This window comes from Melanerpes formicivorus, unplaced genomic scaffold, assembly GCF_026170545.1.
Source record: "Melanerpes formicivorus ecotype bairdi unplaced genomic scaffold, bMelFor1.0.p_v2 SCAF_68, whole genome shotgun sequence".
Classification (NCBI taxonomy): domain Eukaryota; kingdom Metazoa; phylum Chordata; class Aves; order Piciformes; family Picidae; genus Melanerpes; species Melanerpes formicivorus.
In genome coordinates this window covers 2,623,323-2,694,277 of record NW_027142420.1, presented here as the reverse complement: position 1 = coordinate 2,694,277, position 70,955 = coordinate 2,623,323, and the positions used below count along the sequence as shown (strand labels likewise).

The following is a 70,955-nucleotide window of genomic DNA, read 5'->3' as shown; positions in this document are numbered from 1 at the left end:
AAGAGCCTGGTACCTTCATCTTGACACCCACCCCTCAGATACTGACAGACATTGATCAGGTCCCCTCTCAGCCTTCTCTTCTCCAGACTAAACAGCCCCAGGGCTCTCAGTCTTTCTTCATATGAGAGATCAAGTCCCTTCCATCATCCTTGTAGCTCTCCATTGGACTCTCTCCAGCAGATCCCTGTGTCTCTTGAACTGGGGAGCCCAAACCTGGACACAGTATTCCAGGTGTGGTCTCGCAAGGGCACAGTGGAGGGGGAAAAGAACCTTCCTGGGCCTCCTGGACACATTTTCCTTAATACACCCCAGGTCATGCACATCTTGGCCCCACATGAACTTAAGCAAAGGAAAATAGAGAGGCCCTTAAGAGACAGCAGAGGCTGAAGTTGTTGGTCAGCCAGAGAAAACATTAGGAAGTGGGTGTAGGCCACATCATCCTTCCACATGAGCCACTTTTTGGGTTGTACTTTATCCAGCAGTAAACAGGCTTGAATACAGCAGCTTGTGGAGCTGGATTTGTCAGAATGTTAACTTTTCCACTTCCAAAGGTCATCTTTCAGCTGGAGAAAATAAAAAAAGGCACTTTTTGCCAGGGTTGCATCAGCTACCTGAGGAGTCATTTACCTTATCCCTACACTGAGGCTGCTTCTAGGTTTGGGGAGCAGTAGCCCTAAACCAAAATGATGCAACACTACACAGCAGTTTTGGGCAGAAGACTGCCACATCTAATTGAAACTGCAGAGGGAAGCCACAGGAGTTTCTTCTTCCTTTGATGCCTGTTCCACCACATGAAATAGAGTTTTCCTCTGGTTTTGGGAAGAAACCACCCTAAGGAAGGCAGGCTGGCACTACCCATGGTTCCAAGTGCTTGTACTGTCATAGAATTGTTAGGGTTGGAAGGGACCTCAAGGACCATCTAGTTCAAACTCCCCTGACATGGGCAGGAACACCTCACACTAGCTCAGGTTGCTCACAGCCACATCCAGCCTGGCTGCAAAAACCTCCAGGGATGAGGCTTCCACCACCTCCCTGGGCAAGCTGTGCCAGCCTCTCACCACCCTCGTGGGGAAGAACGTCATAGAATCATAGAATCAACCTCAAATATATATTTGAATACCTCAAAGACCATCCAGTCCAACCTATCACCTAATACCTCACACCTCCTGACAACTAAACCATAGCTCCAAGTGCCACATCCAAGCCTTTCTTGAACACTTCCAAGGATGGTGACTTCACCACCTCCCTGGGCAGCACATTCCAAGGGCAAATCTCTCTTTCTGGGAAGAACTTTCTCCTCACCTCAGCCTAAACCTCCCCTGGCACAGCTTGAGACTGTGTCCTCTTGTTCTGGTGCTGGATGCCTGGGAGAAGAGATCATCCCCCACCTGTCTACAATCTCGTTCTTAACTGTCTGCTAAGTGAACCTTTAGGTGCCACCTCCCCATCAGATTTACAGAATGCAGAATTAACCAGGTTGGGAAAGACCTTTTGAGATCATCCAGTCCAGCCTATCCCCCAACAGCATCTAATCAACTAAACCATGGCACTGAGTGCCTCATGCAGGCTCTTTTGAAACACTTCCTTGGATGGTGACTCCACCACCTCCCTGGGCAGCATATTCCCATGGCCAATCTCTCTTGCTGGGAAGAATTTCTTCCTAATTTCCATGGTAATTAAGCATTAACAAATCTTGGCTGCCATGTTGGTTGAGCCCTGAGCGCTTGCTCTGCATCTAAACCCTTCCCTGACACTGTATTGAACTTTCCCTCTTGTGCAGACGCTATCTAACAGCTCATCCTGCACTGTTGTGTTTGGCAAGCCCCGCCGCAGCATATCATAAATCAAGGCAAAGAAAAAAGCTTTTTGGCCCTAATGTTGTGCAGACTGCTGTAATGTTAGACTACAGAAAGCAGTTCTGTTTTTAGACATCCTTTTACTAACCCAACATTCATAATTTATGATTTCACTGTAAAAATTCCTGCAAGGCTACACCGAAAGTAGTGCTGCCCTTTAATTAAGTGCTCTCAGTAGGACAAACGTGGAACTGATGTGCAAAACATCTCGCAGCCCACGGTGATTGATAGTGATTACTTCTTTATGAACCCAGCCTGAAGGTCTGAACTTCCTGATGGGGAAAATAGTCCGTGGGGCTACTTCCTGAGATTGCCTAGTGGGGATCAGGCAGAGGTAGCAATAGCTGAGGAATTCCTGAGGCACGTTTCGGAGACCTTTGCGGCAGAAAGTTTCTGTTTGGTACTGAATTGTGCTTTATGTTAATAACTACCTGGATAATAGCCCAGTGTGGAGAGTGTAGTTGAAGCATTTCTCATTGTCTTGGTGGTGGTTATAGCTTGCAAGAACTGGGGCTTGGGTAAGCCCTTGCATTTTCAATGCCTGCACATCCATCCAAAACAAAACCACCCCAGAGTGAATTCTCTGTGTATCAGCTACTAAATGCTAGTCAATATTTAGAGCATAAGTTGTTGTTGCTGTTGTTATTATTATTATTATTATTAATAATAATAATAATAATAATTTATTGATAGGTGCAGGGTATTCAAAGGCAAAAACAAAATGGATGGGAATTGTTTGGCGCTCTAAATAGCAGTTTTTATTGATGGAATCAGGTGTTAGTCACCTATCTCAGGTCAATGTTGATTCACATTTGAAAAGTGTATGTGTATATATATATAAAATATGTGTGTGTGCATAAATATATGTATAAATCTAGAAATATAGAAATATATGCATATAGAAATAAATCCATGTAATATGTCTATATCAATATATGTATAAATCCATGTAATATGTGTCTGTGTAAATGTATATACTATATATACACATTTCATCTATATCTATATACTCTATATACATAAATATATGTATATAGAAATAAATCCATGTTACATGTGTCTCTATAAATATATGCATATAGAAATAAATCCATGTAACCTTATTGCTCTCTACAACTTCCTGAAGGGTGGTTGTAGACAGGCAGAGGTTGGTCTCTTGCCCAGGCAGCCAGCACCAGAACAAGAGGACACAGTCTCAGGCTGTGCCAGGGGAAGTTTAGGCTGGATGTTAGGAAGAAGTTCTGTACAGAGAGAGTGATTGCCTATTGGAATGGGCTGCCCAAGGAGGTGGTGGAGTCACCGTCATTAGAGGTGTTCAGGAGGAGGCTTGATGGGGTGCTTGGTGCCATAGGTTAGATGATTAGGTGGTGTTGGATTGGTTGATGGGTTGGATGCGATGATCTTGAAGGTCTCTTCCAACCTCGTCTATTCTATTCTATTCTATTCTATTCTATTCTATTCTATTCTATTCTATTCTATTCTATTCTATTCTATTCTATTCTTTCTATATATAAATGTAAGTGCATATATAAAATATATATCTAAAATATTATCTCCAAAGAGATTGGAGACTATATATAAATATATATAAAAATGTACATAAATGCATGTGTATATATAAAATATATATAAAAATATTGTCTCCAAAGAGATTGGAGACTACAGATAAATAAATGTATATAAAGCTATAGATAAAAAATACCTATATAAATATATGTGTATGTAAAATATATATTAAGAAATATTGTCTTCAATGAAATTGGAGACTATGTATGTAAAATATGTGTAAGTGTATGTATATATATAAAATATATATAAAAATATTGTCTCCAAAGAGATTTGAGACTATGTGTATATATATATATATATAAATAATGTATAAAGATAGAGAGATATAAAACATATATAAATGTATGTGTATATGTAAAATATACATTAAAAAATATTGTCTCCAGTGATTGGTGACTATATATATGTGTACATAAAGGTATGTATATAAAATAGATATAAATATAGAATAGAATAGGGGAGTGGTGGAGTCTCCATCCCTGGAGGTGTTCAGGAGGAGATTGGATGTGGCACTTGGTGCCATGGTCTAGTCATGAGGTCTCTGGTGACAGGTTGGACTCGATGATCCTCAAGGTCTCTTCCAACCTATGACCAATAACCCTGGAACCTATAACCCTGGAACCTATAACCCTGGAACCTATAACCCTGGAATGTGTTGTCCAGGGAGGTGGTTGAGGCCCTGTCCCTGGGGGTGTTTAAGAGCAGGCTGGATGAGGCTCTGGCCAGCCTGATCTAGTGTGGGGTGTCCCTGCCTGTGGCAGGGGGGTTGGAACTAGATGATCCTTGTGGTCCCTTCCAACCCTGAATGAAACTATGAAACTATGAAACCTTAGTGGTACTGTGATAGAATAGAATAGAATAGAATAGAATAGAATAGAATAGAATAGAATAGAATAGAATAGAATAGAATAGAATAGACCAGGTTGGAAAGTCTATGTATATATGAAATATATATCTATATATATAAATATTGTCTCCAAAGAGATTGAAGAACTAAGCAGATGTACTTTGCATTGAAGGGAGCAGATTGAACTTGTGTTGGAGTTAGCAGATTTACGTGCCTGGGAATCACAGGGGTGGGAAATTACAGTTCACCCAAAGACACTCAGAAGAAGTACAAATAAATAGCTTTGCTTTTCCCTTGCTTAGGTTTGGCCCCGGTTTGGTCATCTACTGGTATGGCTTCATTGAGGAGCTGGACTGCCATCGTGAGCGAGGTATCCTGCTCAAAGACTGCTTCCCAGCTGACATCGTGACTCTGCGCCACAGCATGGCTCACTGCTGAGCTGGGGAGGAAGAGGTAAATCCGGAAGCAATTTTACTTTCCTGCAGTGTAAACTGATGGCAGCATCTGCCCTGAACTTCAGCTGAACTCCTGCCGCCCCCCTCATGCTACTGCCTCTTTACACAAACATCGCCAGAGTTTCTGTTTTGCTTCAGACCTCTGTGTTGTGTGATCAGCCAAAACAAGACAGACGCAACCCGCTCATTATCAGCGTCTCTGTCTCTGTCAAACGGCTACTTTCTAGATACTTATAATCTTTCTTCCTTCCGGATGGCTTCTGCTAGCTTTGTAAACAAAGACACACAAAAAATGCAGAGGCTGAAAGGTGTAACTCTCAGTTCTTAGCCCTGTTACAGAGTCACCTTTAAAAGAAAAGTAAGTGGCTTTTTATGGTACCACTCACAAGTTTATTCAGTGCTAGTGGCCTGCCTGAAGCACCTACGCTGGTGTGGGAAATTGGTCAAGACTTTGTTATTCTGGGATTTAAAACAGCATAATGCATCAAGCCCAGGTGATAAGGCAGGGTCATGGAACTAACCCCAAACTTGAGGCTGTTAAGATTAAGTAGCCAGATTTGGGGAAAATAATTGAAGTAACGTGTTCCATCACTGCCTGAATTGCTAAAATCAGGGGTGGAAGCCCAAGTTAACAGTTCAAAAGTGATCTCAGGGGAGTTTTAGGAGGGGTGAGAGTGAAGAGCAAGGATTTATTTTATATATGTATGTATATATATGTGTGTGTGTGTGTGTGTGTGTGTGTATGAGCCTGGGAAGTTTGGTGTTAGTTTCTATGGGGCTTTTTAATCAATAGATTGATGACTCAAAACCAAATGGTGCTTTGTGTTTTCTTCTCCATCCCCCAGGCCATCTACACCTAGGAATTTTCCCTCTTAAACTGACTTTTAAGGAAGGAATCTACCTTGACCTCTCTAGGTGCTGTAAGATGCCATTGTCTGGTGTGCTGAAGTCTGAAAGAGCAACGTGCAAGAGCTCTGTGAGTTACTTCTGAAGAAGATTAGCATCCCGGTGCTCAAGACAGGCACTGGAACCGTGATAAAACAATGCTTCATACTGGCTCCATTCCCCAAGAGAAATAAAGCACACAAATGGACATAAGTTTTCTGTGTACTTATCTATTTATTTGAGAGCTTTGTTTTCCCCTTGCTGGAACCACCAAGATCAGAGGTACCCTGAGGTGGGTGTTAGCCCTTCTTGGAGTTCTGAGTTGGGTCTCATTCTGTTTCCACCCTCATCTCCACTCAGAGGAGGAGCAGTGAGGCTCAGGTTTGTGCTCTGTTAGAGATTTCTTAGTGCTAGCAGCTTGTGGGGCTGGAGACTTTTTCCTACTCTTTTCTTTGCTAAACTAGCCTTCAGGAAAGGACAAAGTACTTTTAAAAGTCGTTTATGTGTGCTCATTGTGGTCAGGTTGGAGCAGGGAAGTCATTGTGCTCCTGTACTCAGCACTGGTTAGGCCACACCTTGTGTCCAGTGTCCAGTTCTGGGCCCCTCAGTTTAAGAAGGACATTGAGACACTTGAACGTGTCCAGAGAAGGGCAACAAAGCTGGGGAGAGACCTTGAGCAGAGCCCTGTGAGGAGAGGCTGAGGGAGCTGGGGTTGCTGAGCCTGCAGAAGAGGAGGCTCAGGGGAGACCTTATTGCTCTCTACAACTACCTGAAGGGAGGTTGTAGCCAGGAGGGGGTTGGTCTCTTCTCCCAGGCAACCACCAACAGAACAAGAGGACACAGTCTCAAGATGCACCAGGGGAAGTTTAGGCTGGAGGTGAGGAGAAAGTTCTTCACAGAGTGAGTTGTTAGCCATTGGAATGTGCTGCCCAGGGAGGTGGTGGAGTCATCATCCCTGGAGGTGTTCAAGAGGGGATTGAACATGACACTTGGTGCCATGGTTTAGTCATGAGGTCTGTGGGGACAGGTTGGACTTGATGATCTTTGAGGTCTCTTCCAACCTTGGTGATTCTGTGAAGGAGATTCTCTGGTAGCACAAAAGGGCTGACAGCAGTCTCCTGAAAGCACAAGTTGATGACCTCTTCCCTAAGGAAAGAGTCTTTAGAACATTGCAGTACACATTGATATGTTTTTTTTCAGTTGAGGTGATGCTTTTATGTGCCTGGATGATTTCAAAAATCACATCAAGACTTTCTTACAGCCTTGCTTTCAGTTAAAATAGTTAAAAAATTAAGACAGTTAAGATTCCATCTTATTTAGTTGTTGGGTTGGGTTTTTCCCCCCCCCAGCTATTGTACAGAATTTTAATTTGACTTTTTAGTTCTCAACAGTTTCAAGTTTCATAACTTGAACAGTTTCAAGTTTTATCAATTTCAGGCAGAAGTTTATCATTTGGGATTTTCAGGGGGGTAAAAAAAAAAATGTCTTTTGTTTTCCTAGTATTCAGTCCCTTGCCTGCAGATATGAGCTACCACAGCTCCACTACTACAGTGAGTTACTGTGGCATGGAAATGATATTGAGTGTGTTACAGTGGAAAGATTTAGTGAGGAACCCAGAATATTCAAGCACCTGTAGCTCATTTCTGTTCAGCTACTTAAGGTACTGTGCTTAACTTATTTTACCTGACCAGCTTGAAAGATCTGCCCATAAAGATACCCGAAGCAATGTGTGAAGTGAACCTGCCTGGTGCTAAACAGAGGCTGCATGTAGGGTGTCACTGCCCCATGGACTTCTAGCTGTGGTTTGGGTTGGTGGAAGGACTAGGGGGAATGGAATGAAGCTGGAGGTGGGGAGATGTAGGCTAGATGTGAGGAGGAAGTTCTTCACCATGAGAGTGGTGAAACCCTGGAATGGGTTGTCCAGGGAGGTGGTTGGGTCCCCGTCCCTGGAGGTGTTTAAGCCCAGGCTGGATGAGGCTCTGTCCAGCCTGATCTAGTGTGGGGTGTCCCTGCCCATGGCAGGGGGGTTGGAACTAGATGATCCTTGTGGTCCCTTCCAACCCTGAATGATACTATGATAAAATCAAGAGGAGAATATAAAAGGAAGAAAATAAGAAGAAGAAATAGCTGCACATTATCATAACAGAACATCCAGAAGCAATGGTAGTCTGAGGGAAATGGGTTTTAAGGGCAAACTGAATTTGTTTGAGCTGGTACATATGCTTTCTGTTGCATGAAATCATTTAAATCAGCTTTTACATGATGCACTAATGCTGCTTTTTTTTTTTCCCCTCCTCTTTTTTCTTCTTTTTCTTTTTTTTTTTTTGTTTGAATAAATTAAATTTATCTGCCCAGATGTTGAAAATCCCACTCCAGCTTCCACCAAAGCTTTGCTGTATTTGTTCTTACATTAAACAAATTTATCTGGGGACACGCAGATAAATCAGGTTAGGCTTCTATTTGTTTATTTATTCCTCTTACCTAATGCTGGGACATAACAAGTTGGAGAGCAGTGCAGCTGTCTTTAATCACAGCCTTGACCTTATCTGGAAGGATCTTTGTGTTAGACTGAGGATGAAATAAGGCACAGAAAGTGTACATATTGTACTAATTTCGTTACATGCTAGCAAACAAGCTCTGCCACCACACACACACAAATCATAGAAGCAGAGAACCAACAAAGTTGGACAAGACCTCAGAGATCATTAAATCCAACCTATTGCCTAATACCTAACACCTCCTGACAACTAAACCATGGCTTCAAGTGCCACGTCCAAGCCTTTTCTGAACACCTCCAGGGATGGGGACTCCACCACCTCCCTGGGCAGCACATTCCAATGGCCAATTACTCTTTCCATGAAGAACTTCTTCCTCACCTCCAGCCTAAACTTCCCCTGGCACAGCTTGAGACTGTGTCCTCTTGTTCTGGTTGCCTCGGAGAAGAGACCAACCCCCACCTGGCTGCAACTTCCCTTCAGGTAGTTGTAGAGAGTGATAAGGTCTCCCCTGAGCCTCCTCTTCTCCAGGCTAAACACCCCCAGCCTCCCATCTCCCTCAGCCTCTCCCCTGTGCTCCAGACCTATCCCCAGCCTCATTGCCCTTCTCAGAAATACTCAATTACACAGAACCATTCAGGTTGGAAAAGACCCTCAGGGTCACTAAGTCCAACCCAGAACCCTACTCTACTAAGTTCACCCCTAAACCATATTCCCAGGCACCACATCCAAACCACCCTTAAACACATCCACGGTTGGGGACTCCACCACCTCCCTGGGCAGCACTTTCCAATCCCTGACCACTCTTACTAGGAGTTTTTTTTTTCCCTAATGTAGCCCATCTTAAAACCCCAGAGCACCTGGGCTCTGTTGGAGTCTCCTCCCACTCCAGGTGTGACCACTTTGCCTTCCCCACCCACTGCCCTATTTAATCCCCCCCAGGAAAGGCAGTAGCCTTAAGCTGAGCCCTTCTGGGCTGAGGATCCTCCTCTCATCACTGGTGAGTGCCCCTGGGTGCACACTGGGTGTTGGTGACAACAAAGGCCGGGGGGCCTGGTGGCCCCCCGGCTGTTAGGGATATTGTTGATGCTTTCTCCAATAGTAAATCCTATGTTTAAACACTGGGAATGGTTTTGCAGGTCTTAAACTTAAGAATATGTTGAATGATTTTCCTTATAGTTTCCAGGTTGTGAGAGCTCCCTAAGAACTCTCTTTCCCCCTGCATTTACTGTTTAAATTCTAACCTAGCAATATCTGAACAAAAAGAAAAAAATTACTGTACTTAAATGTCAACCTCTTGAGTTTAACTGAAGGGAAAAATTTTGGTAACCTTCCTACTTCTCCTAAGCCACATTTTGGAATAGAATAAATTTAACCAGGTTGGAAAGTACCTTAGAGATCATTGAGTCCAACCTATCCCCCAACAGCATCTAATCAACTAAACCATGGCACCAAGGGCCTCATCCAGGCTCCTCTTAAACACTTCCAGGGATGGTGACTCCGCCACTTCCCTGGGCAGCACATCCCAATGGCCAATCTCTCTGTCTGTGAAGAACTTCCTAACATCCAGCCTAAACTTCCCCTGGTGCAGCTTGAGACTGTGTCCTCTTGTTCTGGTGCTGCTTGCTAGAGAGAAGAGACCAACCCCCACCTGGCTACAACCTCCCTTCAGGGAGTTGTAGACAGCAAGAAGGTCTCCCCTGAGCCTCCTCTTCTGCAGGCTGAGCAACCCCAGCTCCCTCAGCCTCTCCTCACAGGGCTGTGCTCCAAACCTCTCCCCATCTTTGTTGCCCTTCTCTGGACACCTTCTAGCAACTCAACATCTTTCTTGAATTGAGGAGCACAGAACTGGACTCAGGACTCAAGGTGTGTCCTGCCCAGGGGCAGACTGACTTCCCTGCTCCTGCTTTGTCACTATTTTAAATGCTGAAAGCAGACCACTAGAAAAAAATACAATAACTGCTTACTTTCTTCTTCTATCTTGTCTACTGCAAAAAAATAAACCCCAACAAACCACCCAAAGCCTCATGTGTCCTTTTCCTCAGTCTATCAGATGTAAACATCCACTTCAATATTAAGGAGGAGTGGGGCTGTTTGTTGGGTTTGTTGTCTTTAACAGCCCTGGAGTCATTAGAAGCTCCACATGAAAGCCAAATCCAGTTTTATGGAGTCCTCTGTAGAGTGTGCTAATGAATTATGCCAAGGCAGAAAACAGAAGTGTGCATAAAACTGAATGATGTTCTCACTGGCATATATAGACTTTGCAAGCATCTGCTCTTACAAGTACTGTAATAAGGCCTGTTCTCAGCCTCAGAGAATTGATGTCACTGTGTTGAACAGGGAATTAAACCTCCTTTGTACAGGGGGAGCAGCACAGTGCTGGGTCACATTCCTGTATTCTGGGGACACAATATTAGTATGACTTCAACCATCTATCCCTAAAGCTGGCTCAGAGCACAACAAAACTTTTGATCTGAAGCTGAAGGAAAAGGTCCAAATGCCTTCCTGTGCTTCCCTCGTTACTATTTTATCACCTTAATTGTACTGGTGAGGTTCAACAAGACCAAGTGCAAGGTCCTGCAGCTGGGTCAGGGCAATCCCAAGCACTGATAAAGACTGGGCAGGGACTGGCTTGAGAGCAGCCCTGAAGAAAAGGACCTGGGGGTGCTGGTGGATGAGAAGCTCAACAGGAGCCAGCAGTGAGCCCTTGCAGCCCAGACAGCCAACCAGAGTCTGGGCTGCATCAAGAGAAGCACAGCCAGCAGGTCGAGGGAGGTGATTCTTCTACTCTGCTTGAGATCCCACTTGGAGCACTGCATCCAGTTCTGGAGCCTCTACTACAGGAAGGATCTGGAGGTGCTGGAAGGTGTCCAGAGAAGGGCCATGAGGATGAGCAGAAGGCTGGAGCTGCTCTGCTGTGAGGACAGACTGAGGGAGTTGGGGCTGTTCACTCTGGGGAAGAAAAGGCTCTGAGGAGATTTTATTGTGGCCTTCCAGTATCTGAAGGGGGCTCCAAGAAAGCTGGGGAGGGACTTTTTCAGGTGTCAGGGACTGGGGAGAATGGAACAAAACTAGAAATGGGCAGATTCAGATTGGATGTGAGGAAGAAGTTCCTCCCCATGAGGGTGGTGAGAGACTGGAAGAGGTTGCCCAGGGAGGTGGTGGAAGCTCATTCAAAAAGTTTTTCCTGGTACTGGCTTTTGGATTTTTCCACTGTCCAAACCACTGTAGAAGGCAATCTTCATGAGTCTTTCCCTTTGCTTTTAAATCCTCCTCAGGCTGGGTGAGGCCTTGAACAGCTGAGTCTACTTAAGAGGTGCCACTGCCCACGTTGGGAAGTTGGAGTAGGTGATCTCTAAGGTCTCTTCCAGCCAGAGCCATTCTATGATTCTGTGAAGAGTAAAATTGTACAAAGGACTACCTTAAGAGTGCCTCTGTGCTACTACCAAACAGGGCAATACTGGGAATTCAGCTGTTAGAATTTTCTGCAAGTTGAAGGCTAGCATGAGCAGCACTTCTGCAAGAGGCTCTATTGAAGTCAAGGGCATAGCTTTACCCCCCTGTGCCTGCATCAGCTTGGCTCAGAAGGGCAAAGGTGGCTAACTCTCTGTTTTCAAATCACAGGTTTCCTGGCAAAAGCTTGTGCATCCTACAGCTTGTTCTCATTTACCCAACTTGATTACAGCTCTTCAAAGGTCAACAATAAGTGTACAGAACTGAACTCAATTCTTCCTTTTGCTTCAGCCAAAGTAGTTTCACTACCACACCTGCAATGCTGCATCCAGTTTTGGGCTCCCCAAATCAAGAGAGACAGGGATGAGCTGCTGGAGAGAGTCCAAGGGAGAGCTATGAGGATGATGGAAGGGACTTGATCTCTCATGTGAAGACAGACTGAGAGCCCTGGGGCTGCTTAGACTGGAGAAGACTGAGAGGGGATCTGATGAAGGCCTATAAATATCTGAGGGGTGGGGGTGAGGTGAAGGTGCCAGGTTCTTTGTGGTGGTGCCCAGTGATAGGACAAGGAACAGCAGGTACAAGCTGGAACACAGGAGGTTCCACCTCAACAGAAGGAGACAATTCTGTATGGTGAGGGTGACAGAACACTGGAACAGGCTGTCCAGAGAGGTGGTAGAGTCTCCTTCTCTGGAGACTCTCAAAACTCACGTGGCTGTATTCCTGTGTAGCCTGCCCTGGGTGATCCTGCTTGGCAGGACCATTGGACTTGATGATCTTTGGAAGTCCCTTCCAACCCCTAACCTGTTGTGCTTTCTGTGGTCTCCTGCAGTTAGGTAGTGTGACCTTTTTAGGCTATGCCTTTAAGAAAGGGGCAGTTACTGAGCTAGAACAACAGTTGTCAGAAACATGCATTGGTTATTTTGGGGCTCAGGTTATATAAACACACTAAGTCACATGCTGCTCAAGGATTAATTCAATATTATGGAATAAAATAGGAGGCTGCCTACAAAAAACAGCGAAATAATTCCCTCCTATGGTTATCCTGAGTCACAAAGGGCACTTGGTGTGGACTTGCAGGTTATTCAGGAGTAACTGTTTTATTCCATTGACAAAAGAAGAGCCCTCAAGGGCTTGCTCTTTACAGTGGTGTGATAGGAACCTCAAGTGTGCCTGGTGGAAAATGCCCTGGCTAACAATGGGCTCTTGGCAGCAGCCTCACCATTTATAGAGGAACTGTGTCTATCTAGTGGGATCTGTATAAAATAGAACCTCACTCAGGTTAGGGAAAGGTCACAAGTTACACAAAGTTTGGATAGTCTAAATGCCTTACTCAAAACTAACTCTCCTGTGTATAGTAAATATTATTTGAGCCTGCATTATTGAGAGCACGACAGGATTCCCAAGATTAAATAAGGAAGATGTAATTATGAGCTAAATAATAAACAGAGCAGTTTTAGTTCCCCTTGTGTTTTTCACTTTCCTGCTATTGTTTCATCTGTGGCTGTTATACAAAGAGCGGCTTAGGTCAGCTACTATAAATTATGGGCTCGGTACAATGGTAATCTACCCAAATTATTTCAAAGCTGGATCAAAAGAGCCTCAAAAGGCTTTGCAAAAAAAAAAAAAAAGGAAAACCCAAACAAACCAAAACTTTTCCACATTCTACAGAGACTTTATTTTCATGCCCTGTCTTTATCAGGAGCTCTTGATTTAGTGTCACCTCTGGCAGCAGTCAGCGACTTGCTTTGGTTCTGTGGTACTGGGACGTGAGACTCACAGCCTAACATTAAGTAAGCAATAGCAATACAAAAACAAAACCAAAACAAAACACCAAAAGATGACTGTTTTAAATATATTGCCTGCTGTTTGGGTATTGTTTTTTTTCAGGGCTTGGTTTTTAAGCTGATCTAAATTTTTAGTGTGTCAGGTAATGATAGGACAAGGGCAATGGAGCAGAACTATGGCAGCACAGACTGGGTCAAAGGAGTACAATTGGTTCCCTTCCCATACTTTTGTTTACATCCCTGCATGTGCATTGGCAGCAAAATAGATACAATATGCACAGAATAGATTTTCTTTTCCATTAATAAATAGAAGAGATAATTCCTTTTTGCTATTAAAAAATGTAGCCAAAAAAAATATAGCTTTTAATCATTACCAGAGGTAATTGGTTTTGCTATTAGGGCCATGAGGATGAGCAGAGGGCTGGAGCTGCTCTGCTATGAAGACAGATTGAGGGAGTTGGGGCTGTTCAGTCTGGAGAAGAGAAGGCTCCCAGGAGACCTTACTGTGACCTTCCAGTATCTGAAGGGGGCTACAAGAAAGCTGGGGAGGGACTTCTGAGGGTGTCAGGGAGGGATAGGACTGGGGGGGAATGGAGCAAAACTAGAAATGGGGAGATCCAGATTGGCTGTGAGGAAGAAGTTGTTGCCCATGAGGGTGGTGAGAGCCTGGCACAGGTTGCCCAGGGAGGTGGTGGCAGCCTCCTGCCTGGAGGTTTTTGCAGCCAGGCTGGATGTGGCTGTGAGCAACCTGCTGTGGTGTGAGGTGTCCCTGCCCATGGCTGGGGGTTGGAACTGGCTGATCTTTGAGGTCCCTTCCAACCCTGACAATTCTGTGATTCTAAATTAAAATCTTTCTTTGGTTGATGTTTTTTTTCCTTTAAGAAAACCAAGTGGTATTTTATCTGCCTTTCCCCCAGCCCAACCTTTAGAAACATACAAATCATATTCACAATGCTAACAAAAATCCTTCTTAGTAGCTTTTAGTGTGTCCCTGTGTTAACTTGTTGGCCTGCCTTTGCCCCTGGACAGGATTTCAACTCCTCTGAACAATTCCATGGCATCTGCACAGATCCATGCATGTAGCACTGAGATGTCACAGAATTGTTAGGCTTGGAAGGGACCTCAAGGATCATCCAGTTCCAACCCTTCTGCCATGGGCAGGGACACCTCACACTACAGCAGGTTGCTCAGAGCCACATCCAGCCTGGCCGCACAAACCTCCAGGGATGAAGCTTCTACAAAATGAAACATCAATGCAAGTGTGTGCAGCCAAAACAGCAACATTGAAACCATGTCAGTGCACATCTGCAGAGACCATGTTACTCTGTCAGTGTGATTTTAGGAAGATCACTTTGAAATGTTAAAATGAAATGAAACTAAATCCATTAGGTAGTAACAGCCAAGGTCCAGGGATTAATTGAGGGCCTAAGGTGAAGGCAGTGACCATAAACCCCAGCAGGTTATTAATTCTCAAAGAGCTATCCTTGGCTGAGGTTATTCTCATTATTAGAGAGTTTTGGAGGGGTTTTGCCCTATATTGTGTTAAATATATTTTGCTGTTGCCTCTACCAGTGATACCACAGATACAGGCAAAAATGTAGGCTGGATAGTGAATGGCTTGAGAGCAGCCCTGAAGAAAAGGACCTGGGGGTGCTGCTGGATGAGAAGCTCAACACAAGCCACCAGTGAGCACTTGCAGCCCAGAAAGCAAATCACACCCTGGGCTGCATCAAGAGAAGTGTGGCCAGCAGGGCCAGGGAGGTGATTCTCCCCCTCTTCTCCACTCTGGTGAGACCACACCTGGGGCTTTGTGTCCAGTTCTGGAGCCTCTGTTACAGGAAGGCTCTGGAGGTGCTGGAAGGTGTCGAGAGAAGGGCCATGAGGATGAGCAGAGGGCTGGAACTGCTCTGCTAGGAGGATAGACTGAGAGAGCTGGGGTTGTTCAGTCTAGAGAAGAGAAGGCTCTGAGGAGACCTAATTGTGGCCTTCCAGTATCTGAAGGGGCCTCCAAGAAAGCTGGGGAGGGACTTTTGAGGGTGTCAGGGAGTGATAGGACTGGGGGGAAAGGAAACAAAATAGATATGGGTAGATTGGATGTTAGGAAGAAGTTGTTCCCCATAAGGGTGGTGAGAGACTTGCACAGGATGCCCAGGGAGGTGGTGGAAGCCTCATGCCTGGAAGTTTCTGCAGCCAGGCTGGATGTGGCTGTGAGCAACCTGCTGTAGTGTGAGGTGTCCCTGGCCATGGCAGGGGGATTGGAACTGGCTGATCCTTGAGCTCCCTTCCAGCCCTGACAATTCTCTGATTCTATGATATTTTTTTTCCTTCTCTTTTTTTTCTTCTTCTTTTTTTCCCCCCTTTGCTTTTCCATAATGAGCATTCACACCACACTCTATTTTGTATTCTGTCTCAGCATGATAGCTTCATAATGAGTGGAAAAACATAAAAATTAGTTTAATCAGTTTGTTTCCATACAGACTTGAAGCAGCCTCATTTGAATGTGTTTGGCACCACATTGCATACAAATGATGAAATATATTCAGCAAAGGAAAAAAAAGAGGAAAAGAAAAAGTCTGGCTACAAATGATGATTAAAGAAAAGAATAAATGAAGCTAGGCACAGCTGGGGCTCAAGACACAGTTTTCTTCCTTCCTCTGAGGTAAGGCTGTCTGTCCAGATCTGCTGTCTGTCGAATCTATTCTTAGCAAACTCCAATGTTGGAGATGCTTAGAAAGGTTATGAGAGGCCTCCCTGCTGCCTCTCTTTAGTTAGGAAGATTTCTTTTCCTATGTCTTACCTAAATCCTTTTGGGTTGTTTGGGTTTTTGGTGTTTTTTGCCTCATCTCATCCAATTATAAATTAATATAGAGAACAACTCTGGAGGCTGCCTGCTTTTAGCCCTCCAGCCCTAACAATTCTGTGATTCTTTTCCTGACCTTTCCCACGTTTGAATATTGTTTGCTCGTCTGCTCTTCCAACAAATTCATTTTTCCCCTCCATCTGGTTGATGGCAGGCTGAACATGAGCCTGCAGTGTGCCCAGGCAACCAAGAGGGCCAATGGCATCCTGGCCTGCATCAGGAGCAGGGAGGTCATTCTGCCCTGTACACTGCACTGGTTAGGCCACACCTCGAGTCCTGTGTCCAGTTCTGGGCCCCTCAGTTTAGGAAGGAGGTTGACTTGCTGGAATGAGTCCAGAGAAGGGCAACAAAGCTGGGGAGGGGTTTGGAGCACAGCCCTGTGAGGAGAGGCTGAGGGAGCTGGGGCTGCTTAGCCTGGAGAAGAGGAGACTCAAGGGTGACCTTATCACACTCTACAACCACCTGAAGGGAGGTTGTAGCCAGGTGGGGGTTGGTCTCTTCTCCCAGGCACCCAGCACAAGAGGACACAGTCTCAGGCTGTGCCAGGGGAGGTTTAGGCTGGAGATTAGGAGGAATTTTTACACAGAGAGTGATTGAATGGGTTGCCCAAGGAGGTGGTGGAGTCACCATCCCTGGAGGTGTTCAGGAGGAGACTTGGTAGGGTGCTTGGTTGCATGGTTTAGTTGATTAGGTGGTGTTGGATGATAGATTGGGCACAATGATCTTGAAGATTTCAATCCCAATCCTAATTTCGCCCCGCCCCCCCCCGCCTCAATCCCACCATGAAAATGACCAGGCAGCTGCATGTCCTCTGCTATGAGGCCAGGCTGAGGAAGCCAGGGGTGTTCAGCCTGCAGGAGAGAAGGCTCCAGGCAGATCTAACAGCAGCTTGCCAGGACCTGAAGTGGCTACAAGAAGGCTGCAGAGGGATTGTTTGCAAAGGCCTGCAGGGGCAGGACAGGGGGCAATGCTTTGAAATAAGAGCAGAGCACATTTAGATTGGATATTAGGAGCAAGTTCTTTACCATGAAGGTGATGGAACCCTGGAACAGATTGCCCAGGGAGCTGGTGGAGGTTTCATCCCTGGAGTTATCCAAAGTGAAGCTCACCAGGGCTCTGGGCAACCTGATTTAGTGGAGGATGCCCCTGCGGACTGCAGAGGGGCTTGGACTAGATGACCTTCAGAGGTCCCTTCCAACCTCTCTATGATTCACAAAGTTTTGTCCATGTATATTGTGACCAGCCAGTAAGTTACAACATGTTTCAAGCCTACTACATGGAAAAATGTCATGGATAACTGTCACAAGTTACATACAAATGCTAGTGGGATATATCCTTCATAGGCTATGCTCTGAAAACTCCCAACACCAGGCTGGATAATCACAGGCTTGTAGCTTACAGCCCAGTTTCTGAAACAAACACTTAAACCAAACACATAGTAGGAGAGGCTGCTAAATGGAGCATGCAGCAGCAACTTCTTTTGCCCTGAAGGTCCTAAACTCTCAGGTCTCACAGTTGGCTAAATTATCTTAACAGCTCTTTTACCACTAGCCCAATTATTGTGCTGTGCTGATGAGCTCACACTGAACTGTCACAACGTTGGATGTTCAAGTTCTCCCATGCTTTCATTTCACCCCAACCTGTCTGTGAGCTGCTGAAGACAACTGGAGAAGGTTAAGAGCTGTTTGTGCTCCAGCAACCCACAGCCCCTGGAAACTCAGCAACATTTCCTGGTGTGACAAGTAAATGTGGCTTGGGAATGTGAGGTAACGTCATAGGTTTGTCTTTGGCTCCTATTCCCCAGGTTGTGCTTAGTTTGAACCAATCCTGTCCACTAATGCTCTGCAGCACTGGTTTTTGTTTCTTGGCCAGAGATAGGTAACTTACTCAAAGCTAATACTAACTAGAGACAAAGAAGAAAGCTGAGTGTCTGTCAGCTTCCCACTGCTCCGCTCACAATGCTTTGCTCCGCTTCACAATGGTAGAGCACAACTCCCTCTGGCTCTTTAGCCCTTGTGTGGCAAGCCCATAAGTGATGGCTTCCTGGCTTTATAAATACCAGCAACTAAACAGCAAAGTATTTTCTGATTTCATGGCCTCTTGTTTCCTTCAAAGATATCAAAAAGTGTTTTCCTGAGTTCTCTGGTGAGGCAGGAGGAGAGGAAAACAAATGGGAAGGGTCCATTAGAAGAATGAATTCCCAAGTCTGGATCCAAGCCTTGACAGTGCAGTGACAGAAGAACCAAACTAGAACTATTTTGATAGAATTCCAGAATGCTTTCAGTTGGAAGGGACCTTGTGGGTCATCTAGTTCCAGCAGCTTGCCATGGGCAGGGATGCCTCCCATCAGCCCAGCTTGCTCAAGGCCTCATCCAGCCTGGCCTCAAACACCTCCAGGGACGGGCCATCCGCAACCTACCTGGGCAACCTGTGCCAGGGTCTCACCACCCTCACTGTAAATAATTTCTTCTTAATCCCCAGTCTACATCTGCCCTCTTCCAGCTTAAAGCCATTGCCCCTCGTCCTACCACTACAAGCCTTTGTGAAATGTTAGGGCTAGCATCTGGCTCTACAGCATTGAATCAGCAGCAGACCAAGGTGTTCACCACACTGACCTAGGTTCTGAAGGCAGTTTTGGAGCGTGCTCCAATCATCTGCAGTTTTCTCCTGACTCCTCACTGTCTCTCCCCTCCTCACCACAGGGCTATCTCTCAGCTCCACAGGTCCAGATTGAGAGGCAGCTTGTGAGACTCTGTGTATTTAGCCAGATGCATTCCACTTGCCAATGTGCTCCAAACTAAGGTATTTTGAGTGTTGCTTTGTCTAGTTTGTTTCATCTTTCTGCATTGTTCTGGCTTGGGAAATTCCATTCACCCACAGGACTTTCGTCAGAAGCCCTGGATGCAGTTTATCTGCTCAAGTTTTGAAGTCAGGTCTTGTCCTGTGCTGTAAATCAACACTCCTTCAGTGGCTTCAAAAAAAGATACAAATCATTGATGTATCTGCTGATTTACAAGAGTTAAAGCTTGGGTGATGCAAGATGAAAGTTTCTTCTTGGAGAAAGAAAATGGAACAGATGATACCCCAAGGGCCACAGGGTGCTCTGTGTGGGGGTCAGCATCAGCATCGAGAGGATCATCTCCATCCAGGAGCAGAGGCTGGAGGCCTCTGAGGAGAAGATCAGGACCACAGAGACACAGGTGCTGGTGGCCTCTGCCCAGAAGAAGCTCCTTGAGGAGCGGCTGAAGCTCGTCAGTGAGTTGTGGGATGCTGTGCTCTACAAGAAGAGCCCCAAGCTGCTGAACCAGCTGCAGTACTGTGAGGTGAGTGGCATCCCACTGGTGGCCATCGTGGGGGAGCAGGAGCTGAAGGATGGAGTCATCAAGCTGCGGGTGGTGGCCACCAGGGAGAGCCTGGTTGAGGAGATCAGGATGCAAACGAGCCAGCCCTGACTGCCCCCCCCCCCCCCCCCCCCCCCCCGGACACATCTCCTGCTTTGGTGGATCCTGGCTGGCAGCTGCCTGCTGCCAGTGTCTTCTCCAGGCTAGCAGCAGCAGCTGGCTTTGGGCAGCTCTATTTATTCTTGTCTGGTGCCCTCCCTTCCCCGGCGGGAGCAGGGAGGTCACAGCAGCAGCTCCTGTGCCCTGTCCCAGCCTGCAGAGCTGTTTGCCAAGTGGTCTCCTGGCTGTGGTGCCAGACAGAGCCCCTGTGCTGGCAGCTGCCCCCTGGGGGCCTGGCTGCAGCTCCTTGTTGCCATTACCTGGAATCAGCCTCCTGCCCCAGCCCTGCTCTGGCTGGGAGTGGGTGGCTGACCTTGTCCCAGCCACATGGAAAGGCTCCCAGGAACAATAAATGTGTTTATTCTCTAAAAAATAAAGAAATTGGAGACTTGCTGGGGTGCTTGGTGCCATGGGTTAGTTGTTCAGGTGGGTTGGATTGGTTGATGGGTTGGACAACATGATCTTGAAGTTCTCTTCCAACCTGCTTTATTTTATTCTATACATTTGTTGTCTTTGTGTATTTTTTGCCTCTGCCAAAAATCCCAGGATGTGGAGACCACAAGGATGCTGGCAAGGTTTGGATGTCTCTGAGTGGCACCAAAAAAATTACTGTACAGCAGATGAGCATGGTTGTGGCAGACTTAGGCTACACCTTTAAAAGCTGCAGAGTTTGAGTAGAAAAACATAAACAATTCACAATTGGGTGTAAAAAGGAAATCAAAAGATGATTCCAAACAAATTTCATTGGCTAGAAGAGAATTAACCAGGTTGGAAGAGACCTTTTGAGATCATCCGGTCCAACCTATCACCCAACACCACCTAAACAACTAAACCAGGGCACCAAGCAGCCCATCCAACCTCTTCCTAAACACCTCCAGGGATGGTGACTCCACCATCACTGTGGGGTGGGATGGATGCAGATGGACCATAAGTCTCACATGTTTTTACTTTCAGTTTCATTCCTCCTTCTTTTCTGGCTGCTTGGCTCTTCTGCTGGGCTGGGGAGGGTTTAATTGCTGCTAGCTGACCTTGCAGATAAGAACTAACATTCCTTTGAATGGCTCTCTGCTTTTCTTCTAATTCTAGGGGGAAAGGAGGTGTTTGGGTGGGAATGGAGCAGCTTCCCTGGTCACTTTTGACCAGGAGGGGTTTTCATGCTGTTTTCTGATTGTAAATCCCTGTATAACATTGTAATCCTGTATATTTTGTACATGTCCATTGCATTCCCTTGTAGACTGTAGTTTGGCTTTGTAAATACAGCTTCCATTTGCTTTCCAACTGAGCTGGTTGTGCTTACTTAATGTAGTGGGAAATTCCAGCCCACCACAATGGTGAAGGTGTGTCTCAGAATATATCTGCTTGGAAAAGACCTCCAAGCTCTTCCAGTCCAAGCTTCAACCCAGCACTGAAGAGTCAACACCAAACCATGTCCCTAAGTGCCAGGCCCATACACTGCTTGAATACCCCTGGGGATGGTGACTCCATCACTGCCCTGGGCAGAGTATTCCAACATCTGAGAACCCTTTCAGTGAGGAAATATTTTGTAGCATCCAGCCTGAACCTCCCCTGCTGCAGCTTGGAACCATTTCCTCTGCTCCTGTCCCTTGCCACCAAGGAGCAGAGGCTGTCCCCTCCTCACTCCAACATCCCTTCAGGGAGTTGTGGAGAGCAATGAGGTCTCCCTCAGCCTCCTCTTCTCCAGCCTGAGCACCCCCAGCTCCCTCATTCCCTCCTGTAGCCCAGGCCCTTCTCCAGCCTCATTGCCCTTCTCTGGATAGGCTCCAGAACCTCAATCTCCTTCCTGTAGTGAGTGACCCAGAACTGAACACAACATTGAGGCTGTGGCCTTGCCAGTGATGAGCATGGGGGAATGGTGACCCCCCCTGCTCCTGCTGGCCATGCTCTTCCTGATCCAGGCCAGGATGGCATTGGCTGCCTTGGCCACTTGGGCACTGCTGGCTCATGGTCAGTCAACCCAGTACCCTCAGGCACCTCTCCAAGTTGAAGCTTTCCAACCACACATCCCCAGGTCTGTAGCTTCCCATGGGGTGGTTGTGACCCAGATGCAGGACCTGACACTTGGCCTTGTTGGACTTCATACAATTAGCCTTGGCCCATTGGTCTAATCTGGTCCTGCTGTGAAGCTTCCCTACCCTCTAGCAGATGGACACAGCCACCCAGCTTGGTGTCATCTGCAAACTTGAGTGAGGGTTCACACAATGTCCTCATCCAGACCTTTGATAAAGATACTAAAGAGGACAGCCCCCAGTACTGAACCCTGGGGGTCACCAGCCTGGTTTAACTCCGCTCCCCACCACTCTTTGGTCCCAGCCATCCAGCCAGGCTGGATGCTGCACAGAGTCTGCTGATCCAAGCCTCCTGCCAGGAGTTTCTGAAGGAAGTAAGTTTGGGTTGCTTTTCTTTTCCTGAAGTCAGGTATATCTTGGAGCTGACAAACTTAGCTCTGTGTGCCATTGTTCATTTAGTGAAGAGGGAGCATAAAGGGCAATTTGAGTTCTGTCAGGGGGAAGACAAAAAACCAGAGATGCAACAGATTTGTTCCAGCCCCGTTCACTGGCTGCTGTGCAGCATATTGTAACCTTGTTTGGCTCGTGCTTTAAAAGCCGAGTCTTGAGTCACTGAAGCAGCTCCAAACACAAATCTCATCAGATCACAGAGGCACTGAACGATTCTCAGGAAGTGCTAATGCTGTGTGCAAGGCACAGCCCAACCCTTCTTCCAGATTTCTGCACAGATGAAAGCTAACCGAGATGCATCTCCATGGGCTGGAGTGTGACTGACCTGACCCCCAAGGCAGGAAGGGAAATGCAGCTCTCTTGTAATGCACTTTATCAACCCCTCTCCATATTTCACTCCTATGACCACTTGGGGTTTATAAGGTGCCCAGAGAGGTTGTGGAGTCTCTGGAGACTTTCAAGACATTCTTGTGCAGACTAGCCTGGGTGATCCTACTTTGGCTGGGGGGTTGGACTGGATGATCTCTGGAGGTCCCTTCCAACCTCTAACGTGCTGTGAGACTGTGATGCTTGGCTGTTGTTATTTGTTGTGGCTGATGAATGGTAGCAAGCACAGGAAAGAAGGAGAAAAAAAAGTAATGAAAGTACTTCCAGAAGCATAAACCCAACTATTGACAAAACCCCAGAGCACCTCAGAGCTGCATTCCTAACCACCACTGGCCTGAAGAGACATCTGAAGGTCAACACACCTCCTGCAGCAGGAACAAGCTGGGGAGAACTATATGCAAAGTTCTGCATCATGAGGGTGGTGGAACACTGGAACAGGTTGCCCAGGGAGGCAGTTGAGGCCCCCTCCCTGGAGATATTCAAGGTGAGGCTCAACAGGGCTCTGGGCATCTTGATCTAGTTGAGGATGCCCCTGCTGACTGCAGAGGGGTTTGGACTGGATGACCTTTGGAGGTTCTCTTCCAACCCAGACCATTCTATGATCCTGTGAAATTCTTCTGAAGCTGGAGTCTTCACTAAGGACATGGCAGGGTCTTCACCTACTTACAATCCAAAGCCTTAAATGTCAGTGCCTGCAAATGCTTTTGCAATAAGTAGATGTAAAGAACTCTTCTGATTCTTTACACACAGAGCCCTCCCTCAACACACTGGAGCAAAAAGGCAGCTGGTTACAGCCCCTTCTAGGGATCAAAAAGACACAGGTGGAAGTCCAAACCTGGGGGCACAATGCAGAGTCTCCACACTCATCTGTTGCACTCATTGTGATGCAGAAAGAGCTCAAACTTCACAGGCCAGAATGTGGGAACAAGAAAGAGCATCACGGCACTGTGTCAGATATGTCTTCAATCAATCTTAATCTATCCTTCATGTGAAGGAGAAAACCAAATACATATTGATGCAATTGTGTAAGTGGGGGGACAGCAACTCATTCTCCTCCCATATGTGTTCCATAAAGGAAAAAAACCCAAGTTGCTATCACTTCTCTTCAAGCAGAGATTGATTGACTCACCATATGTAGATTTGCTTGTACATTACCATAGTTGAAACCCCACAGAGAAGTTTCCCTGACTTCTTGCTTGATTGTAGCCAGGATGTGAACAAGGTGATGGAGCTACAACCAAGGTGCTCCAGGCCATGGGGAGCAGCAGAACTTCAGGTTTGTGGGGTCAAAAGCTGAGGGATTCTTTTCTGTCTTTTGCCTCAGACACCTGGGAAATGAGCTGCTGGAACCAGGAGCTGTAGGAAGGGTGATCCGAGTGTAGGCATCTAAGATAATTCCTTTTAGCTCTGACAAGATCAGAAGAGACCCAAGATAAAAGCTAACAAAAGGGAAGACAAATAGCCTGACTTTTCATCTCACTAGCAAGACAGAGAAACTTTTCTTCACATGCTGAGCTACCCAAGAGATGTTTCTGTTACCAATGTGTATTTCTTACACTATGAAAATTCAGTGGAGAGACTCAGCAGAGAATTGAAAGGATTCAGTGAGACCTGGATGGGTTGGAGAGTTGGGCAGGGAGAAATGGCATGAAATCCAACAAGGACAAGGGTAGAATCTTGCATCTGGGAAAGAACCACCCCATGGATAAGTATAGGTTGGGGACTGACCTGCTGGAGAGTAGCACAGGGAAAAGGGACCTGGGAGTCCTGGTGGACAGAAAGATGCACATGAGCTGGCAATGTGCCCTTGTGGCCAAGGAGGAAAATGGCATCTTGGGGTGGATTTAGAAGGGCTATGGTCCAGAGAGGTTCTCCTGCCCCTTTAGCCTGCCCTGGTGAGGCTGCATCTAGAATATTGTGTCCAGTTCTGGGTCCCTCAGCTCAGGAAGGACCTCAGAGAGTCCAGCACAGAGCCACAAAGATGCTGCAGGCAGCATGAGGTTTAACAAGTCTGACTGCTGGGTTCTGCACTTTGGCCACACCAACCCCATGCAGTGCTACAGGCTGGGACAGAGTGGCTGGAGAGCAGACAGGCAGAAAAGGACCTGGGGGTAGTGGTTGACAGCAGGCTGAACATGAGCCTGCAGTGTGCCCAGGTGGCCAGGAAGGCCAATGGCATCCTGGCCTGGATCAGGAATAGTGTGGCCAGCAGGAGCAGGGAAGTCATTCTGCCTGGACTCAGCACTGGTTAGGACACACCTGGAGTCCTGTGTCCAGTTCTGGGACCCTCAATTTGAGAAAGATGTTGAGTTGCTCAAACATGTCCAGAGAAGGGCAACAAAGCTGGGGAGGGATTTTGGAGCACAGCCCTGTGAGGTGAGGCTGAGGGAGCTGGGGTTGCTTAGCCTGGAGAAGAGGAGGCTCAGGGGAGACCTTATTGCTGTCTACAGCTACCTGAAGGGAGGTTGTAGACAGGAAGAGGTTGGTCTCTTCTCCCAGGCAACCAGCACCAGAACAAGAGGACACAGTCTCAAGCTGTGCCAGGGGAGGTTTAGGCTGGAGGTGAGGAGAAAGTTCTTCCCAGAAAGAGAGATTGGCCACTGGAATGTGCTTTCTGGGATGGTGGTGGAGTCACCATCATTGGAGGTGTTGAAGAAAGGCTTGGATGTGGCCCTTGGAGCCATGGTTTAGTTGTCAGGAGGTGTTAGGTATTAGGTACTAGGGTAGACTTGATGATCTTTGAGGTCTTTTCCAACCTGGTTGATTCTGAGATTCTGTGATGTATAGAGCAGCCCATTTCCTTCAGTATTGGAAGGATCTTGAGTCTTGGCTCTTACTCTTCTGTGCATTTGTCTGCAGTCTTTCAACCTTCCTGGCTGCCAAACACCCAAGACGCAGTCAGCTGCAAATCCTATATGGTGCTGAACGCCTCCAAATCCCTGCCTCCCTGCCATGCCTCATTACACTGCCGAGGCTCTGCTGGTTTAACAGACAGCCATGAAGATCACAGTGGATCCCCATGTGGCATTTCCTGAGCACACCAGAAGGCTGAACAGAAGAACTCTCCCAGACACAAAACAATTCTCGTAGGAGCTAACAGGATTAGCAGGGTAGACGACAAGCACCGCGCAAGCAAAACACAAACACAACAAGCCCCACAAACCCGGAGCTTCAAAACACTTCCCCTCACTCCTCTGTGGTTTGCAAGGCGAAGTCTAGCACAACAAACCAAAAAATCAGACCTGCTTTTAATCTGTGAACAGCTCCCTTGATGAAATCTGTCGTGCTTCTGGCTTCCTTTGTTCCTTGTTGTGGTAGTTTTAGGCTGTGCCTTTAAAATCTTTCACAGATCTTGAGCAGAAAGAAAGTAGCAAAAATGTAAATAAATCACTATTGGGTGTGAAAAGGAGAATAAAGAGAACTAAACAATTCCATTGGAGAGATAAGAAACTTAAGATGGTTGTACCAAAACAATTCCCTCTCCTCTCCTCTCCTCTCCTCTCCTCTCCTCTCCTCTCCTCTCCTCTCCTCTCCTCTCCTCTCCTCTCCTCTCCTCTCCTCTCCTCTCCTCTCCTCTCCTCTCCTCTCCTCTCCTCTCCTCTCCTCTCCTCTCCTCTCCTCTCCTCAAGTCTCCTCTCCTCTCCTCTCCTCTCCTCTCCTCTCCTCTCCTCTCCTCTCCTCTCCTCTCCTCTCCTCAAGTCTCCTCTCCTCTCCTCTCCTCTCCTCAAGTCTCCTCTCCTCAAGTCTCCTCTCCTCAAGTCTCCTCTCCTCAAGTCTCCTCTCCTCAAGTCTCCTCTCCTCTCCTCAAGTCTCCTCTCCTCTCCTCAAGTCTCCTCTCCTCAAGTCTCCTCTCCTCTCCTCAAGTCTCCTCTCCTCTCCTCTCCTCTCCTCTCCTCAAGTCTCCTCTCCTCTCCTCTCCTCAAGTCTCCTCTCCTCAAGTCTCCTCTCCTCTCCTCAAGTCTCCTCTCCTCTTCTCCTCTCTGGACAGATACTAACTTGCTTCTGCTTGACCTTGGCTGCTTCGTTTTGCTTAAGTCTCACAGCAACTTTCTCTGCTCTTTTCTCCCTTCTTTAGTACAGGGGACTGGAGGGAGGGCAGAAAAAGGAGAAGCTGGTAGCTTCCCCTGGTCCTTGACTGGGTTCTTGTGCTGTTTGTTAATTGTACATCCCTGTAACTACTGTAAATCCTGGATATTTTGTACCTATTCATTGCATTCCACTGTAGATTGTAGTTTTGCCTGTAAATACAGCTTCCATTTGCTTCCAACTGGGCTGGGCTGGCAAAAGTTAATGCTGGGGGGGGAAATTTCAACCCACCACCCCTGTGGAAAGAGACACAAATCAAAACCAAAAAGAGTTATTTTTCATAAAAGGATTTCCAAATATTTGCTCTTTATTAATGTGTCTTTAGGATATGGTTCAGCACTGCAGGCAAATCTCTCTCAGCCCTTAATTCCTCCACTTGTCAGAGCAACAGAAGCAATACCTTATCTCATCAGAAATTTTGGACATCAGACACAACAGTGGAGCTTCTCCCTCACTTCTCTCTCACTTCTCCCAGGCAAGCAGCACCAGAACAAGAGGACACAGTCTCAAGCTGCACCAGGGGAAGTTTAGGCTGGAGGTGAGGAGAAAGTTCTTCCCAGAATGAGATTGGCCACTGGAATGTGCTGCCCAGGGAGGTGGTGGAGTCACCATCACTGGAGGTGTTCAAAAAGGGATTGGATGTGGCACTTGGAGCCATGGTTTAGTTGTCAGGAGGTGTTAGGTATTAGGTAATAGGTTGGGCTTGATGATCTCTGAGGTCTTTTCCAACCTGGTTGATTCTGTTCCTTGATTCTATTCTATTCTATTCTATTCTATTCTATTCTATTCTATTCTATTCTATTCTATTCTATTCTATCCTATCCTATCCTATCCTATCCTATCCTATCCTATCCTATCCTATCCTATCCTATCCTATCCTATTCTATTCTATGTAGAGGTTTGGCTGTTGTAGTGTGTTTGAAAGGCCACTCATGGCTGGTCATACACCAACCATGGAATGGCTCTGATAGAAACTGCTTTTGGCTGATATGGAGGTCATAGAATGGCTTAGGTTGGAAGGGACCTCAGAGCTCAGCTGCTCCAACCTCCCCACCATTGGCAGGGACACCTCTCAGCTACACTCAGCTGCTCAAGGCTTCATCCAGCCTGGCCTTCAACACCTCCAGGGAGGAAGCATCCACACCCTCCCAGGGCAATCTATTCCAGAGTCTACAAGTGGCATAATGAAGCAGTCAGCCTGTGCTGATGGCATGAGTTTAAGTTGCTTTTGTCACTGTTTGTGGTTTTCCAGATGGTAAGAAATGAATCATTTAGTTTAAATATATATATTTTTAATGCTCTCTCTGCAAGTTTCATCTTTGATGCAAGATTTGACAAGTCCTCTGAAGTGATCACAGAATATTAGAGCTTGGAAGGGACCCCCAGAGATTATCCAGTCCAAACCCCACTGCCAGAGCAGCATCACCTCATGCAGGCCACACAGGAACACATCCAGGTTGGCTTTGAAAGCCTCCAGAGAAGGAGACTCCACACCTTCTTTGGGCAGCCCCTGCCAGTGCTCCCTCACCCTCACCATAAAGAAGCTTCTCCTCACATTGAGGTGGAACTTCCTATTCCTTGTCCTATTACTGAGTGCCACTGAAAAGGTCCTGTCCTCTTCCTCTTGACACCCACCCCTCACATATTTAGAGACAGTAACAAAATCCCCTCCCAGCCTCCTCTTCTCCAAGCTGAACAGTCCCAGTTCTCTCAATCTTCCTTCATAGGAGAAATGTTCAAGTCCCTTCATCATCCTCTTAGCTCTATCACTATTCCATGCTTCTAAAAATGCAAAGAAGTAGTAGAAAACTACTGCAATAAAGGGGGGGGTGGGGTGTGTAAGTAAATAAATGAATAGAAAATTGACATAACAGAAGTAATTCATAGTTTAATTTCATACAGCAGTGGCAAGCCAAATGTAGCCTGTCTTTAGATGATCCAGTTCAATGAATGTGGCTGTTTCACACCTCTTTAGAAAGATTTACCTACCAGCTGTCATTCTTCTCCTAAACAGGATGCACAAAGATTCAGTTCTGCCAGAATAGAATAGAATAGAATAGAATAGAATAGAATAGAATAGAATAGAATAGAATAGAATAGAATAGAATAGAAATAACCAGGTTGGAAGAGACCTTTGAGATCATCAAATCCAACCTATCATCCAACACCATCTAATCAACTAAACCATGGCACCAAGTGCCCCATCCAGTCTAAACACCTCCAGTGATGGAGACTCCACCACCTCCCTGGGCAGCACATCCCAATGGCCAATCTCTCTTGCTGGGAAGAATTTCTTCCTAACATCCATCCTGAACCTCCCCTGGCACAGTTTGAGACTGTGTCCCCTGAACCTGATACACACATTTTAGAGCCCTCAATGCTCTTTTCTTTTGAGGTATCTTGAGCAGCACAACACCAAAACAAGAGTTACCAGAACGTTTCACACTGCTTCTTGCTTTTTGTGGGGGCTTTTTTAACTCTCAATGCTGGTATTTTGGAACATGACTGGGGAAAGTGCAGAGGAGACAACTCAAGTTGTTACTGCCTTTGTGGGTGTTATGTGATCATCTGAAGGCTCTACAAGAGCCTTTAAGGAGAGTGGTGGTGAATGGTGCCACATCCAGTTGGAAGCCAGTCACTCGTGGTGTCCTCCCAGGGATCAGAATGGAGTAGAGAGGGAGAATCCTCTCCCTGGCCCTGCTGGCTGTGCTTCTCTTGATGCAGCCCAAGCTCTGGTTGGCTTTCTGGGCTTCAAATGCTCACTGCTGGCTCATGTTGAGCATCTCCTCCACCAGCACCCCCAGGTTCTTTTCTTCAGGGCTGCGCTCAAACCAGTCCCTGCCCAGCCTGTATCAGTGCCTGAGGTTGCCCTGACCCAGCTGCAGGACCTTGCATTTGGTCTTGCTGTACCTCATGAGGTTGTCACAGGCTCACCTCTCCAGCCTGTTGAGGTCCCTCTGCATGGATGCCTTCCCTCCAGCATGTCTGCTGCGCCACACAGCTTGGTGTCATCAGCAAAGCTGCTGAGGGTGCACTCAATGCCATGTCCATGTCACCAACAAGGATGTTAAACAAGACATTTGTAGCTTCAGAAGCACACACCTCTCTGGAGGTCTGAATGCCTGCTCTGTTAGGTTTCCTTGCTACTATGCAATGCACCTACAGCAGGTCCTTGCTTCAGTGATGCTGCCCTCCCTGCTGCTGTACACATGTGGAAGATATCTTTGGTTACCCGGGCGGTGTTTTCAAAGAAGAAGAAAAGCATTAGCCTGCCTTAACCAAAAAAAAAAACCCACCCAAACCCAAAAAGGTACCAAAAAAATGAAGAAAGGGAAAACTAATGTGCACCACATGAGGATTCAGATGAACTTTGTGTGTTTCTCTTCTGTTCCTTTGGAGAGAAAAAAAAATGTGTAAGCCATGCTTGTAAATCATTTGCAAACCTCCCCAGCTTTAATTTATGAGGGTGGGCTGGCTGCACCAGAGCAACTAGTCTAACCTTCAACTGGAATCCTTAATAAAACCCCCACACCATACCAGATAGGTTTAATTTCAGCTTTTTATTGTGCTATTATCCCAATGGATCCCAAGAACATCTAACTGAAGTTACCTTAAAAGTCCTGGGTTTAAATGAGATGTGGAACCAAATAAACGCCGCTGATCGCAGCAACCTTGACCTTGCTGCGGGAAGTCAGATCTAGATCTAGGCTCTGCAGCTGGATTCCATACCCAGCTGACATGGGGCCCAGATTCAAAGAGTGTTGTGGCTGCACAGACACAGGTTTTACAGGAAACATTCAATTCAGCATTTTTGATAGGTGTTCCATCCTTTAATTACTCCTAAAATTCTTCACATTGGTAGCTACATTCAGACTCTTCCTTTCTGACCCAGCCAAACCCTTAGCAGACACCTCACGTCACAGAATAAGCATCACAGCCCTGATTTGGCCCCAAAACTCCCTGAACAACTGTTTCCCATCTGGAGTAATTGCACCAGCAGTAGTGGGGTCACCTCCTTGTTGATATTGGGGGGGGTGGGAGGTGTGTGCTGGGGCAGTTGGAATGGCAGCCCTCGACTTCAGCACACAACATGAGAAGCCTTTGGGCTGTCCTCTCAGCTGGGATAAATAAGCAGAGCTCCACTGGTTTCTGGGTGAATGAGGTTATAATTTGAATCAGAAGTGGGGTGTTTGTTTATCCCATAACAAAGCATCACAGAACTGAGTGTCATAAGCCTTAAAGCACTGCACTCAAGGACACCAAAACCCACGAGTCTGAGCTTAGGTTTCAGTGACTCCATTGAAGTTATGCCTATTTATTTCAGGCTAGCAGTGCTGATGTGCACCAGCTGAGAATCTGGCTCTGTAACTCCTAGATGACAGCACAAACCAGCCACAGGAGGAGGGAGAAGATACAGGGTGGGAATTTGCTCGAGTAGAGAGCTGTACCACAGATAAATGGGTGTCAGCCATCTCCCAGACAGGCCTGATCCTTCCAGCAGCAAAACTGGCCAATGAATATACACATGGAAAAGAATGCAAAGGAGATAGTTCCCTAAGGAATCTCAAATGTGTATCCTATGCTTTTGGCATTGCAGCACAAAGGATTTTGATCTTGAGCAACTCTTCACCAGTGACTCATTTTACATGCTTGCACACACAGTACCTCACACAGTAAAACTTCAGTGCAGTAGCTTGTGTGCAGCTCCTGTGCATGCAGAGCCTGTGATTTTGTTACTGTCACTTGCACACTTGCCTTCTTCAGTGCTCCTGTGCATGCAGAGCCTGTGATTTTATTGCCATCACTTGCACACTGGATGTTAGGAAGAAGTTGTTCCCCGTGAGGCTGGTGAGAGACTGGCACAGGTTGCCCAGGGAGGTGGTGGAAGCCTCATCCCTGGAGGTGTTTGCAGCCAGGCTGGATGTGGCTGTGAGCAACCTGCTGTAGTGTGAGGTGTCCCTGCCCATGGCAGGGGGGTTGGAACTGGCTGAGCCTTGAGGCCTCTTCCAACCCTAATAATTCTATGATTCTTCATGAGCATGCAGCTCCTGTGCATGCAGATCCTGTGCTTTTATTGCCATCACTTCCACACTTGCCTTCTTCCCAGCTGACCCCTTGAAAAGCCACTGCACATAATGGGGCTCAACTAAGCAGCAGAGGCAGTTGGTGACAGGAGGAGACTGAACTCTTTTAACATGGCAAGAATTCCTTTCCTCCCTCAGAGGAGAAACACTCAGCAGGTCAAAGAGGAAAGTTGCTCTGCAGTCTAGCACAGACAAGCCTGAACCACTGGAATCTAGAATTGGACAAAGTCAAGCCCTGAGCCTTCATTAACACATTTTTTTCCCCTTTAAGTAAAAGAATGAGCAAATGAGAGTGGTGAGACCCTGGAATGGGTTGTCCAGGGAGGTGGTCGAGGCCCCGTCCCTGGAGGTGTTTAAGCCCAGGCTGGATGAGGCTCTGGGCAGCCTGATCTAGTGTGGGGTGTCCCTGCCCATGGCAGGGGGGTTGGAACTAGGTGATCCTTGTGGTCCCTTCCAACCCTGAATGATACTATGATGCTATGATACTATGAAATAGGCAGAGTTTTTGGTGTTTGATGTTTTTTTGGGTTGGTTGCTTGGTTTAGTTTTGGTTGGGGGCGGGGGGAGGGTTGTGTCTATATGTATGCCTTAAAAGCCTAAACCATTCAAATTAGACTAGAGCCACTGCAGAAGACAGCTAGGCCCTGCCATGGAAAGATAGCTTAACAGGCCAGCATTCTGAAAATTGTTATTAGTCACTCTGAGAGCTGATAAATGTAGGTGTCCTATTCATTTGACAGACAGATTATCCCCACCCCAAAAAAAAATAATCACCAAAAATAATCATTCCCCTGCCCATGATGAGATTCAGAAAAATACAAGGGACCTCTGAAAGCTGGGAGTTATTTATGGGTCCAACAAAAAAATTACAATTCCTCTTTATTCCTTATCTTGTCCCTGCAAATAATCCCAAACAGTTGTTAGCAAATGGCTTTCCCCTTCGTATCTTCAGTCTGGAGATAAGTGGGGGGTGGGGGGTGGGGGGGGTGGGGGTGTTTCCTCTAAATGACTCACAAAAAGAAACTGGCACAACAGTTTGGCTGGAAGTGTGGTGTGTGACAGAGCAGCTCTCATAAATGCTGCTGTTTCTCTTTGCATCTGCCTGCTCCTTGGGCTGCTCCATCACACGGACCCCATCCCAGCCTGGGTTTCGGGATGTACAAGACCGGAGAGATGATAATGTAAGGTCAGGAAGAACTGGTCCCTTAAACAGCTCCTCTCCTCTGCTCCAGCTGGCCTTCTGCCAATTCAAATGGGTGAGTGAGGGCCAACAGACATATTAGTGCAACCCTGTATTTAAAGCTAAATTATCCCCTGGATGACCCTAGAGTCGATTTATGGGTACAGAGACTAATGTGCAATAGGGTTTAGAAAGACTCTAAAGCCTGGCTTTGGAAATGCCTTGACACATGTGGGGGAGGAAGGGGTAAAATATATATCTGTGTGTGCTCATTTGCTGTGTTTCTGCAGTGTCCTATTTGTGGTGATTTTACTTTTCCCCATTTTTTTTTGTTCCTTTCTGACTAAAACCAAAACTACCTAGAGAAAGGCCTTCTGTGTTCCCACTACACCCACAAACATTAAGTCCACTGATTCTAATCCTGGCTACCATTTAGAACAGTAATTCATCTCTGCAGTCAGGTTGTCCCCTAAGGAGTTCAGCAGTTCAGCCAGAGAACTCTTCCTCATCCCTACAGACACAATAAATACCTGTTTGCTTGGTGCACCATCATCCTCCATGCTAGCACTGACAAACAGTTGTAGCCCTCTTAGTTTGCCTTCACAGGATGCCAGGATGTTAGGGGTTGGAAGGGACCTCCAAAGATCATTGAGTCCAACACCTTTGCCAGAGCTGGACCAGAGAATCCAGCACAGGTCACACAGGAACACATCCAGATGGGGCTGGAAAGTCTCCAAAGAAGGAGATTCCACAATAACCTCTCTGGGCAGCCTCTTCCAGTGCTCTATGACCCTCACAGTGAAGAAGTTCCTCCTCATGCTGAGGTGGAACCTCCTGTGCTGGAGTTTATATCCATTGCTCCTTGTCCTATCCCAGAGTGTGAGTGAACACAGCCTGTCCCCTCCCTCCTGACACTCAGCCCTCAGATACTTATAGACAGATATTAAATCCCCTCTCAGTCTTCTCTTCTCCAGGCTAAAGAACCCCAGGTCCCTCAGCCTCTCCTCCCCAGGCAGTGCTGCAGTCCCCTAACCATCCTTGCAGCCCTCCCTTGGACTCTCTCCAGCAGATCCCTGTCCCTCCTGAACTGGGGAGCCCAAAACTGAAGACAGTACTGAAGATGAAATCTCAGCAGGGCAGAGTAGAGGGGGAGGAGAACCTCCCTGGCTCTGCTGGACACACTCTTCTTAATACACCCCAGGACCCCATTGGCCTTCTTGGCCCCCAGGGCACATTGCTGTCCCATGCAGAACTTGTTCTCCACCAGCACTCCCAGGTGCTTCTCCCCAGGGCTGCTCTCCAGCAGCTCCCCTCCCAGCCTGTCCTGCTGCAGGTTATTATTGCTTCCCAGGGGCAGAACTCTTCTCTCATCCTTGTTGCACCTCATTTGGTTCCTCTGTGCCCAGCTCTCCTGGAGAAGGGTGGTGGGGGTGGAGAAGGGGAGAAAGAAAGAAAGAGAAACAGAGCATCAAAGTGAGCTTAACATATTTTCCTGCAATTTCAATAGGTTTGGTTATGATCATTAAAATTATGGTTATGACAGTCACAGAGCTCTCTGTCCTCTGGTCATTAATCCTGCTTGCTTTCTTGCAGAAGAGTTCACTGTTACCCACAGCTTCCCCTTCCATGGTGCACCGTTTCCCATGCAAACACATTGCTCTAGTGGTTCATTACTTGAAGCTGCTACTGCTCACTGCAATAGGTCTCTGTACCTCCCCTGCAGGAGTGCCAGTTGGCACAAACACAGCACAGGGTTCTGCTGCAGTCACACAAGTGGCCAGGGAGTGATTTTTATGCCAGCAACTGAAAGAGAGTCAGGCAGCAACAAGAGTCTCCACAGCAGTTGATTTACAAGCCCAAATCCCTCAGAGGTCTCCTAGTTAAACACAAGCAAAAGAGGCATGAAAAGCTCTTGCATGTGCTTCCCCATATGCAGCTGGGCAGGGTGGCAAGCAAGCCACCTGCCTTCCTTTGCTCCCAGCAGGAGCAATCATCAAGGACAGCTCCTGACCACTGCAGAAGGAAGCATCTGTCCCATGCACACCACCAGATACAGAAAACTTAGAACGGTCTGGGTTGGAAGGGACCTCCAAAGGTCATCTACTCCGACCCCTCTGCAGTCAGCAGAGACATCCTCCACTAGATCAGGTTATTCACAGCCTTGTCCAGCCTGACCTGCAATAGCTCCAGGGATGGGTGCTCAACTACCTCCCAGGACAACCTATTCCAGTCTTCCACCACCCTGATGGTTCAGAACTTGTTCCTAACATTCAGTCTGAATCTCTTCTCTCATTTCAAATCATTGTCCCTTGTCCTGTCCCTGCAGGCCTTTGCAGACTGTCCCTATGCAGCCTTCTTGTAGCCCACTTCAGGTACTGGCAGGCTGCTATCAGACCTCCCCTGAGCCTCTCCTCTCCAGGCTGGACAACCCCAGCTCCCTCAGCCTGTCTTTGTAGGAGAGGTGTTCCAGTCCCCTGGTCCTTATAACAACCAAAATCCTTGTAACAGCCATACCAAAAGGTTGATTGTGTGCCCAGGTGGCCAAGAATGTCAATGGCATCCTGGCCTGGATCAGGAATAGTGTGGCCAGCAGGAGCAGGGAAGTCATTCTGCCCTGTGCTCAGCACTGGTTAGGACACACCTGGAGTCCAGTTCTGGGACCCTCAATTTGAGAAAGATGTTGAGTTGCTCAAACATGTCCAGAGAAGGACAACAAAGCTGGGGAGGGATTTGGAGCACAGCCCTGTGAGGAGAGGCTGAGGGAGCTGGGGTTGCTTAGCCTGGAGAAGAGGAGGCTCAGGGGAGACCTTCTTGCTGTCTACAGCTACCTGAAGGGAGGTTGCAGCCAGGTGGGGGTTGGTCTCTTCTCCCAGAAAACCACCAACAGAACAGGGGGACACAGTCTGAAGCTGCACCAGGGGAGGTTTAGGCTGGGTGTTAGGAAGAAATTCTTCCCAGCAAGAGAGATTGGCCATTGGGATGTGCTGCCCAGGGAGGTGGTGGAGTCACCATCACTGGAAGTGTTTCAAAAGAGCCCAGATGAGGCACTTGGTGCCATGGTTTAGTTGATTAGATGGTGTTGGGTGATAGGTTGGACTTGATGATCTCTGAGGTCTTCTCCAACCTGGTTAATTCTGTATTCTGTTGTATATTGAGCAGCACACAAGCCTGAAACTTGCTCAGCTACCTTACAGAGGTCATTTTTCACGCTGGTGTTTCCAAACAGAGAGAAGTAGGGCAAGCTTCTCAAACGTGGCTGCCTGAAGCAATCTATCCACCTCTCCAAGAAGCTGAGCTGAGCAGCCTAATTTTCAGATACAAACATTCCCTGTCTGAGACCTTCTAGAATCCTTTGCACTGCACTGTATGTAGCACATCTCTAAGTAGCCCTAAAAATGAAGCACAGGAGCAACTTCAAACCAGTGGCTGGATTTTCACTAGTAGCACAGAAGGATGGACTTCGGGGTCTGAGGAGGGGACAGAAAGTCTGCTCAGCAGGTTTGCTGATGATACCAAACTGGGAGGCTTGGCTGAGACAGCTGAGGGCTGTGAGGCCACTCAGAGACTTGGACAGACTGAGAGCTGGGCAGAGAGGAACCAGATGAGGTTCTACAAGGATGAGAGCAGAGTCCTGCCCCTGGGAAGCAATAATAACCTGCAGCAGGACAGGCTGGGAGGGGAGCTGCTGGAGAGCAGCCCTGGGGAGAAGCACCTGGGAGTGCTGGTGGAGAACAAGTTCTGCATGGGACAGCAATGTGCCCTGGGGGCCAAGAAGGCCAATGGGGTCCTGGGGGGCATTCAGAGGAGTGTGGCCAGCAGAGCCAGGGAGGTTCTCCTCCCCCTCTACTCTGCCCTGCTGAAACCTCACCTGAAATATTGCATCTAGTTCTGGGCTCTCCAGTTCAGGAGGGACAGGGATCTGCTGGAGAGATTCCAAGGGGAGGCTGCAAGGATGATTAGGGGACTGGAGCACTGCCTGGTGAGGAGAGGCTGAGAGACCTGGGGCTGTTTAGTCTGGAAAAGAGAAAACTGAGAGGGGATTTGGTAAATGTTTATAAATATCTGAGGGCTGAGTGTCAGGAGGGAGGGGACAGGCTCTGCTCACTTGCTCCCTGGCATAGGGCAAGGAGCAATGGATATAAACTCCAGCACAGGAGGTTCCACCTCAGCATGAGGAGGAACTTCTTCACTGTGAGGGTCCCAGAGCACTGGAGCAGGCTGCCCAGAGAGGTTGTGGAGTCTTCTTCTCTGGAGATTTTCCAGCCCCATCTGGATGTGTTCCTGTGTGACCTGTGCTGGATTTTCTCATCCTGCTCTGGCAGGGGGGTTGGACTCAATGATCTTTGGAGGTCCCTTCCAACCCCTAACATCCTGGGATCCTATGGTCACATTTTCATAAGTGGTCAGCATGTACTTTGGAAAATATTGAGCTTTATCTGAGTGCTTTAGCAATCAGAAAGACACAGTGAACTAAAACAAGCTCCTGCTACCTTTGGTCACTTCCCTGGGGCTGGCAAGTTTGTTCAGCTGCTTTGTGACAAGCACACAGCAGCAGCCAGAGCTCAGCCATATACTGTGGAAACATCATGGTTACAAACATCCTATTGTTAGGATGAGCAAGAGCAGCCCAAGCCTTGAGTTACCCAAAGCAAACAAACATCCAGCTAGGACCTATTCTTTCATCCTGTAGAAGCCAAAACATATTTTTCACCCAAGGGAACTAATAAACTTCCATGCTCAGGCAACATGGACTAGTGCCTGAGCAGATGACAAGTGGTCTGTAGAAGAAAATCCTGCAGCAAAGGTTACTTTGCATAGTTTGAAGAATAAAAGGGAAAAAGCAGAGCACAGTAAATCATAGAATCATAGAATTGTCAGGGTTGGAAGGGATTTCAAGGCTCAGCCAGTTCCAACCCCCTTACCATGGGCAGGGACACCTCACACCACAGCAGGTTGCTCACAGCCACATCCAGCCTGGATGCAAAATCCTCCAGGCATGAGGCTTCCACCATCTCCTGGGCAACCTGTGCCAGGCTCTCACCACCCTCCTGGGGAGCAACTTCTTCCTAACATCCAATCTCAATCTCTCCATTTCTAGTTTTGCTCCATTCCCCCCAGTCCTATCACTCCCTGACACCCTCAGAAGTCCCTCCCCAGCTTTCTTGTAGCCCCCTTCAGATACTGGAAGGCCACAATTAGGTCTCCTGGGAGCCTTCTCTTCTCCAGACTCAACAGCCCCAACTCCCTCAGTCTGTCCTCAGAGCAGAGCAGCTCCAGCCCTCTGCTCATCCTCATGGCCCTTCTCTGGACACCTTCCAGCACCTTCAGATCCTTTTTGTAACTGGGGGTTCAGAACAGGACACAGTGTGGTAGGATGTTAAAAGAAAAGAGAGTTTTGCTGTCTGTGTTCAAGCTTGTACCTGTTGTTCCTTGTCTTATTCCTGTGCACCACCACAAAGAGCTTGCCCCTCTCCACTTGACACCTACCTCTCAGCTATTGATAGACATTGATCAGATGCCTCTCAGCCTTCTCTCCTCCAGACTAAACAGCCCCAGGGCTCTCAGTCTCTCTCCACAGGGGAGATGCTCAAGTCCCCTAAGCATCCTCCTGGCTCTCCCTTGGACTCTCCCCAGCAGGTCTCTGTCTCTCTTGACCTGGGGAGCTCAAAACTGGACACAGGATTGCAGCTGTGGTCTCAGCAGGGCAGAGCAGAGGGGGAGCAGAACCTCCCCAGCCCTGCTGGCCACGCTTCTCTTGCTGCCCCCCAGGATCCCATTGGCTCACTTAAAGTGTTCCTAAACTAGATAGAAACCTGCAGGAGCAATGAAATGAAATAAACTTACCTCTGTTACTTAGTTACTTCCTCAGTCTCTAAGGGAAAAAATAAACATAAATAAACTTCTTCCAGCCCCCTGACTGAATTTCTATGGAGTTAAGCAAAGCTGTAACACTGTGAAACATCCAGAGACTGCTTGAGAACTCCGAGATGTTTGTTGCCAGAGAAATGTGCAAATGTTTTACCTGGATGCAACTGGAAACTGAAAACTAAATGCTTGCAACAACACAACAAAGCCTCTCAAAGCTCTTTGGGACTGTAAAGCTATCTGTTGAAAAACTTCTGCCCCCAAAAAAAAAGCTTTGCACAGAAATGGGCTGCAGCAGCTGAAGTGAGAGTGCTGAGTAGGAGTCAACTTGAAGAAGGACAAGTCCTTGTGAATGGGAAAGAAAGGCTGAGCTGCAGATGCTGGTAGCCAAAGCCAACAGGCTCCTTTCACTAGGTCTCAAAGAGTAGTTTTTAACTTAAGGACTGGAATTACAGAAGGCAGAAAACAAACAAAACAAAAAGCCCAAACCAAACAAACAACAACAACAAAAAGAGACTCCCAGTGCTGGAAGTGAGAGCACATCTCATCTCCAGCCAGAATACTACGTCCATTCCAAAGCTGAGTTATTGGAACTCCTCCAGCATCTCCAATCATTTGGTTGGGTTTTTTTTTCCCCCATTTTATTTCCCTCCTATTTTCAAAATCACAGAATCACAGAAACATTCAGGTTGGAAAAGACCCTCAGGGTCACCAAGTCCAACCCAGAACCCTGCTCTACAAGGCTCACCCCTAAACACCACATCCAAACCACCTTGAAACACAGCCAGGCTTGGGGACTCCACCACCTCCCTGGGCAGCACATTCCAATCCCTGACCACTCTTTACATGAAAAAATGTTTCCTAATGTCCAGTCTACAGCTGCAGCTTGAGGCCATTCCCTCTTGTTCTATCACTAATTCCCTGTGCGAAGACACCAGCAGCAGCCTCTCCACAACCTCCTTTCAGGTAGCTGTAGAGAGCAGTGAGGTCTGTCCTCAGCCTCCTCTTTTCCACACTAACCATCCCCAGCTCCTTCAGTTGCTCTCCATCAGATTAATTCTTCAGGCCCTTCCCAGCTTCCTTGCCCTCCTCTGTACTGGCTCCAACACCTTCACATCTCCCTTGTATCGCGGTGCCCAAAACTGGACACAATACTCAAGATGTGGCCTCATCCAGTGGCAGCTTGAGGCCATTCCCCTCTTGTTCTGTCACTAATTACCTGTGAGAAGAGATCAGCAGCAGCCTCTCCACAGCCTCCTTTCAGGTAGTTGTAGACAGCAATGAGGTCTCCCCTCAGCCTCCTCTTTTCCAAACTGAACAGGTTGAGCAAGTATCTTCCATGTAGCTCCAAGAAGGAGAAATACTCTATCTACCTATCTGTCTACCTATCTATCTATCTATCTATCTATCAATCTATCTATCTATCTATCTATCTATCTATCTATCTATCTATCTATCATCTATCTAATCTGTCTATCAATCATCTATCCATCCATCCATCTATCTATCTATCCATCTATCTATCCATCTATCTATCTATCTAGCTATCCATCCATCCATCCATCCATCTATCAATCCATCCATCCATCTATATCTCCATCTATCTATCCATCCATCCATCTATCTATCTATCTATCTATCTATCTATCTATCTATCTATCTATCTATCTATCTATCTATCCATCTATCCATCTATCCATCCATCAATCCAACTATCTATCTATCTATCTATCTATCTATCTATCTATCTATCTATCTATCCATCTATCCATCTATCCATCCATCAATCCAACTATCTATCTATCTATCTATCTATCTATCTATCTATCTATCTATCTATCCATCTATCCATCTATCCATCCATCAATCCAACTATCTATCTATCTATCTATCTATCCATCCATCCATCCATCTATCCATCCATCTATCTATCCATCTATCAATCCATCTTTCTATCCATCCATCTATCTATCTATCCATCTATCAATCCATCTATCTATCTATCTATCCATCCATCTATCAACCCATTTATCTATCCATCCATCTCTCTCTATATATATATATATCTATCTCCATCTATATCTCCATCTGTATCTCCATCTACCTATATCAATATATACATCTCTTAATAAATACAGAATCCACTGCTCTCTGCAGATCAATATGTAACCTGCACCACAGTGCTGAAGTAAACGAAGCACAGTTTCAATTAATGGTTGCCTTTTCATTCCACTGCTCCAATATTCCAATACTCTTCTGAGAAAGAAAAAAACCAAAGGGAAAATGCTTTGGGGGAGTTTCTTTAGATGCTATTCTGGTATCCTAATAATCAAATAAGATAACTGTTGCTTTGAAAACATTTCTGTGCTGCAAGAAAGGCCTGGCAGATGCTGGGGATGAACCTGGTCTTCTACTAGCTAAACCAGAAAGACTTAGATGCAGCACCTTAGCAGTAGAGATATGAGCCAAGGCTTTGTGCCTTGTGGTAGACTTGTGCTAGGTTTTTATTTAAGCAAAAGGATTTGCTGATCATTTCAGGAATGCAAATGGTTCTTCAAACATCAGAGGGCTATCATCAGTACCTTAAAACGTCCATTAGTGACCATAAGCTGGAAGTGATCACCAAATAGCTATGGCCACAGAATCACAGAATGTTAGGGGCTGGAAGGGACCTCGAAAAGCTCATCCAGACCAACCCCCTGCCAGAGCAGGATCACCCAGGGCAGATCACACAGGAACACATCCAGGCAGCTTTTGAATATCTCCATAGAGGGAGACTCCACAACCCCCCTGAGCAGCCTGTTCCAGGGCTCTGGCACCCTCATGCGCCTCCTATGCCCCAACTTCCACCATTGCCCCTGGTGCTGTCCTTGGGCATCACCCAGCAGAGCCTGGCTCTATCCCCTGGGCACTCATCCTGCACATCTTTATCAACATGAATGAGGTCACCTCTCAGGCTCCTCCTCTCCAAGCTACAGAGCCCTCAGCTCCCTCAGTCTCCCCTGGCAAGGAAGATCTTCCATTCCCTTCACCGTTTTGTGACTCTGTGCTGGACTCTCTCAAGCATTTCCCTGAGGTTCTTCGCAGTATCACAGTATCACTAAGGTTGGAAAAGACCTCAAAGATCGAGTCCAACCTGTCACCACAGACCTCATGACTAGACCATGGCACCAAGTGCCACGTCCAATCCCCTCTTGAGCACTTCCAGGGACAGTGAGTCCACCACCTCCCTGGGCAGCACATTCCAATGACGAATGACTCTCTTGGTGAAGAACTTTCTCCTCACCTCCAGCCTAAACTTCCCCTGGCACAGCTTGAGACTGTGTCCTCTTGTTCTGGTGCTGGTTGCCTGGGAGAAGTTCTTCTTGAACTGAGGAGCCCAGAACTGCACACAAATGTTCCAGATGTGGCCTCACCAGGGCAAAGTACAGAGGGAGGAAAACCTCTCTGGACCTACTGACCACATCCCTTCTAATAACAACCCATTGGCCTTCTTGGCCACAAAGGCACGTAGCACACTCTGTCACAACTCCCTGCAGCATGCTGATATGAGTAGAAATCATTTAGGAGCAGTGTGTTATATCCTATTAGATAGCAAAGCCATTGTATTACACCATGAATATGCTAGGGAGTTGATTTAAAATCCCCTTACAGTACACACCACTTGTTATTTTTTCAATTAAACTCATTCAGGATTGGAATACAGCATCCCTGAGTTTCCCTGAGTGCTCTCACAGGCAGTTGAACATCTGGAGGTAAGAAAAGCAACAACAGAAGAGGAAAGATGCCACACAGGCTCTTCACATCAGGCTAAACAAAACTCCTTAGTCCCCACATGCTGCTTGAAAGTGGATGTAAAACAGCTCTGAGATAGGAGCTGTAGAGCCTGAGACCATCAAGAGAGAATAAAGGGTTATGAAAATGCATAAATATATTCAGGGGGGATTCTAGGGTGCCATTTCTGTCATCTGCAAGATGAGTTTCCCTTCTGGGTTCCAATTTCTGTTGCTTTAGAGGCTGAGTGAGTATTGCACTTTTGCTGCTCCTTACCCCATATGTATCTCCGAGGTTTTGCTCATTCTTAATTGAAAAAAGATTAATTAAATGCCTCTGCAGGATTTTTAGTGTCTTCAAGACTCTTCTGTTTCCAGGAAGAGGTCTGCATCAGGACAGAAATGGGAAAGAGTGTAGGGAGTACTGTGTCTTGAGTGCTTGAGTCCTGTGTCCACTTCTGGGCCCCTCAGTTTAAGAAAGATGTTGAGTTGCTCAAATGCATTCAGAGAGGGGCAAGAAAGCTGGGGAGGGGTCTGGAGCACAGCCCTGTGAGGAGAGACTGAGGGAGCTGGGGGTGTTTACCCTGGAGAATAGGAAGCTCAGGGGAGACTTTATTGCTGTCTACAACTCCCTGAAGGGAGGTTGTAGCCGGGTGGGGGTTGGTCTCTTCTCCCAGGCAATTTGTGACAGAACAAGAGGACACACTCTCAAGCTGTGCCAGGGAAGGTTTAGGCTGGATGTTAGGAAGAAGTTCATCACAGAAAGAGAGATTGTCCATTGGAATGTGCTGCCCAGGGAGGTGGTGGAAGCACCATCATTGGAAGTGTTTCAAAAGAGCCTGGATGAGGCACTTGGTGCCATGGTTTAGTTGATGTGATGATGTTGGGGGATAGGTTGGACTCGGTGATCCCTTCTAACCTGGTTAATTCTGTATTTCACAAACAGCAAAAGCAAAGGTGTTAGACCCCTACATAGACCCCCTACATAGATTGGACTGGGTGACCTCTGAGGTCTTTTCCAACCTGGCTAATTCTGTATTCTGTAGATGAGCAGAGAGAAAGAAAATTCCGAGGGTGCTCTCTGAAGAGGCTCCATGTCCTACCAGCTTCAAGGCAGCAAAGTGCTTGTCAGTTGTTCCTGTGGTCCACAATCACTTCCCAGAGCTGCAACTTGCATTCATTTTGCACATATTTCATGCATGAAGTAAAGCTGCCTCAAGCACTCTTGGCTTGGCCGAGTTGGTCTTGCTCAGCACATCACAGAGGGGCGCAGTAACCTTGGCTGAGTTGCAAGGGTGAAGTTGTGTTGTGTTTTTTTCACACTGATGAACTGTTCTGGAAGGAAATAAAACCTCATGAGCGAGCATTTTTGCCCTGTCAAACACCACGCTGCCCCTTCTCATCTTCCTTTTCTTAATGGAGATGGTTAGCATAATCATGCTTAGGGCTCTTACTTCCTGTGCTCTTATCTTTCTGGAGGTTCCTGTATACAAATATAAATAAACCTGAGGTCTTCTCTTACCTCAGTTGGCCTTGGGGAGCGTTCTTTGGAATCAGAAATATTGTGTTGAACTGCAGGACTTTGCTGCTCAAAAGTTCCCTGCAGAACTGCCATGGCACAGCAGCCAGGGTAGGGTTTCCACTCCATTTGTCTGACTGTCTCATTGTGTTTCATGAAGGCTGATGAATTAACTTTCAGGAAGGAAGGAACCATGCACAGAGTGCAGTGATTGCTGTCAGTTTTAAAGGGCAATTCGTGTGAAAAAGAGGCTAATGATGTGGCTACAGCAGCTTCAGCAGCAAAACAAGGCACAGGGAGGGGAGTGGCCCCTGGGACTCAGCCCTGGGGAGGCCACTTCTGGAGTATTGTGTCCAGTTTGGGGCACCTCAATACAGGAGAGATGTGGAGGTGCTGGAGCCAGGGCAAAGCAGGGCAAGGAAGCTGGGAAGAGCCTGGAAAACAAATCTGATGCAGAGCAACTGAAGGAGCTGGGGATGGTTAGTGTGGAAAAGAGGAGACTGAGGACAGACCTCACTGCTCTCTACAACTACCTGAAAGGAGGTTGTGGAGAGGCTGCTGCTGGTCTCTTCTCCCAGGGAATTAGTGATGGAACAAGAGGGAATGGCCTCAAGCTGCAGCTGGGTAGGTTTAGACTGGACATGAGGAAGAATTTTTTCCCATCAACAGGGGTCAGGGATTGGAATGTGCTGCCCAGGGAGGTGGTGGAGTCCCCAGCCCTGGATGTGTTTCAAGGTGGTTTGGATGTGATGTCTGGGTCTATGGTTTAGGGGTGACCCTTGTAGAGTAAGGTTCTGGGTTGGACTTGGTGATCCTGAGGGTCTTTTCCAACCTGAATGCTTCTGTGATTCTGCAGAAACCCCTGAGCCCTAACTCACAGCTGATCACTCAGATCACAAGCTCCTTGCTGCTCCTTCAGAAACACTACCTCTTGTAACCCACTTTCTGTCCTACATTCAGGCATACACAGAACTAAATTAAGGACTTTCATGCTGGTTTCAATCTTGACATTTCATTTCCAAGATTCAAAGCAGGCAGTTCCCCATCTCTTCTGAACATTGTCTGTTGGCATCAGTACCCAGACATGCATTAGCAGAAAATCATTAACCCAAGCAGCAGCAGCAAGATATGAATGCAGGAAGAGAATGCTGCTTTGTGATTGATCCAACATCTCTGGGAGGTTTTCTGTGCCTCACACACTGAAACTAATTGTGACAACATTCTGAGGCTGTCCTTCCAAATTCTGCTGCAATGTAAAGTGAAAGGGTGTGCACTTTCATGTCAAAGGTAAACTCACTTTTGACTGAGGACTCATGCTGGACCTTTGTGTCATTAATTGTTGGGAGCTTCCCAATGTCTGTGGTATCACATTCCAGAAATGGCTGCAGCCCCACACAGAGCTGTTGGAGTGAGCCCAGAGGAGGGTCAAAAAGATGATCCAAGGGCTGGAATACCTCTGCTGTGAGGGTAGGCTGAGGGAGCAGGGGGTGTTCAGCCTGGAAAAGAGACTGGGGGGACCTTAGAGCTGCTTTCCAGTCGCTGAAGGGACCCTACAGGAAGGCTGCAGAGGGACTAGCAGGGCAACTAGCAATAGGAGAAGGGCAAATGGTTTGAAGCTGAGGGAGAGTAGGTTCAGACTAAATCTTAGGAAGAAGTTCTTCAGTAGGAGGGTGGTGAGACTCTGAAACAGGTTGCCCAGGGGCGTCGTGGGTGCTTCATCCCTGGGGAGTGTTCAAGGCCAGGCTGGATGAGGCCTTGAGCATCTGTGTCTAGTTGACAAGTATCCCTGCCCATGGCGGGGAGGTTGGAGTAGATGAGCTCTGAGGTCCCTCCCACCCTGAGCCAATCTATGACTCTATGATTTATAAACAGGGACAGTGTAAAATAAGTTTAGATAACACTTCCTCACCACTACAGCATCCTTCTGGAATGCCTATGATGAAAGAAGCACAGAAATGTTAGACAAGGTGTAGCCAGGGAGCAGTGTCCTGTTGGGGTCAGCTCCTCCAGTGGCTGTTGTCCAACAAGTGGATTGTTTGCACACTTGCATCCATGAAGGCAAGGTGCTGATCCTGTGTCACCTACCCTAGGTGATCCTGCTCTGGCAGAGGGCTTGGACTAGATGATCTTTTGAGGACCCTCCCAAGCCCTGACACTCTGATTCTCTGTTGGTTCAGTCAACTGTGTGACTCCACTTTTGCTTTCCAGGTTCTGCAGCCTCGAAAGGCAGTTGGCCCAGAGGGTGCCAAAATTCACTGCCTGGCTCAGTACAGTGTTGTGCTGTCAGTGGACTCAGGAGATACATTATCTCCCTGGAGAAAGGCACAGGGACTGATGAGAGCAAATGGCTTGGTTCCCTTCAAGTCCTTCTGCAAGTGGGTAGATTTACCATCCTTTGATCTCCAGGAAAGAAATGGAGGCTTTGGTTCCTAGACTTGGCACAATGCCTGCAGCAAGGGAGGATTTGCTGGAGCCCCATTGCATACCAACCCTTCAGAACTCTTTCCTTGGTTCACATGCCCTTTTCAGCAGCATTATCCCCAGGATAGGAAGCATGTGGACTTTGGAGGAAATCTATACATTATTCCCAGCCCTCCCTTGGACAGAGCCCAAATTCCTTGGTGTGGAAGGGCTGTGAGGTTCAGAACTGGAGGAAAGGGGTCTGGCAGACACAGGCAACTGGAAAGAGAGCCATCCATGTGCAGAGATCCTTCCACAGATGAATCAGGGCAAAAAGTGATTTTACATGTTCCTTCATTGTCCTTCCCACCTTGTAAACATTCCTAAAGCCTGTCTGTAAGCCCTGTATAAAGAAGTGCTAATAACCATATGTCAGTACTGGAAATGGTTTCTCCCACACCTAAAGAGCCAAGTTCATCCCACATGTAATTCCACTGGCTTTAATAGCTTTGCAGGAGGAAGGATACTGGCCTGGTAAGTCCACCCAAAAGCTGCAGATTCTGCTGAGAACAGCTGCCTGCCTTGTGAGTAGGATGAATCACCACAGCTCTCAGTTGCTCAGGCCCCTGCAACAGACTTCTCTTCACCTCCATATGCAGTTCTGCCTGCAAATCTCTAAATTATCTGGCCACCAGCTGCTTGCAAGTCCACAAAGCACCACTTTAGGAGATAAGGACAGCAGAACAGCCTTTGCTCTCCATTTTGAAACTGTGTCCATCAGTCATGTATCTGTGTGGTGTTTATATTGTACTTATATGAGAGACTGGCACAGGTTGCCCAGGGAGGTGGTGGAAGCCTCATCCCTGGAGGTTTTGAAGGCCAGGCTGGATGTGGCTGTGAGCAACCTGCTGTATGGCTCCATGGCAGGGAGGTTGGAACTGGATGACCCTTGAGGTCCCTTCCAACCCTAATAATTGCTCTCCTCAGAGCATTCTCTTCTCCAGACTGAATGGCCCCAGCTCCCTCAGCCTGACCTCATGGGAGAGGAGCTCCAGCCCTCTGCCCATCCTTGTGACCCTTCTCTGGACACTTTCCAGCATCCTTCTTGTTATAGGGGCTCCAGAACTGGATGCAGTACTCCAGGTGGGGTCTCACATTCCCAAATAATTCCTTGTGGTCCCTTCCAACCCTGACTGATACTACGATAATTGTCAGACACAGATAAGTTTCTGCTAGCAGTGCAAAGGCTTTAATCTGTTTCTCTTCTCTGTTTTATTTAAAATCCTGGGAGAACCATCCAAGACAGGACAGAAACCTTGCAGAGCAGGGTTGTTGGTTGCGCTTGGTGATCCTGAGGGTCTTTTCCAACCTGAATGTTTCTGTGATTTTCTGTAATTCTATGATTCTATATTTTATTTCTCCTACTGCAAGGCACTTCTTGATGAGCTGCACTATCCCAGAAGGGGGTTGGGTTGGGTTTGGTTTGGCTTGGTTTGGTTTGGTTCTTTCTGATCTATTTCTTGGTTTGCAGAAAGGAGGAATGAGTATTCACCTTTCTTTATCCACTAAGTCACAAACTAGCACTAGGATGTAGGTCAGGGTGAACAGATGCACATAGAGGTATTAAATTGCTTCAGTAAATCTTGATCCTGTGGTCAGGAAAAGCTGAATGCCAGCTTTACAGGAAGGAAAAAAAAAGACCAAAATGGACTAGCAGAGAGTTTCAGAGAAGCTAGGGGGCAAATTTTCATGGGATCATGTGAGGATGCTATTTAACAAATTCTCTTCTATTACAATGGTTCTGTGACCCTGGTGATGCCTTCCAGTCTTATGTTCCTATAAATACCTTGCTTAAGAACTAATTCCTCTTGACAGTCTGACAGAGCTTCAGCTCACAACAGAGCATGCCACCAGTTAGTTTATCTTGTGGCTAACCTCTGCTTTTGATTTCTGCTTTCTGTTGCTGTGTTGTTCTGGGCAGAAAGATACTGATGCCAGTGCTACTCATGGAGGATTTTTACTTCAGCAGTAAACAAACTTTCAGCTCCTTCCTTCAATGACAGATGCTCTCCAGTGAAAGATCTGAAAATGACATTCATATTCTTCCTTCCTTCCTTCCTTCCTTCCTTCCTTCCTTCCTTCCTTCCTTCCTTCCTTCCATCCTTCCTTCCGTCCTTCCTTCCTTCCGTCCTTCCTTCCGTCCTTCCTCTGCCTGGGCACACTGCAGGCTCATGTTAAGCCTACCATCAATCAGCACCCCCAGGTCCCTCTCTGCCTGGCTGCTCTCTAGCCACTCTGACCCCAGCCTGTAGCACTGCATGGGGTTGTTGTGGCCAATGTGCAGAACCTGGCACTTGGATGTGTTCAATCTCATGCCGTTGGACTCTGCCCATCTGTCCAGCCTGTCCAGGTCCCTCTGCAGAGCCTCTCTACCCTCTAGCAGATCAACTCCTGTCCCCAGCTTGGTGTCATCAGCAAATTTACTGATGATAGACTCAATGCCCTCATCCAGATCATCAATAAAGATGTTAAAGAGGATGGGGCCCAGCACTGATCCCTGGGGGACTCCGCTACTGACTGGCCGCCAGCTGGCTGTGACACCATTCACCACCACTCTCTGGGCTCTCTGATCTCTGGGCTCTCTGGACTCTCTGATCAACAAGGCTTGCAAGCAGTGGACTCAGAATGAAGCTGCCTTATTTTGGCAACACAATATTCTGCATGTAGCAAAGGCATATGTTTCAAACTCCAATGACTTCACTTCAAATTACAGCAAAACCCCCCAAAAAAAAACCCTAAAGAATGTTTTGAAGTGTAGTCATTTGATAATCATTTTGCTTTAAAACAAGCAACATATTTCTATCTAATGGGAGCCACATCCTTAACAAGTGAACCAACAGTATGACAAACACACACACACACAAAAAGACCAACCTGCTCTTAAATATAATTCCAAAACAAATTACATCTAGCTCTTTGTTGTTGTTGTCGTTGCTGCTGTGCTCTGTTTTCCTTTTTTTGGCTGCCTGTAGAACTCCCACAATTTTTGCAGTGCTACAGTGACAAATGCTATGAGAAAAGACCTGGTTCACTGCCAGAAATCTACTCTAGACTTCAGTATATGTTTCTGCTTTCAAGAGTCAATTGTTTTCCTTCTCTCCCAGGGGCCACTAGCTACCTTATTACCAGAAAGAATGACCCCTTGACAGCACAATTGAGATCCAGAAACTCAACAAAATTGTAACCCCTCTAGTGGCATCAGAATTCTAATCAACAGCAGAGGGGCTGGAAGACAAATGTACTTGTATATAAGGCCACCACATTAGAAAGTGGCTCCTCTACTTGCAAAGAAACCTATTTCTATTTGGCTCCTTTTGATATTTTTATTACCCCCTTTCTTGTAACCTTTTCATTGCTAGTGTTCTTAAGGCAGAAGGCTTTTCCCAGCCTGGGAATTATCTGCAACTCAGTTTACACAGTTTGCTGCCTGCTCCTTCTCTTGCAATCCATTTTGTGAAGCATACAACCAGACATGGGAGCCCCCTGGTCATTACTGAGTTGTTTTTTCTTCTCGTATTCAGCTTAGCCCACTGGCAGAACTGTTGTTCCATCAGTATCTTTATTGCCACATCAGAATCTCCAGCCTTGAAAGCATAGAGGAGAATGAGCCCAGCTATATTAAGGTGAGCTTTACACCTTGCACTTGCAGAGGCATGCACTGCATGGTGCAGTGTTACCAGCTGATGATATTTCCTCTTGTGCTATCACTTCACAGGATCAGAGGCTCAACTCATCATCCAACACCATCTAATCAACTAAACCATGGCACCAAGCACCCCATGAAGTCTCCTCCTAAACACTTCCAGTGATGGTGACTCCACCACCTCCCTGGGCAGCAGCTCTCTACAACTACCTGAAGGGAGGTTGTAGCCACGTGGGGGTTGGTCTCTTCTCCCATGTGACCAGCACCAGAACAAGAGGACCCAGTCTCAAGCTGTGCCAGGGGAGGTTTAGGCTGGAGGTGAGGAAGAAATTCTTCCCAGCAAGAGAGATTGGCCATTGGAATGTGCTGCCCAGGGAGGTGGTGGAGTCACCATCACTGGAGGTGTTTAAAAAGAGCCTGGATGGGGCACTCCATGCCATGGTTTAGTTGATTAGATGGTGTTGGGGGATAGGTTGGACTCAGTGATCTCTTCTAACCTGGTTAATTCTGTATTTTGCAAACAGCAAAAGCAAAGGTGTTAGACCCCTACATCATGCTTGGAAAGAGCAGCAGATGGCCAGCCTCACACCTTCCAGAACAGAAGCAGCACAAATACCAATAATGTGATTGGTTTTGGTCAGCACTGTCCAGCCACCAAGATGCCAGAGCAACACGGAGAAATCACCACATGCTCGCCTGCCTTCCCCTGCTGATGCACAGCAGTTCTGCTGCAGACAGGAGAGAGGGAGCAGGCTGTGAGAAGGGCTCTAGAAACCAGGCTGTGATCTCTGGCAAGGGCAGCTGAAGTAATCTTTTGGTTTTTAGGTCAGTGCCTTACAGGGAGCATCGTGTGGCCAAGCTCTTCCCTTGTCAACAGCTCTACTATAGGGAGGGCTGTTTGGCACTCATGTTTTAACTCTGCACGTCTAAATCCAGGTTTGAGGCCTTAAATAGTATCATAGTATCATATCATAGTATCAGTCAGGGTTGGAAGGGACCACAAGGATCATCTAGTTCCAACCCCCCTGCCATGGGCAGGGACACCTCACACTGGATCAGGCTGGCCAGAGCCTCAGCCAGCCTGGCCTTAAATAATAAATAATAATCAAATAATAATTAATAATAATAATAAATAATAATCAAAAGGGGGAAATTGAGAGTTTGGAATTTGTATCCAAAACTGTGTGGCCTCATATTGTCACATCTTTTTAATTCCTATCCCAAAGCCCAGAAGGGAGTTACAGAGATTGCTTGCAGGTGTAAGTACCACACATTCAAAGCAACACGTTGAAACGGGGCTGTCAAAGCATGAGACCTACCTGGCTGATGGAGCATTCTGAAAAAGAGCAGCTCTGAGCTTCCCTTGAACAGAATGAAGGGGAAAATCTAAAGATAAAACAATGAACAGGAAAGTCGCTTCTTCTGCCAGACTCATCAAGGTAAATGGTTCCTTGCATTGTTTGAAGGCTGTACACCACTGCGTTCTGTGGCAGAGGGGAAAGGGAGGGAACTCCCAGTGACATTTTGATGAGACAACAAATAAAAACAATATTTTGACAAGGAGCTCATCCTATTGAAAAAAACCAATATATAAAAGGAAAGAAATCTCTCTAGCTCAACCAGAAATCTCCTTAATGTGAAATATACTGAGGAGGCATGGAGAGCAATACTTAAAGGACGTGTGCCATTCACCACAGACCATGCAGTGTGACTAAAGACCTTGGCAGAATAGAGTAGGATAGGATAGGATAGGATAGGATAGGATAGGATAGGATAGGATAGGATAGGATAGGATAGGATAGGATAGGATAGGATAGGATAGGATAGGATAGAATAGACCAGGTTGGAAGAGACCTCAGAGATCATCAAGTCCAACCTATCACCCAACACCGTCTGATCAACTAAACTGTGGCATGGAGTGCCCCATCCAGGCTCTTTTTAAACACTTCCGGTGATGGTGACTCCACCACCTCCCTGGGCAGCACATTCCAATGGCCAATCTCTCTTGCTGGGAAGGATTTCTTCCTAACATCCAGCCTAAACTTCCCCTGGCACAGCTTGAGACTGTGTCCTCTTGTTCTGCTGCTGGTTGCCTGGGAGAAGAGACCAACCCCCTCCTGGCTACAACCTCCCTTCAGGTAGTTGTAGAGAGCAAGAAGGTCTCCCCTGAGCCTCCTCTTCTCCAGGCTAAGCAACCCCAGCTCCCTCAGCCTCTCCTCACAGGGCTGTGCTCCAGACCTCTCCCCAGCTTTGTGGGCTTAGCTTTAAATACCACTGAGAGACAATTTTGTAATACACTTCCTAAAAGTATCAAGGATTTACTCCAGCATCAGCTGGCTCATGCTGCCAGGTTGAACTGGTGCTTGGCTACCAAGTAGATACAAAGAGGCTAAATTTCTGTGTGTATGCAAAGTTGGGGGGGGGAGGGGGGAGGAGTTTGTTGCTTGGGGTTTTTATTTTCACACCGGTACTGGGATTTATTTGCCCTCCTGATGAAACATTTACCTCACTCTGCCTCATCAATATTAACCTCACAGCTCAACAGATCTTCGTATCGACAGAATAGAGAGGTCAATATCTCCTTATTATTATTTAATAAGTATTTCATTGTCGGTAACTGAGTGAGAACAAACATCTGTGCAGTGTAATGGGCATGCTCTTTAATTTTGCAGGGTTACTCTCTTGCCTACGTTGGACAGAAGAAAGCTAACCTCTGGGTGTGGGGGGGAGAAAAAAATCCCCCAGTAATACCAGCACACCAAATGACAACATGTTGAAGGACACTTAAATTGAATAAAACGGGGGGGGGGGGGGGGGGTGTTTTTTGTTTGGGGAGGGTTTTGTAGTCCCAGTTTTCACAGAATCACCAAGATTGGAAGAGACCTCAAAGATCATCAAGTCCAACCTGTCACCACGGACCTCATGACTAGACCATGGCTTCCAGTGCCACGTCCAATCCCCTCTTGAACACTTCCAGGGATGGTGAATCCACCACCTCCCTGGGCAGCACATTCCAATGGCTAACAACTCTCTCAATGAAGAACTTTCTCCTCACCTTGAGCCTAAACTTCCCCTGGTGCAGCTTGAGACTGTGTCCTCTTGTTGTGGTGCTGCTTGCCTGGGAGAAGAGACCAACCCCCACCTGGCTGCAACCTCCCTTCAGGGAGTTGTGGACAGCAACAAGGTCTCCCCTGAGCCTCCTCTTCTCCAGGCTAAACAATCCCATATACAAATGTTGGGTGTGTTTTGCTGTGGCTTCTGACTATGCTTGATAGGAGCTGCATCAATTTCAAGGTCTGTGAATTTAAGTAAATTGTTCTCAGTGCTATCACTGCTGCTTTTCTTTTTTTGGTAAGGATTTTGTTGTTGTTGTTGTTGCTTGTTGGTTTGGGGGTTTTGTTTGGTTGGGGTTGTTGGGGTTTTGTTTTCAAACTATCTCCTCACAGAGAACAGTGTGCTACAAATTGAGACAGGATATACATCAAGCATCCATTTAGCTTGAATATCCACCCACAGTAGCAGAAAGAAAACAGTTGTGATAAGGGTGTGAGTACCTTGGAGTTGCTCAGAAAACTCTAGAGTATTTGGGGAGGGCAAGGGGGAGGGTGTAGAATAATAAAGAAAAGCAATGCTTATGGTTCTGACTCTAAATATTCTGTTCTTACGGTTCTGACTCTAATCTGTGGTTATGATTCTGACTAAATAATCTGTGCTTATGGTGACAGGTTGGACTTGATGATCTTTGAGGTCTCCTCCAACCTTGGTGATTCTGTGATTCTAAATAATCTGTTCTTATGGCTCTGATTCTAAATAATCTGTGTTTATGGCTCTGAGTCTAAATAATCTGTTCTTATGCTTCTGACTAAATAATCTCTTATGGTTCTGATTCTAAATAATCTATGTTTATGGTTCTAACTCTAAACCTGTGCTTGTGGTTCTGACTCTAAATAATCTGTGTTGGTAGTTCTGACTAAATAATCTGTGCTTGTGGTTCTGACTCTCAATAATCTGTTCTTATGCTTCTGACAAAATTATCTGTGCTTGTGGTTCTCACTCTAAATCTGTGTTTATTGTTCTAAATCCAAATAATCTGTCCTTACAGTTCTGACTAAATAATCTGTGGTTATGGTTCTGATTCTAAATAATCTATGTTTATGGTTCTGACTCTAAACCTGTGCTTGTGGTTCTGACTCTAAATAATCTGTTCTTATGCTTCTGACTAAATAATCTGTGCTTGTGGTTCTGACTCTAAATCTGTGTTTATGGTTCTGAGTCCAAACAATCTGTCCTTACAGTTCTGACTAAATAATGTGTGGTTATGGTTCTGATTCAAAATAATCTGTGTTTATGGCTCTGACTCTAAACCTGTGCTTGTGGTTCTGACTCTAAATCTGTGTTTATGGTTCTAAATCCAAACAATCTGTCCTTACAGTTCTGACTAAATAATCTGTGCTTGTGGTTCTGATTCTAATCTGTGGAGGTGTTCAGGAGGAGACTTGACAGGGTGCTTGGTGCCATGGGTTAGTTGATTAGGTGGTGTTGGGTGATAGGTTGGACACGATGATCTTGAAGGTCTCTTCCAACCTGGTCTATTCTATTCTATTCTATTCTATTCTATTCTATTCTATTCTATTCTATTCTATTCATAATCTGTGTTTATGGTTCTGATTCTAAATAATCTGTGCTTATGGTTCTGACTAAATAATCTGTGTGATTCTGACTAAATAATATGTGTTTATGGTTCTGAGTCTAAATCTGTGTTTATGGTTCTGAGTCTAAATAATCTGTGTTTATGGTTCTGATTCTAAATAATCTGCTTTTATGGTTCTGATTCTCAGTAATCTGTGTTTATGGTTCTGACTCTAAACCTGTACTTGTGGTTCTGACTAAATAATCTGTGTTGGTGGTTCTGACTAAATAATCTGTGCTTGTGGTTCTGACTCTAAATAATCTGTTCTGATGCTTCTGCCTAAATAATCTGTGCTTGTGGTTCTGACTCTAAACCTGTGTTTATGGTTCTGAGTCCAAGCAATCTGTCTTTACAGTTCTGAATAAATAATCTGTATTTGTGGTTCTGATTCTAAATAATCTGTGTTTATGGCTCTGACTCTAAATCTGTGCTTGAGGTTCTGACTCTAAATAATCTGTGTTGGTGGTTCTGACTAAATAATCTGTGCTTGTGGTTCTGACTCTGAAAAATCTGTTCTGATGCTTCTGCCTAAATAATTTGTGCTTGTGGTTCTGACTCTAAATCTGTGTTTATGGTTCTGAGTCTAAATAATCTGTCCTTACAGTACTGACTAAATAATCTGTGTTTATGGTTCTGATTCTAAATAATCTGTGTTTATGCTTCTGACTCTAAACCTGTGCTTGTGGTTCTGACTCTAAATAGTCTGTGTTGGTGGTTCTGACTAAATAATCTGTGCTTGTGGTTCTGACTCTAAATCTGTGTTTATGGTTCTGAGTCCAAATAATCTGTCTTTACAGTTCTGACTAAATAATCTGTGGTTATGGTTCAGATTCTAAATAATCTGTGCTTATGGTTCTGACTCTAAACCTGTGCTTGTGGTTCTGACTCTAAATAATCTGTTCTTATGATTCTGATTAAATAATCTGTTCTTGTAGTTCTGACTCTAAATCTGTGTTTATGGTTCTGAGTCTATGGTTCTGAGACTAAATAATCTGTCTTTACAGTTCTGACTAAATAATCTGTGGTTATGGTTCTGATTCTAAATAATCTATGCTTATGTTCTGATTCTAAATAATCTGTTCTTATGCTTCTGACTAAATAATCTGTGTTTAAGGTTCTGACTCCACATCTGTGTTTATGGTTCTGACCCTAAATAATCTCTGCTCTTTCTGTTTGATACTACTTTGCTTGCCTTTCTGTTCAAAGGGAAAAGGTAATATTTGTTGGAAACAGAAGAAAAAGAGCAGCAGTAGACCTTAGAGGCAGAATAGACTTCCATTGAACTATGCACAGGCAAACAAAACCAAGCCAAACCTGTGTCAGCTCTGCAGCCCATGGGGAGTTTATTAACCCTTCGTTGCATAGAGGTAACACTTTGACTGCAAAGCCTGCAGAGCTTCCTTTAAGACTGACAGCGGTTAAACACCACACAGCAAAGCTTGCCATGGATCAGATACCTCTAGAAATTAGCTGTGTCTGATTTAAAACCATTTTTTCCCCAAGACCACTTCTTATCTGACGACATCTGGCTCAGAATCTGATGAAACGAAATGCACAAGCACTTTTTAATGATGCTTGCCAGCACGTGGTCACAACTTGTGTCCATGCATAAGTGTGTTGAGTCTGCCTCTCTCCACGCCTGTCCACATGCATAAAGAGATGCATGTGCTAGCTGTGTGCGGGTTTGGCTTTACCATCAGACTCCACACGTGAATAAAGATAATATTTTCATCTTCCTCTCCTCTAAAAGGGGCAACACAGAAGGCAATCTGTAAACCTCCACTATACATGTTGCTGATTAGAAGCTGATGGTAAGAGTTAATGTGCAGGGGGACAGAGGAGTTTTGCTTCTAACATTTTTTTTTTCTGAAGGGGAAAAAAAATATAAGAAGAATGAAAATTAGACAGAAAAGAGCATTTCCAGATGTGACTGTACAGAGCTTGATTTGAAGCACTTTTGTTATCTCCTTAATAATGCATATAAGAATGCTCAAGTGAAGTGTTATGTTAAGACTCAGTCCTAGTAGAGATTTGTGCTTATGAATTGGTTCCTTATCTATATTTTATGGAGAAATAGCTCGGCACTGGATTACAGCACATTATTTTCCAAAGTCCTTATTAGACTCTGCATATCTCTCTGCTGTGCCTCAAGGCTTAAATTAAAAGCAAAACTTAAGTAAAATTTAAAGAGACAACATTCAGAAACTTTTTATTTTTCCCCCCACAAAGCTTTTGAAAGTTCATAATTATTTTTGTCCCTAATAGGCCTGCCTTTGAAATAATCTGATGGCTGGGTTTGTAAATCCTCTTGGAAAGATCTGGCATCCCATAACCATTAAGGGGAGTACATATCACAAAAATTATTTTGCATATAAATAATGGTATACAGGATTTGGCTTAAATTGTCTGCTTTCGTTTGAGTTCCCCTCACACACCCCCAAAAAATAACTCCCATGGAGGCAGGAAGATGAAATTGAACACAATTTGGGATTGAAACGTGGATAATTGAGCTAAGTAGGTTGAACTTGCCAGTCACCTGTGACCCTCCTCCTAGTTACACATCATTTCTAATAGCCACAACTGGAGGGCCTGTGTAGAGCTGCACAACAAAAGTGGAGCAAGTGGGGCTTCAGTCTAGGACCACATTATCCCTGGTGATCTGATTGCTTTGTTTTTATTTAGGGTGGAGAGACCTGAGCACAGGGCATCACTGCCTTGAGAAGCTTTGTGGCCACCTGGTGTGTTCAGGGAGCCTGGTGGAGGAGATCAGGACAGGAGGGCTACTGGGCAGGGTGGTGTAGGAACAGAATAGCACTGGACCTGTAACAGATGACAAATGAAAGCTTCACCAGTAAACTAAGGCTCGCCCGTGGTAAGATCTCCTTTAAAGACTGCTGCAACTGAAGTTTGCGGTCATCCCTGTGTGAACCTAATATTTTGCTGTTCATTCTGAAGCGATTATTCAAAACACCTTGGCAGCTGAACCCTCCATGCTTTCAGGGTAATTATTTCTAATCGTGATTGGCAATAACAGTAATTGCCATATTCAGCCAGCACCCAGCTGTAACGATTTTTCTTTATTATTATTATTTGGGTTAACAATCTCCACTGATAACAATGTCTCCCGACCCTCCTGTCCCTCCCTCAGAAATACAGGAGAATAAGTGACGGTGCTCTGCAGCAGCCGTCGGGTGGGCCGCTTCTCCGCCCCCTCCTCCTGGGCTCGGCGGGGATGGGGACTGAGAAGAGGGTGGCTGTCTGGCTTGGGCTCCGGGGGTGGGGGTGTACATGCCTGCTGGGGGGCTGCTGTGAAGAGGACCTGAGCTGCCACAGCCCCTCTGTCCCCGGCGGAGCAGGGCCTGAAGCCGCGGCTATAGCGAGCCGCTTAATAAACCTCCGGGTCGATGATGCATTGCTCGCTAGTGAATCTTCTCGGGTTTATTTATTTTAACTAAATCGCCCAAATGGATCGCAGCTCCGTGTTGACTCTGGCGAGAGGCGAGGCGGGGAGCCGGGGGGCCGGCAGAGCTCACAGGTCGCCCGGGGGTTGCGGTGTTTCGTGCTGCGGCGGCTCTGCCGCTCACTGCGGGAGAGCTTGCACCCTCCGCCCCGGTGATCGCCTCCCCTCTCCTTCCTTCTCCTGCTCCCCAGCCCTGGCTGGCCGCAGGCGCCCTTGTCAGAAGAGCCGAGAGCAGGCAGCGTCCGGAGTGGGGCAGCCCTAGCCGCCGGGCATCCCCCGTCCGGGCTGCCCAGTGCCGCCGCCGGGCCCTGCCGCTGGGGGAGAGGGCTGAGAGGGGGCGGGCGAGTGGGGCAAAGTGGAGGAGAGGGTGTTTCAGACCGAAGGAAGAGGTGGCCCGCTGGTGATTTCTAAAGTTGTCGGTCTCTGGCAGGCGGCGGGGATCAGGGCTTTCCCTGCTGGCACCAAAGGGGCGAGTGCCCGGCGCTCCAGGGCAGGGCCCCAGCTCTGTGCCACGGGGCAGTGCCGCAGGGAGCGGCGGCCTTCCCGACACCCCTGCTGGCGGTGAACACAGCCCAGAGCCTCTCCTGACTGCTGAACTCAGCAGCGTTTCTCGCTTTTATTCACGGTCACACGCGAACAGAAGTTCGGTCCACGGCGGTGCGGGAGGCTTGGGAGGTCATCCCGAGCCCACGAGTGCGCTGGCCTCGCAGGGGTCTCCGTGCCCGGCCTGCCGGGAGCTGTGCCCTTCAGCCGAATGCCTGAAGCTTTTGTGTACCTTGCAGGTAAACACAGCAAACTCCCCTAGGATGAAAGCAGCACCCGGTTTTAAAAACACGAGCAGAAAGTTGCCGACCATCTCCGGCAAGAGCCGTGCCGCTGACCTTCCCCAGCGGGCGCCGTACCTGCTCTTTGTCACCTCTCTGGCATCCCCGCAGCCTCGGCCCTCCCCTGGTTCTGGCGGACGGCAGCCCCCTCGCCGGGGCTGGTGGGTCGCTGGCCGTGTACCGCCGGGCACCGGTGTCGGGCGACGGATGGGCAGGCTTGGGCAGCCCGGCAGTCCACGCACCGCGGCCCGCCACCCCCCTCCGAGGATGCTGCTCCTTGACGTCAGATGTTTTCTCAGTTCTTTTGTTCAGTTAAAAATAGTTTCACGCAGCAGCTTACCTGCCCTGGGTGGTGGCCGCTCCCGAGCTGCGTCAGGGAAGCGTTTTCTGGCGAAATAAATAATTTCCTTCTCCCTCCGACCTGCGATCTCCGCACCTAAATTGATTACATCAGCGTGCAGTCTTCGAAACACCACAGTCTTCGAAAACCAGTGTTTTGCTGCCTGAAACACACGAAAAGGGAAAGTTTCTTTGTAATCCGGCTGCGACAGAGCTATGTTATCCACGCTAGCCATTTCTTATTGCGACCCCCCCGAAGTATATGTACCGTCAAATATTATCATTACTCCGGCAGCCTTTTTTTTTTTCCCCCTTCCCTTGACATCTCATTCACGGCCGTTATTGTGTCGTACTTGCAATTGCTTATTAACCTATAAAATAATTGCTTTATAGCATATTACTCGCAGCAGACATTTATTCTTCTCCCTGTTCTACGGAGATATTAAAAAGTAATGGGTGCCAAGGCAATCAAGGCATATTTCCTAATGAAAAGGGGGGAAATGGAACTGTCGCCACTTTCCACCGGTTGTGGGTCTGCTCCTGTGCTCGGATTACACACACTTTTACACCACGCACACACGCGTGCACAGCCTACGTGCATGGCGCCCATGCACCCCCACGTACGCGCACACACAAGTGTACCACAGTTCCCTATTTCTTACGGCGATTAAAGAGCAGCTCGGAATCGAATACAAATGAATTGACAGGAAAATTTATCACTTTTGTTCCACTTTAATTTCTTCCCATATTATAATGGAACGCGGAGTCTTTAGCTAGGCTAGCAATTAACCACTCAGTGCCTGGTGCCCTATAACCATTACCCCGCTGTAGGGTTTATGGGACTGAAGTTTTTCAGCAAGTCAGTAACCTTATTTTATTGGGGTGTGTGCATGTGAGGCGTAATCTCCCACACGTGCGACTCTATCGATCTATATCGTGCGCGCATAATTTTATAGTTTATCTTAGCCAAACTGCTCCTGGGTGACAAATCTCCCCGATGCAGAGAGCACCGTCCTCATTTCAATACCGCTTCGTTCTCGGAGAGCGCATGGTAATTCTTTACAACGAAATTGCTTCCCCTCTGGTTCCTATATTTTCATTTAGTGAAGGACTGATTAGCTGTGGCTTTAAAAGGGCCAGGTCTGCGCTGGCTGGCAGCGTCACCTCTCACCTCTCCGCAGCCCCGGGCTGGGGTCACTGCGGGGCCGCGGCGGGGGAGCGGGTAGCTCCGCTCCGGCTCCAGCTCCTGTTCCGGCTTCGGCTCCCATTCCCGCTCCCGCCTGCGCGCCCCGCTCCGCACCCCGCGCAGCGCCGCTGCCCAGCCTGCCTCCGGCAGCAAATCCCCAGCCCGCGCCCCCCCCCCCCCCCCCCCCCCCCCGCCTCCGGTACATAGCCGCTGAAATGAATCACCGCGGACACAACAGGAAGATGCGACTCTGCTGGGCGAAAATAATTGTTTGCTTTATTTTAATTTGCATCCCCCCGGTTTAATGGGCCCCTTTCCTTGGACTTCGAGGGGTGGGTGGAGGAAGGCCAGCTGGGGTGCTTCGTTCTGTTAAAAGGCTCCGCGTAAACTTCGACGTTTTGAAAGAATCACTTCAAAAAGCAGAGTGCGATTGTGTTCAGACGCGCGCCCAGCTCACATCGATTTGTGGATTCATTGACGGTGTAAAGATCCATTGATAACATTGCAGGTCGAGTGTCCCTATATCAGCACATTTCCCTTCTTCGCCAAATCCTTGAAGCAGTTTAACAAGTTAGGGGGGGGGGGGGGGGGAAATTAAAAAATGAGGGGAAAAAATTATTTTATTTGCAGCTGTAAAAATGTATTTCAAGGAGGGAAGATATTCTCGAAGGAGAGGCTACAATAAAAAACACAGGTCTCCTCTGGAAAGGTTTCACTTTGAGCAAGCGTTTCGAGAATGTTTGGTCCTCATAAAATTATACTGTACACTTTATTCTGCCGATTATTGAAAGGCAAGGCACACAAAATAAGAGCAAGAAAGGGTCAAAATGAATCTGCTTTCAGATATGAAACAGCGAAAGGTGCAAGCGCGGTTTAAATACTTCTGATCTTTACAAAATGATTGATGTAGATAAAGGCAAAGGCTGAATATCCAGGAAAATACAATCAGCTTTAAGAAGTTACCTTTCCTTGGGCGGACCGCTGCATTTAGAGCACTGGTGCGGAGGCATCGCTTTGTTTATTTTTCTAGTGTCTACCCCAAATTCCAGCAATCCGCGGAGCAGTAACAGCTTTTTCCATGTGTTTATCATCGAGGTTGCAACAGGATTCGCCTCAATTGTTCTGCCTTTCTTGTGTTTTCCTTTCTTCCCTTTTCTGCGCTTCCCAGATACATTCGCTTTGGTTGCAAAAATAAACAGCGGAGTTTTTAACAGCAATTTGAGATGATAATGGTTACTGATCCCATTCTTTCCATCATAATCTTCAAGTGGTTTAAGATTAATGATAGGAGGTGTTTTAGCAAGGAGTGTGGGCTCTCTTCTCCAAAGACCATCGCTACGATAATTTACTTAAGATGTTGACAAGACTGTCAGTAAGGCTAATTTTTTATTAAGCAGCGCTGTAGCAACCGTAGTAAGCATTTGTTGTTGTTAGTTAAGCACATTGTATGTTTTAATGCTTTCCTACAAATATTGCTGTCTGGTCTCTGCCTCGTGGGTTTGCAGTTTAGATGATCCCCCTTGCCTTTGTTTCAAGAAAGGTGTCTTCTGGTATTCGGTTAAATATTCTCTTCAGCCCTCCCCCCCATTCGCTTACACGCACGTTTTTAAATAGAAGAAAATAAATTTGAGCAACTACAGCTTTGGTCCAGCTAAGAGCCAGAGCTTCTGCGACGCTTTGCTCTGGCTGCAACCTAGCTAGGCACACCCCTGAAACAACGGAACTAGACGCAGGTTTGAGCATTGGTTTTGTGTGATGATTTTTATTATTATCATTATCGTCGTTGTTATATATATATATATCTAATGGGCAAAAGAATCCTTTAAACCATAAATATCTCACTGTAGCACCCTGGCGTACCAAGAGGCCAAGTCGCCTCTTTAAAGGCTGGGGCGGGAGGGAAATGGGGGTGCTGTTACTGTGCTGGCGGCTTCCGAGCAGTGCTCTGCTTTAGCTGCCCATCGCCGAGCCCCCGCACGCTGCCCCACGGGGTCGGGGCCGAACGAACCGGGCTCTCCGCACCGCTCGGCCGCTCGCCCCGCTCCTTCCCGGGGCTGCCGGTGAGCAATTGCCACTCTGCGGGCAACGGGCCCGGCGGAGGCTGCCGGGGAGCGGGCTCGGTGCGGGGCGGCGGGAGGACGCCGTGTGCGAGCGCAGGGCAGCGGAAACGGCGGACGCGCAGCAGCCTGCCCTCGGTGAAGGGAAAGGCCGGGGGCGAAATCGCAGCAGCCCGGCTGCCTTTGCCCTTCTCCAGCGGGCAGGGAGCCGTGGGCTCACCTATAAATTACGGGGGTCATGTGACCCTCCTTTGGCAGGGCTCTGTCGCCCGCTCCGCATCCCCGGAGGCTTCGCTCCGCGCCCGCGGCCAGGCGCTCAGCGGGGCCCGCCTGGGGCGCCGGGAGGCCGGGATGCAGGGGTTGAAGTTTGGATGGTGACCCCTAGAACACCGGTCGCCCTGCCGCGGGGCCCGAGGACGGGCAAGACGCCCCCCGACTCCGTGCTGTTCAGGGCGGCGCAGGGTAAGCGGCGGGGGCTACACAAGCACGGTCCTTCCCCTTATCAGCCTCTCCTCTCCGCGCTATCAGCAGCTCTGCGCCCTTAAAAGAAGGAGAGGCTCAGTCTCGTAAACAGTTTACGTGACGATCCTGCCCAGCCCGGAGGGGCGCGCAGGGGCCGCTCTTCGTCCTGACGCGCGCTCTCTCCGCGGGCGCAGCCCTCTGCCTGCGCGGCCCCCTGCGCCGCTCGCTTCATCCTCAGCCCCCCGCGCCCCGCGTTTCGCTGCACCGCGCAGCTTCTCCTTCGCCGGGCGCACAGGGAAGCGCGCAACGAAGCGCGCAGGGCAAGCAGTTGCCTCCGCCGCGGCGGTGCCGGGAAAGGCCAGCAGGGGGCGCTCCGACGTTGCGCCTGGGAGCCCGCGCCGCGCGGCCGGCCAGGGACGGGCGCGTACCCGCGCGTAGGCACTCACGGAGGCGCGCCCGCATCCGCGCGTACCCGTGCCTTCTTCCCCCCTGCCGTACCCCTGTCCCATTCCCCTATCCCCACCAGTCCGCGGGCTCAGCCTCACCCCCCGGCCAGGTGCGCGCCCAGCGCCCCGTGCCCCTCGCCGCGCTGCGCGGGCGTCCCCGCGCCCCGCGCCCGCCCGTGCCGCCGCCGTACATTATGCAACTTATTAAATACAACGGCGAATTGTCAACATTTTTTTCGCCTGTTAGTTCCGCTGATCCGGGCAGGATTTATTTTCGGATCCCGGGTCCCGGAGCTATAGCGCGTGATTTCTTTGCCTTAAATAAAATTGGTCAAATGTTGACAACCTCTAAGCCAATCTAACACTCTAGATTACTGATGGGAAACTAATGAGAAAATATCAGATCGTCCGGCCTGGGGGCTCCTAATTAAATCTTAGCTGATTGAAAAATAAAAGCGGGTTCGGGGGGCGTGGGGGAGGAGGGAAGAAGCTCCAGGCTGAACTTTAGCTCTCATTTTACGTGATATTTCCCCAACCCCCCCTCCAACCCCCAACCTCCCTCCGCTCTTGTCCCCCTCCCCACTCCCACTACTTCCCTCCCCCTTTAAAAAAGCCTAATGTTATTTCGCTGGTTATTTCGAGAGATCCGAGCGCGACTATCGTTCCTTGCCCGGTAAATATTAAGGCCTTTAAGCAACGTGATTTAACTAATTAGAAAATTTACATCATTAAGTCTCAGGGAGAGAAAAAAAGGAGAAACAAATCTGTCAGTCATTTTAAAAGAGACAGGCACTATTGAAGTGTGAAGAAATCGGCTCTAATTCAAAAAGGCAATCGGGCAGAAAAAGCCCTCAACATTACCCTGCTAGTTATTAATCAGAAGGGGTTTCCCCCCCTCTCCTTCCCTGTAATGGCAAGAGCTGAAGCACATCGTTAGTTTCTCCCAAAGCTGCCGCACAGTTTCCATTCAGTTTTTTTGCCACTCGTCCATGTCCCATATTAATAGCGAGTATTTGTCCATTCAAGCCTCATAGATTTGAAAATCTTTCCGAATTGGGGAGCAGCAGCCGCAGGGGGGGTGGGGAAATATAATAATAATGCTAAACCCCAAAAGGCTTCTCGACTCCTCACCTCCGCCTCAACCAAATACAAGGGCTGAGCTGCCCCGGCCCCCGGCCCCGTTAACGTGAGGTCCTAAAGTAAACCTGCTCGCTGAGAACTAGTTATTACGGCATTGTCTCTCTCCTTTGCCCTGCATTTCTAAACACAAGACACAAGCCTGAGAGTGGAAAGCTCCCCCACCCCCCCACCCCCAGCTCCCGCCCCGCTCCTTTTTTTTTTCCCAAGGACTAGCTGTGCTTAGTGCCACGCACCAGACCCGAGCAGAACAATACAAAACTTGAGTGAAAATCAGAGCGATCGGATTACTAATGTCGGGTCGTTAACGAAGTGATGCGGGACACTGATTGCCGGCGCGGCGAGCCGGGAAGGAGGAGTTGGTGGCCTCTGGTTTCGGGAGCGCAGCTGGGGTGGCTGCACGGAGAGCTCAGAGGGGGGAAGAAATGAAGCAGCTTGGTCCAAATCACAGTGTTACATCTTTCTCTCGCTTTCTCTGCCTGTCTTTCAAACGTGCTCTCTAATCCTCCCCTCCCAACTGTTCACAGTGGACTATAGTATAAATAATAAATACATCCTACTCTGCGTTTTCTCGCTCCTAATCTGGAAGAATCTGACAGTCGCTTTAATCAAAGGAGTTTGCACTGGTTCTTCATGGAGCTAATTTAAGGAATTTTAAACACGCTTCGGACAAAACCAGGCGACAGGGGCCTATTTCTGATCTCACGGCCCGGGGACGAGCTCTCCTGCGGCTCGAGGAATTAACCCCGTGTAAATGGGTTCAGGATCAGCCTCCTGACGGGGATTTTGCTTGGCAGTAGTCTGGAAAGACAAAATATTCTGGGGGAGAAAAAAAAAAAAATAAAGGCGGTTCTGACAGCCCTATCCCGGGTACTATTTACGTCCCGGTGTTAACCTGTAGTCATCCCTGAGAGAAGACGCTTGCAGATACGCAAGGTCTTCGCCAGGACCGGACATACTCCTTCATGAGCACTACGGTCGCTCGGACCGAGCCCTCCAGCCCCGCATGCTGCGCAGCGGCCGAGCAGGCAACTCGCTCTGCCCTCCCGCAGAGTGCCCGGCCCGGCCCGCGGGCAGCCAGCCCCCGCTGGAGGGTCTCTGCGAGGCCATGGGGATGCTCCTTGGAAACACGTGTTCCTAAACCAGAGCGTTTCTCCGCTCCTCCATAGAGCCGGTTGAGTGACCTCCCTTGCTCACCGCGGAAACGCCGCAAAGGCAGAGTTGTCTGCCACGCCGAGAGGAGCTGGTCTCCAGCACGAAATGGAGAGGGAAGGGCAGAAGGACTAGCCTTGACTCCCCCGCCCCCTGGGCATCAGTTGGTCTTGCAGTTATTCAAAATTATTGAGTTTTCTGAAGAAGGCCCTTTAAAGAGAGAACAAAACCAGCAGCAGCCTCTTCCCCCAAAAGCAACATGAATATCAACCTGTCCACTGGCAGGGCTTCGGAGCTTAGAGGCATTACAACAAAATTTACGGCATCCTTAACAAGTCTCAAGTAAAAGCATTAACATTCCCTTTAATTGAGAAAACATTGATTTTCTTTATTATTTTTTTTTAACTCTGCAAAGAACGAGTCCGTAATTTAACTGCAAACTTTCACCGACAGAGCAGCATCTCAGGGAGGCCACATCCTATCGTCAACAGAGCCACTTCATGAAGTGATAAAAACAAAGAAAAACCTGACAAACAGAGAGGCAGTGGCAATTGCGAAAGTTATTTGCCTTCCCTTTCCCTCTTCACAGCTCCAAATTGTCGTACTTTCCCTCTCCCCTCACTCCTCATCCTCCGAAAGCAAAACACAAGTGCGAAAGCAAAGGATTTTGGATCCAGGGGAGAAGCAGCAGCTCATATTTAAAATAATGATTTACCTTTACTAGTCAAGGAGTGCTGCCAGGAGGTTTAAAGGAACATTTTTACCGAGTGGTAGCCTCTGTTAAAAAGGAAGCTATTCAGAGAAAATTTCTTTACTTTCTATTTTTCGTTAAAAGGGGGAGGGGGGGATTGCGAAAGGGAAAGAAGGGAAAGGAAGGGGAAATCCCACCCTCGCTTTCTATCTTATTTCTGTATCGGTTTTTGGTATTATAGGAGAGTAAAGAAGTTTTTGTTTGGTGGTTTTTCATTGATCAGTCACTCTGAGCTAATGTAATTATCCTCATCAATAGAAGGCTGCAGAGAGAATCATTATGTGGGTGACATTGATAAATGATCACCCAAGAGCTGCCTTTTCTCTTGGGCACCCCCACATATGACCCTCCCACATACACAAGGTAGCCATAGAAACACCTTGAGATCCTCAAACACTGCTGCAAATGGGAGAATGCAGAAAAAGCGAGAGGAAAAAAACCCAACAAGACAAAACACCAACTTCACACACTTTCTGCCCCTGCTGAAGCCTTCTCCTTCCCATAGCACCAAGCCACCAAGCCGGGCTCCGCGCTGCTGCCCTGTCTTGCCCCTGCCCCGCTCTCTAGCACGGCATCACATGCAGTATTTGAGGGTGGGGAAGAGTTGAGTGTGGTGGTCTTATTGGGCTGGCTTATTTTTTCTCTCTCTTTCTCTCTCTCCCCACCTCTCCCCCCCCCCCCACACCCCCTTTTGCACGCACCATACGGACGCAATGCTCTTTGCCTAGGCACCCCTGGTTTCAAAGTCGCCCTTGGTGATGCGCACCTACAATATCCACCCTCTCCCCAGTGATGCGGCTCATAGAAAATTGCTAAACCGGAATTACAGGCAGCTATAGGACTAGACAAGAAGAATCTGTATTTCTTACTAAGGCAAGGATTAATGTTTGGTTGGGTTTTTTTTCTTCCGGCCGCAGAGCCCCTTTTTATGTAAGCAGATTCTAAAATATTGAGAGCGGTAATTGATTCATAATGATCCATAAATCGATGCGAGGAAGGGGGCGAGGATGTTTATTTATTTTATTCCTAAAGCTGCAAGTAAAGTAGCTTTGACACCGTTGTGGGGATGAAGGGGAGGAGTTGTTTAGCTGTGCGGGGTCATCCATCATCACTGTCGCAGAGACTCTGCCCAGAGGAGCAACCTCCCTTCTGTCTGTCTCTTTCTCGCCACCAAAACTATTAATATTAAAATCTGCCTGCAGACCTTGCCCTCAGACGCCTCCAATCCCGCACTGTCCATCCCGGCCCAGAGACGCCGGGCTTCCCTAGCGCTTTCCCGTGCAGCCCCATCGGGTTTGGTTCTTCCCAAAGTCCTGCCAGGAGAGTTCAAAAGCCCAGTCCCGCTTCCTCTCAGCTAAACTCGGGGCCGTGGCAGGGCAGCTTTGCAGGGCGGAGCCCCCCCTCCCGCCCCTCCGCGCAGTGCGGGGACGCGGCCGCCGTGTGGGGAAAGCATTTGGGCACTGTTCAGGCTCCGCGGGGCTCCTTCCCGGCCTGCGCACCAGTACAGAGGTGCTGAGGAGCTGGCGGCTCCGCAGCGGCCTCGCAAAGTCGCAGCCGGCAGACCCTCACTCCCGTGAGGAAGCCTCGGGAGCTGCCGGCCGGGACAGCGGGTCCGGCTTGTGCCCCCGCCGCACCCCTTTCCCTGCCCGCTCCCGGCCCCTCCCCGGTCCCCGGCCCTCCAAACCTGGTCTGGGGCAATTTTCTCTCCTTCGCTCTCTCTGCGGCTATGAGCGAAAGGGGGGCAGAGCCCGGCTACCCCCGGCATCTCCTCTTCGGCCCGGCGGTGCCCGCTCGCCGCGGCGGGCATGGCTCGGGCGGCCGCGCCGGCGGAGGTGTGCTTCCCTCCTCTCTTCGCCTTAAAGGCGGCAAAATCTGGAAGAAAAATCCCTTGTTTGTGGTGACTACAACTCCCAGCCCAGACCCGCTCGGAGAAATGGAAATTTGGGATTATAAACATGTGTGTGTGTAAACAAAAGGTGTTTCATCTGTTACCCTTCGTTTCCCACAGCATAAGCAATTTTTATTCAGACTGGAGTATTTTCTTTAGCACTATACCGCTGTCAAAACATTATTCCCGTTTTGGTTGCTTTTGACAGCTGAGCAGTTCTTAAAAATACCAAAATCGGAACCTTCCATGCTAAACAGTGAATCTCAGATGGAGAAATCTCTGCACGTTATTGTACCTTGGATTTCAGCAACACATCTCACGGAAAGCACAGCCCAAAAGGGAAAAGAAAAAGAAAAAAAGAAAGAAAGAAAAAAAAAGGAGGGGGTTGGGGAGCAGGGGAAGAGAGCAGGAAAATAAAAGACAACACAGCAATGCAAATATTTAGTTCATTATGAAAAGCAATAATCCACTATGGATAAATTCTTCCCTCTCCAGTGTGAGGACGTTTACTGACATTTCTCCTCAAAGTGTTAAGAAAAGATCTGCAAGGGAATGAAACGCTGAGTTTAAAAAAAGAAAAAGAAATAAATAAAGCCCAAAGCCTCCCTTTTAAATAGTGCTAACACAAACAGTCTTGCCTTCGCATTTTCTGCATCCAGAGTGATCGGTAGAATGTGGAAGTGGGAACCCGGAGTGTGCTCTTCTTAGGGTCGGTGTGACTTTAATCAGGACAGAGAGCATCAAAGCCAGGCTGGGAATTATCATCCTTTTAATTTCATACAAATGCCTTAAAAAGACGCCCACGAAGAAGGACCCAACTGCTAAATAAATCCTCACACCCATTCTACTGGCATCCTCCCTTCTGTCGCCAGCAGCGTGGGTCCATTTACTCAGCTCAGAAATTAAACATTAACTATGAGGCCGAGCCTCTTTCCACATTCCAAAGGTAAAAGTTGTCAGTCAAAGTTTTTAATAACAGCCCAGCCAGTTGGAATGAGGAGGAGGAGGAGGAGGAGAAGGGTTACAAATTTACAGATGTTGAAGCCTGTAACATTTATTTCCTAGAAAGTTAGGGTAATCACAAGCCCTTTCCCGTTCCCCTCCTCCCAGAAATAGCTGCAGAGCTGCTTCCCCCTGCTCTTTGGGCCCCATCCTGCTGTCACTTGACTTCACTGTGCCTCCGAGGGCAGCTGTTTCTAGCAGCGCCGATGTCTTCCTACTTCAAGCTGTCCTTTACTTGCTTAAAAATGCCACAAGCATTTGTTTAAGCAAAACCAAACCTTCACCCACGATTCTGCACCAGCTATTTATACACAAAATGTCAAATTAACATTTTCTCTCCTTACTTGATGGTCTTTTTTTTCCCTTTTTTTTCCCCTTTCCCCCATTTCTTTTATTTTTTTCCCCTTCTGAAAGCAACCGAAGACAAGAAGAGCAGACAAACCACCTCAAAAGCTCCACCACACAACCCTCACGCAGCTAAAACTCTCATTAGAAGTCCAAGCTGCTTTTCTCCTCTTGAAACTTCCAAACCTACTCCTAGAGCCATTCTTCACCTCTGAGCTAAACAGCTGGAGCCAAGGCCTGCGGTGGTTATGGGTGCACATAGACAACACACATCACGTGGGCTTACTGCTCTGGTGACTGGGCCTTCACAGCTCAAACTCAGTTTCTGTGTTATTGGGGTCTGTGTTGATAGGATGATCCTCGAGGTCCTTTCCAACCTAAGTTATACTGTGATACTGTGATACTGTTATTAGCAGAGAGTACAGGTATGAGACATAGCTCCCTGAAGCGCAAGCTGGTGAGACAATATTCCAAGTTTTGTTTCATCTGGCGCAAAAATAATAATAATAATAATAATAATAATAATAATAATAATAATAATAATAATAATAATAACGACAACAATTATCTTGAGAACTAGCAAAGAGATCTCCTCAGATGTTTTTTCATCCAATTATTCTACGGACGACGACAGGGCTTGCTCCTGACTCTTCTCCGTGCCGGTTAAGGAGCGCATCGGCGACACCTCTCCCGACACCTTCTCTCTCTCTCTCTCTCTTTTGCCTCTCCTAAGTGTGATTAAAAAAAAAAACCAAACCCACAAAAGCCTAACAAAAACAAACAAAAAAAAAATCCAAAAATGAAATATTTATTACCGCATTTTGTGACCGAACACCTTTGTTTTTTTTGTGTCTTTCTTTTTGTTTGGGTATTTTTTTTGGGGGGTGGGGGTTTTGTTTTCTTTTTTTTGCTTTTCAAAACATAACGTCACAGTCCTCATACAAGTATTTTTAATGTAAATTTTTTGTGTTTTTTTGTTTTTGTTTTTGTTTTTTTGACAAAGCTTAAAGGTAACAGCATTATTATTCTTTTTTT

The 70,955-nt window shown here is 47.3% G+C and overlaps 2 protein-coding genes across 3 annotated transcripts in view; one reads left to right on the top strand and one right to left on the bottom strand.

The window, feature by feature from the left end:
* Nucleotides 1–5,863, top strand: part of CDIN1 (CDAN1 interacting nuclease 1) — a 155,067-nt gene extending 149,204 nt beyond the window's left edge. The window contains exons 11-12 of one of the 2 annotated variants that reach the window (XM_068162919.1): nt 4,575–4,725; nt 5,643–5,863. In XM_068162919.1, the coding sequence (XP_068019020.1) occupies nt 4,575–4,710 (136 nt within the window). In that variant the 3' untranslated portion in view covers nt 4,711–4,725; nt 5,643–5,863. Of the gene's footprint in view, nt 1–4,574; nt 4,726–5,572 lie in introns of both variants that reach the window. The other variant, XM_068162918.1, reaches the window with a different exon arrangement.
* A 37,945-nt stretch (nt 5,864–43,808) lies between these two features.
* On the bottom strand, nt 43,809–69,863 carry LOC137453578 (uncharacterized). The gene is made up of 4 exons (XM_068162932.1): nt 69,212–69,863; nt 68,370–68,557; nt 59,496–59,658; nt 43,809–43,894 (listed from the first exon to the last, which is right to left on the bottom strand). The coding sequence occupies exons 1-4, from the start codon at nt 69,414–69,416 to the stop codon at nt 43,809–43,811; spliced, it is 642 nt and encodes a 213-aa protein (XP_068019033.1). The 5' UTR covers nt 69,417–69,863.
* Between the last annotated feature and the right edge of the window lie 1,092 nt (nt 69,864–70,955).

Bases quoted from the DNA above. Each gene is read 5' to 3' on its own strand.
- LOC137453578 (XM_068162932.1), bottom strand. From the start codon at position 69,416: ATGGGTGTGAGGATTTATTTAGCAGTTGGGTCCTTCTTCGTGGGCGTC. The intron at 68,558-69,211 runs GCAAGACTGTTT...TTTTTCTTCCAG, and splicing joins TGGATGCAGAAAATGCGAAG to ATTTTGCCGCCTTTAAGGCG. The intron at 59,659-68,369 runs GTTTGGAGGGCC...CGTGTGTTTCAG, and splicing joins AGAAAATTGCCCCAGACCAG to GCAGCAAAACACTGGTTTTC.